General features: G+C 38.6%; 1 long non-coding RNA gene across 1 annotated transcript; it reads left to right on the top strand.

The window, feature by feature from the left end:
* Positions 1–38,479: 38,479 nt before the first annotated feature.
* Positions 38,480–62,549, top strand: LOC123334163. Its single transcript, XR_006551984.2, has 4 exons — positions 38,480–38,568; positions 59,179–59,232; positions 61,861–61,969; positions 62,421–62,549. It is a non-coding gene; the product is annotated as an uncharacterized LOC123334163 (long non-coding RNA).
* The last annotated feature ends 9,540 nt before the right edge of the window (positions 62,550–72,089 follow it).

Raw genomic sequence — 72,089 nt, 5'->3', positions numbered from 1 at the left:
TTTAGGTTCGATCCCTGGATCCAGAAAATCCCCTGGAGAAGGAAATGGCAACCCACTCCACTGTTCTTGCCTGGAGAATGCCAGGTACTGAGGAGTCTGGCGGGCTACAGTCCATGAGGTCTCAAAGTGTTGGACACAAGTGAAGCGATTTAGCATGCTTGCATGCACACTTGACAGCTATATGAAGTAGACAACTTCTACCCAAGACCCACAGAATAAGATCTAGCTGACTAAACCACAGGTTATCATGATTTAATCTGAATGCTTTTGTTCTTTATCTTCTCCAGGTGTTTTTTACACTTTTATGCTGCTTTCAGTTTCTGGATCTGCTAACATTCACTTGTTATCCTTTAACTGATATATGTTCAGTGCCTGGCTATAATTTTTTGGTGATTTGGTCAAGAGATGAATCAGACCAATTTAGTCCCATTAATACCAGTTCTTTCTAACAAATTAGTCAGTATATCAGTTGACTGGGTGCACCTATAAATAACTTCTTAGACTGTAAACAATGCAGCAGGCCAGACTGCCAAAATTAAAAGCTCTTAGACATCACATCTAGGATAGAAGGGTTGGGTTCTATCTGTGTCAAAACAACATGTAGAAGTTTCTAATAGTTCAAAACTCTCACAGAAATAGAGTTTGGAATATGACCAAGAAAAATACAATATACAAGTGAAAGCCATCTTACTATAGATGGAGTTATTTCCCACCCCAAATTCATATGGTAAAGTCTTCACTCCCAATGTGATCGTACTTGGAGATGGTGGTCTTTGGGAGCCAGTTAGGTTCAGATTAAGTCATGAGAGGGGAGCTCTCATGGTGGAATTACTGCCCTGCTCAGAAGAGATATGAGTGTTTCTCTATTTCTGTCTCTCTGTGTCTGTTTCTCTCTGTTATTTCTGCCATGAGAGGACATAACAGTTATCCAGCTATCTGAAAGCCAGGAAGACAGCTTTCATCAGAACCCCACCATAGGGGGGCTGTCCTAAGATGGTGAAGGAATAGGATGGGAAGATCACTTTCTGCCCAACAAATTGATCAAAAAATCATTTGAACGCTGAACAGATTCCATAAAACAACTTCTGAATGCTGGCAGAGGACATCAAGCACCCAGATAAGCAGTCCATTCTCTTCGAAAGGTGATAGGACAAAATATAAAAGATAAAAAGAGAGTCAAAAGAATTAGGGATGGAGACCTGTCCCAGGGAGGGAGTCGTGAAGGAGGAAAAGTTTCCAAACACCAGGAAACCCTTTCACCAGTGGGTCTGTGGGGAGTTTTGGAATCTCAGAGGGCAACATAACTGGGGGGGGGAACCCACAGATTATGCGCCAACTGTAACTCCCAGTGGAGAAGTAGTCCAGATGCTCGCCTCTGCCAGTAGTGAATGGGGGCTGAACATGGAGGCACAGGCTGCATTACTTAGGGTAAGGACCGGGCCTGAGTGCCTTGAGGACAAACTGAGGGAGCTAATGTGAGATAGCAACCCAAATTGTGGGATATAGCCAGAGAGAGAGAGAAAATTAAAAAAAGAGCAAGAGAGAGAACTTTCCCACAAAAAGCTCTAAGGCACAACCTGGTCTGCTCACAGAACAAAGGAGTGAGTGAATACCAGAAGAGAGCTAGCCAGCTGCGGACAGGCCACTCCCCCTGCCAGAGGCAGAGAGGCAGGTGGGCAAAGCCAGAGCCAGAAGGTGAGGGGCAATCTCGGCCCCAGAGCCAGCATCCTCCATCAAACTGTGAGCAGGCTCCCAGTTGCTATGACCAAGTCTTCCTGGGATCCTGGACGGTTGATGTCTGCCAGAAGGGTCACAGTCAGAGATCAGCTCCCCAAAGGAGACACATGGCACACCTGAGACGTCACTCTCACTGTGCACCTGGGAAACTGAGCGGCTGGGACCGGGGTGGTGGTAAGACGCACCACCCACCTGGGGAGAGTGTGCTCGCCAAGCATCTGGTCACCTGAGCTGCTTGGACCTGGGAAGGGCACAAAACGCAGGCTCAACTGAATCTGTGCCTTTGTGGAGTACCCAAGAACCTGAACCTGAGTGGCTTAGACCAGGGAAGTGCACTCAACCCAGGGCCCACCTTAGACAGTTCCCCTGCAGAGCAACCCAGAGCCTGAGCAGTGTAAACTGGGAAAGCACACACGCGTGAGTGGGGGCAAACCCATTATGGCCCAGACACTATGAGCACTCCCCACACATGCTAGTGATATTTGTTTGCAGTGTTCCACCTTCCCCACAGCACAACTGAACAAGTGAGTCTAAGCAAATGATCACCTTTGTCCCCTTGTGTCAGGATGGAAATTAGACACTGAAGAGACTTGCAAACAGAGGAAGCCAAAATAAACAAAGAAGAGGGAACAGCTTTGCAAGTGACAGGTGCAACAAATTAAAACCATATAGTTAGCATTGATTACATTGGAAGGGGCCTATAGATCTTGAGAAGAAGTATAAACTAGAACAAGGAATTATCTGAAACTGAACTAACCCCTCACTGCCCTTAACAGCTTCAGAGAAATTCCTATATATATTTTATTATTATCATTTTTAATTTTTTTAAAAAAATTTAAAGTTCTTTATTACTCCTTTAATTTTCATTTTTTTTAAATTTTCATTTTTAAAACCTATTACCTTGCAAAAAAAAAGACCCCATTTTAAAAGCAAATTTCATATATATATATTTTTTCCTAATTTTTGTGATTTTTGTTTTGTTTTGTTTTCTTAATATTGTATTTTTTAGAGTCTAACATCTACTCTAGATTTTTAATCTTTGCTCTTTGGTATTTGTTATCAATTTTGTACTTATAAGAATCCAATCTTAAGTACCCATATTTACTTAAGAGTGTGATTACTGGCTTGATTGCTCTCTCCCCGTTTGATTTTCCTTTTTCTCCCCCAGGTCACCTCTATCTCCTCCCTCCCCCTTCTCTTCTCTACTTAACTCTGTGAATCTCCTTGGGTGTTCCAGGCTGTGGAGAATACTTAGGGAACTGATTACTGGCTAGATTGGTCTCTCTCCTTTTGACTCCCCCTCCTCTCCTCATGGGCATCTCTATCTCCCTCCCCCCTTCTCTTCTCCATGTAACTCTGTGAACCTCTCTGGGTGTCTCTCACTGTGGAGAATCTTTTCACCATTAACCTAGATGTTTTTATCATCGGTGCTGTATGGATGGAGAAGTCTTGAGGCTACTGTAAGAATAAGACTGAAAGCCATAGGCAGGAGGCTTAAATCCAAAACGTGAGAACACCAGAGAACTCCTGACTCCAGGGAACATTAATCAACAAGAGCTAATCCAAAAGCCTCCATACGTACACTGAAACCAAGCTCCACCCAAGAGCCAACAAGTTTCAGGGCAAGACATACCAAGCTAATTCTCCAACAATGCAGGAACATAACCATGAGCATTAAAATACAGGAGGCCAAAAGTCACATCAAGCCCATAGACACCTCAAAACTCACTACTGAACACTTCATTGCACTCAGAGAGAAGAGATCCAGCTCCAACAACCAGAACACCGATGCAAGCTTCCCTAACCAGGAAACCTTGACAAGCACTCATCCAAACCCAACTACAGGGAGCAACCTCCACAGTAAAGATAAACCACAAACTTTCAGCATACAGAAAGACCACCTCAAACACAGCAATCTAAACAACATGAAAAGGCAGAAAATATTCAGCAGGTAAAGGAACATGATAAATGCCCACCAAATTAAACAAAAGAGGAGGAGATAGGGCGTCTACCTGAAAAAGAATTCAGAATAATGATAGTAAAAATGATCCAAAATCTTGAAAATAAAATGGAGTTACAGATAAATAGTCTGGAGACAAGAATTGAGAAAATGTAAGAAAGGTTAACAAAGACCTAGAAGAAATAAAAGAGTCAATCAGTAATGAATAATGCAATCAGTTCAGTTCAGTCGCTCAGTCGTTCCAACTCTTTGCGACCCCATGAATTGCAGCATGCAGGCCTCCCTGTCTATCACCAACTCCCGGGGTTCACTCAAACTCACGTCCATCGAGTTGGTGATGCCATCCAGCCATCTCATCCTATGTTGTCCCCTTCTTCTCCTGCTCCCAATCCCTCCCAGCATCAGAGTCTTTTCCAATGAGTCAACTCTTCGCATGAGGTGGCCAAAGTACTAGAATTTCAGCTTTAGCATCATTCCTTCCAAAAAAATTCCAGGACAGATCTCCTTTAGAATGGACTGGTTGGGTTTCCTTGCAGTCCAAGGGACTCTCAAGAGTCTTCTCCAACACCACATTTCAAAGCATCAATTCTTCCATGCTCAGCTTTCTTCACAGTCCAACTCTCACATCCATACATGACCACAGGAAAAACCATAGCCTTGACTAGATGGACCTTTGTTGGCAAAGTAATGTCTCTGCTTTTCAATATGCTATCTAGGTTGGTCATAAGTTTCCTTCCAAGGAGTAAGCATGTTTTAATTTCATGAGTGCAATCCCCATCTGAAGTGATTTTAGAGCCCCCCAAAATAAAGTCTGACACTGTTTCCACTGTTTCCCCATCTATTTCCCATGAAGTAATGGGACCAGATGCCATGATCTTCGTTTTCTGAATGTTGAGCTTTAAGCCAACTTTTTCACTCTCCTCTTTCACTTTCATCAAGAGGCTTTTTAGTTCCTCTTCACTTTCTGCCATAAGGGTGGTGTCATCTGCATATCTGAGGTTACTGATATTTCTCCCAGAAATCTTGATTCCACTTGTGCTTCTTCTAGCCCAGTGTTTCTCATGATGTATTATGCATATAAGTTAAATAAGCAGGGTGATAATATACAGCCTTGACGTACTTCTTTTCCTATTTGGAACCAGTCTGTTGTTCCATGTCCAGTTCTAACTGTTGCCTCCTGACCTGCATACAGGTTTCTCAAGAGGCAGGACAGGTGGTCTGGTATTCCCATCTCTTGAAGAATTTTCCACAGTTTATTGTGACCCACACAGTCAAAGGCTTTGGCATAGTCAATAAAGCAGAAATAGATATTTTTCTGGAACTCTCTTGCTTTTTCAGTGATCCAGCAGATGATGGCAATTTGATCTCTGGTTCCTTTGCCTTTTCTAAAACCAGCTTGAACATCAGGAAGTTCACGGTTCATGTATTGCTGAAGCCTGGCTTGGAGAATTTTGAGCATTACTTTACTAGCATGTGAGATGAGTGCAATTGTGCAGTAGTTTGAGCATTCTTTGGCATTTCCTTTCTTAGGGATTGGAATGAAAACTTGGAGAAGCTCTATACAGTCAGCAAAAACAAGAGCAGGAGCTCACTGTGGCTCACATCATGAACTGACATCAAAAGCACTCTGGAGGGAACCAACAGTAGAATAACTGAGGCAGAAGATAGGATAAGTGAGGTGGAAGATAGAATGGTGTAAATAAATGAAGCAGAGAATAAAAACGAATTAAAAGAAATGAGGACAACTTCAGAGACCTCTGGGACAATGTTAAATGCCCAACATTCGAATTATAGGAGTCACAGAAGAAGAAAACAAAAATAAGGGCTATGAGAAAATACTTGAGGAGATCATAGTTGAAAACTTCCCTAAAATGGGGAAGGAAACAGCCACCCAAGTCCAAGAAGCTCAGAGAGTCCCAAACAGGATAAACCCAAGGCAAAACACCCCGAGACACAAGTTAATCAAACTAACAAAGATCAAACACAAAGAACAAATATTAAAAGCAGCAAGGGAAAAACAACAAATAACACACAAGGGGATTCCCATAAGGATAACAGCTGATCTTTCAATAGAAACTCTTCAGGCCAGAAGGGAATGGCAGGACATACTTAAAGTGATGAAAGAGAAAAACCTACAACCAAGATTACTGTACCCACCAAGGATCTCATTCAACTATGAAGGAGAAATCAAAAGCTTTACAGACAAGCAAAAGCTGAGAGAATTCAGCACTATCAAACCACCTCTTCAACAAATGCTAAAGGATCTTCTCTAGACAGGAAACACAGAAAAGGTTTATAAACTCGAACCCAAAACAACAAAGTAAATGGCAACAGGATCATACTTATCAATAACTACCTTAAATGTAAATAGGTTGAATGCTCCAACCAAAAGACAAAAACTGGCTGAATGAATACAAAAACAAGACTCCTATATATGCTGTCTACAAGAGACCCACCTCAAAACAAGGGACACGTACAGACTGAAAGTTAAGGGCTGGAAAAAGATATTTCATGCAAATGGAGACCAAAAGAAACCTGGAATAGCAATACTCATATCAGATAAAATAGACTTTGAAATAAAGGCTGTGAAAAGAGACAAAGAAGGACACTACATAATGATCAAAGGATCAATCCAAGAAGAAGATATAACAATTATAACTATATATGCACACAACATAGGAGCACTGCAATATGTAAGGCAAATGCTAATAAGTATGAAAAGGGAAATTAATAGTAACACAATAATAGTGGGAGATTTTAAAACCCTACTTACACCTATAGATAGATCAACTAAACAGAAAATTAGCAAGGAAACACAAACTTTAAAAGATACAATGGACCAGTTAGACCTAATTGATATCTATAGGACATTTCACCCCAAAACAATGAATTTCACCTTTTTCTCAAGTGCACACAGAACCTTCTCCAGGATAGATCACGTCCTGGGCCATAAATCTAGCCTTGGTAAATTAAAAAAATTGAAATAATCTCAGGCATCTTTTCTGATCATAATGTGATAAAATTAGATGTCAACTAGAAGGAAATGGCAACCCACTCCAGTGTTCTTGCCTGGAGAATCCCAGGGATGGGGTAGCCTGGTGGGCTGCTGCCTCTGGGGTCGCACAGAGCTGGACATGACTGAAGTGACTTAGCAGCAGCAGCAGCACAGGAAAAAAACTATTTAAAATTCCAACATATGGAGGCTAAACAACACACTTCTGAATAACCAACAAATCACAGAAGAAATCAAAAAAGAAAACAAAATATGCATAGAAACAAATGAAAATGAAAACACAACAACCCCAAACCTATGGGATTCAGTAAAAGCAGTGCTAAGGGGAAGGCTCATAGCAATACAAGCTTACCTGAAGAAACAGGAGAAAAATAAAATAAATAACCTAACTCTATACCTAAGGCAACTTGAAAAAGAAGAAATGAAGAACCCCAGGGTTAGTAGAAGGAAAAAAATCATAAAAACTAGGGCAGAAATAAATGAAAAAGAAACAAAGGATACCATAGCCAAAATGAACAACGCTAAAAGCTGGTTCTTTGAGAAGATAAATAAAAAAGACAAACCATTAGCCAGACTCATCAAGAAAAAAAAGGAGAAGAATCAAATCAACAAAATTAGAAATGAAAATGGAGAAATCACAACAGACAACACAGAAATACAAAGGATCATAAGAGACTACTGTCAGCAACTATATGCCAATAAAATGGACAACTTGGAAAAAATGGACAAATTCTTAGAAAAGTATAACTTTCCAAAACTGAACCAGGAAGAAATAGAAAGTCTTAACAGACCCATCACAAGCACAGAAATTGAAACTGTAATCAGAAACCTTCCAACAAACAAAAGCCCAGGACCAGATGGCTTTAGAGCTGAATTCTACCAAAAATTTAGAGAAGAGCTAACACCTATCCTACTCAAACTCGTCTAGAAAATTGCAGAGGAAGACAAACTTCAAAACTCATTCTATGAGGCCACCATCACCCTAGTACCAAAATCAGACCAAGATGCCACAAAAAAAGAAAACTACAGGCCAATATCACTGATGAACATAGATGCAAAATCCTTAACAAAATTCAAGCAAACAGAATCCAACAACATATTAAAAGATCATACATCATGACCAAGTGGGCTTTATCCCAGGGATGCAAGGATTCTTCAATATTCACAAATCAATCAATGTGATACACCACATTAACAAATTGAAAGATAAAAACCACATGATTATCTCAATAGATGCAGAGAAAGCCTTTGACAAAATTCAACATCCTTTTATGATGAAAACTCTCCAGAAAGTAGGCTTAGAAGGAACATACCTTAACATAATAAAAGCCATATATGATAAACCCACAGCAAACATTATCCTCAATGGTGAAAAATTGAAGGCATTTTCCCTAAAGTCAGGAACAAGACAAGGATGCCCACTCTTACCACTACTATTCAATATAGTTTTGGAAGTTTTAGCCACAGCAGTCAGAGAAGAAACATAAATAAAAGGAATCTAGATTGGAAAAGAAGAAGTAAAACTCTCACTGTTTGCAGAAGTAAAACTCTCACATGATCCTCACATAGAAAACCCTAAAGACTCCACCATAAAATTACTATAACTAATCAATGAATATAGAAAAGTTGCAGGATATAAAATTGAGACACAGAAATCCCTTGCATTCCTGCTGCTGCTACTGCTGCTAAGTCGCTTCAGTCGTGTCCGACTCTGTGCAATCCCATAGACGGCATCAGGCTTCCCCATCCCTGGGATTCTCCAGGCAAGAACACTGGAGTGGGTTGCCATTTCCTTCTCCAATGCATGAAAGTGAAAAGTGAAAGTGAAGTTGCTCAGTCGTGCCTGACTCTTAGCGACGCCATGGACTGCAGCCCACCAGGCTCCTCCGTTCATATACTAACAATGAGAAAATAGAAAAAGAAATCAAGAAAACAATTCCATTCACCATTGCGATGAAAAGAATAAAATACTTAGGAATAAATCTACCTAAAGAAACAAAAGACCTATATTTAGAAAAGTATAAAACACTGATGAAGGAAATCAAAGATGACACAAATAGATGGAGAAATATACCATGTTCATGGATCAGAAGAATCAATATAGTGAAAATGAGTATACTACCCAAAGCAATCTATAGATTCAATGCAATCCCTATCAAGCTACCAATGGTATTTTTCAGAGAACTAGAACAAATAATTTCACAATTTGTATGGAAATACAAAATAATACCTCAAATAGCCAAAGCAATCTTGAGAAAGAAGAACGGAACTGGAGGAATCAACCTGCCTGACTTCAGGCTCTACTACAGATCTACAGTCATCAAGACAGTATGGTACTGGCACAAAGACAGAAATATAGATTAAAGGAACAAAATAGGAAGCCCAGAGATAAATCCACACACCTATGGACACCTTATCTTTGACAAAGGAGACAAGAATATACAAGGGAGAAAAGACAATCTCTTTAACAAGTGGTGCTGGGAAAACTGGTCAACCACTTGTAAAAGAATGAAACTAGAACACTTTCTAACACCATACACAACAATAAACTCAAAATGGGTTAAAGATCTAAATGTAACACCAGAAACTATAAAACTCCTAGAGGAAAGCATAGGCCAAACACTCTCTGACATAAATCACAGCAGGATCCTCTATGACCCACCTCCCAGAGTAATGGAAATAAAAACAAAACTAAACAAATGGGATCTAATTAAACTTAAAAGCTTTTGTACAACGAAGGAAACCATAAGCAAGGTGAAAAGACAGCCTGAAGAATGGGAGAAAATAATAGCAAATGAAGCAACTGACAAAGAATTAATCTCAAAAACATACAAGCAGCTCCTGCAGCTCTATTCCAGAAAAATAAACTACCCAATCAAAAAATGGGCCAAAGAACTAAACAGACATTTCTCCAAAGAAGACATACAGATGGATAACAAACACATGAAAAGATGCTCAACATCACTCATTATCAGAAATGCAAATCAAAACCACAATGAGGTACCAACTCATGTCTGTCAGATGGCTGCTATCAAAAAGTCTACAAACAATAAATGCTGGAGAGGGTGTGAAGAAAAAGAAACCCTCTTGCACTGTTGGTGGGAATGCAAACTAGTACAGCCACTATGGAGCACAGTGTGGAGATTCCTTAAAAAACTGGAAATAGAACTGCCATACAACCCAGCAATCCCACTGCTGGGCATATGCACTGAGGAAACCAGAATTGAAAGAGACACGTGCACCCCAATGTTCATCGCAGCACTGTTTACAATAGCCAGGACATGGAAGCAATCTAGATGTCCATCAGCAGATGAATGGATAAGAAAGTTATGGTACATATACATAATGGAATATTACTCAGCTATTAAAAAGAATGCATTTGAATCAGTTCTAATGAGGTGGATGAAACTGGAGCCTATTGTACAGAATTAAGTAAGTCAGAACAAAAAACACCAATGCAGTATATAAATGCATATATATGAAATTTAGAAAGATGGTAATGATGACCCTATATGCGAGACAGCAAAAGGGACACAGATGTAAAGAACAGACTTTTGGACTTTGTGGGAGAAGGCGAGAGTGGGATGATTTGAGAGAATAACACTGAAACATGTATATTATCATATGTGAAATAGATCACTGGTCCAGGTTTGATGTAAGAGACAGGGTGCTCAGGGCTGGTGCACTGGGATGACTCTGAGGGATGGGATGGGGAGCGAGATGGGAGGGGGGTTCAGGATGGGGAACACATGTATACCCATGGCTGATTCATGTGAATGTATAGCAAAAACCACCACAATATTGTAAAGTAATTGCTGCTGCTGCTGCTAAGTCGCTTCAGTCGTGTCCAACTCTGTGCGACCCCATAGATGGCAGGCCACCTCCAATTAAAATAAATAAATTAAAAAAAAGAAAGAACCCCAACATACTGGCACCTGATATCAGACTTCCAATCTCCAGAACTGTGAGAAAATAAATTTCTGTTGGTTAAGCCACCTAGTCTGTGGTATTTTGTTATGGCAGCCCAAGCCGATTAAGACACCACTTCATTTTAACACAGCCTCAAGAAGGCTTACTTCTTAAGCTTAACCTCATGCTGTTTTACTGTAGCTCTAACACATGATCTACCTAATTTAAATCTCACTGTCTGACTCCAATCCATTCTTACTAAAAGTTTACAGGATAATTAGGCAACCTCCAGAGGTATTCTGGCTCAAAAAAATGCACTGGGTTACTTTCAACAAATGGTACTGAATTTGTGCATGAAAAGTTTATTGACTACTATCTGCAAAGCAGGATAAGGGTCTGATTTTCTTAGTAGCTGTTGCCTATATTCAGAATAGCACCTGATGTCACTATGGACCCAATTTGGTATGCCATTTTTTTTCTCTCAAAATAAAAATGCAAAAGAAAAAAATTGACTTTAGGAAACTTAGTTAAAAAGAAGAAAAACCAACTCTCAATTTGAGACTCCAAAATTTAACTCCTAAAAGGGAATTTTTGTCTTCTTTCTTCTGTCCTCAAGTCTCCTTATTTGTTGCTTTAGAAGGTATCTGGGGAAGATGGGGCATGTCCTAAATATGATAGTTCACAGATTGATGGACAGAATGACAGTGCCATTAAAGCTATAGATATCCTTGCTTAGAAGCTTGTGAAACCAGGTTGGTGGTGATTCTAAACAGAGCTGTCCTGGGTATTATATTGTTTCCTCTAACCCTACAGGTTTTTCTGGAATTTTTATTGTGTCTGGTAACAATAACTCAATTATGTATTATAGCGTTTTCACATAAGTCATCAGATCTATTCTCTTGCTTTAATTTAGGTATTCTTCAGTCTTGGCTTAGAAGTAGATTATAAACTTTGACCATAATCCTTCCCTTAGCATTTGCCTGTGTTATAGTGTTAAAATGTTTTATCTTCACAGTGCTAAATGATAATATATAGCCATTTTTCTGTCAAATGATCAAGGACACTTAATCATGACATCCAATAGCAATGCACATTTGGGTTGATCATAATTCTAGATGACAATCTATCCTATAGAATGAACTGGATGGAGAATGACTAAAAGTTTGTTTATAGACTAAAAGTTTATTATGACAATATAATTTCTTGCCTCTATGTTAAACAATTGCTTAAACCATTCTCTCCTCTGCTTTTGAATATATGACCTTGTCCTTATTTAAATAGTACTGAGACGAATCACAAGTTAGTGACTTGGTCCAGAAAATGCCTTTTCCTGGAATATAAGAGCAACTAACATGCTCATTAAGAACAATGGCTTGTTTATCAAGCTTCAAGGCCATGGCCCCACTGTGCACACAAATGCATAACTAGTATGTCATAATTTGCCCATTCTGCACCAGATCCCTGCCTTGCAACATCTACCTCACATTCATTCAACCTAAGCCCTAAAACTTTTTTATAATTTTCTAATTCCCAGCTTTTGAGATACTACTATCCCTTATGATTATACAGTGTAAATGAGAAATAGATTTAAGGGACTAGATCTATAGATAGAGTGCCTGATGAACTATGGAATGAGGTTCGTGACATTGTACAGGAGACAGGGATCAAGACCATCCCCATGGAAAAGAAATGCAAAAAAGCAAAATGGCTGTCTGGGGAGGCCTTACAAATAGCTGTGAAAAGAAGAGAAGCGAAAATCAAAGGAGAAAAGGAAAGATATAAGCATCTGAATGCAGAGTTCCAAAGAATAGCAAGAAGAGATAAGAAAGCCTTCCTCAGGGATCAATGCAAAGAAATAGAGGAAAACAACAGAATGGGAAAGACTAGGGATCTCTTCAAGAAAATCAGAGATACCAAGGGAATATTTAATGTAAAGATGGGCTCGATAAAGGACAGAAAAGGTATGGACCTAACAGAAGCAGTAGACATTAAGAAGAGGTGGCAAAAATACACAGAAGAACTGTACAAAAAAATCTTCATGACCCAGATAATTACAATGGTGTGATCACTGACCTAGAGCCAGACATCCTGGAATGTGAGGTCAAGGGGGCCTTAGAAAGCATCACTACGAGCAAAGCTAGTGGAGGTGATGGAATTCCAGTTGAGCTATTCCAAATCCTGAAAGATGATGCTGTGAAAGTGCTGCACTCAATATGCCAGCAAATTTGGAAAACTCAGCAGTGGCCACAGGACTGGAAAAGGTCAGTTTTCATTCCAATCCCAAAGAAAGGCAATGCCAAAGAGTGCTCAAATTACCGCACAATTGCACTTATCTCACATGCTAGTAAAGTAATGCTCAAAATTCTCCAAGCCAGGCTTCAGCAATACATGAACTGTGAACTTCCTGATGTTCAAGCTGGTTTTAGAAAAGGCAAAGGAACCAGAGATCAAATTGCCAACATCTGCTGGATCATGGAAAAAGCAAGAGAGTTCCAGAAAAACATCTATTTCTGCTTTATTGACTATGCCAAAGCCTTTGACTGTGTGGATCACAATAAACTGTGGAAAATTCTGAAAGAGATGGGAATACCAGAACACCTGACCTGCCTCTTGAGAAATCTGTATGCTTGTCAGGAGGCAACAGTTAGAACTGGACATGGAACAACAGACTGGTTCCAAATAGGAAAAGGAGTACGTCAAGGCTGTATAGTGTCACCCTTCTTATTTAATTTATAAGCAGAGTACATCATGAGAAAAGCTGGGCTGGAAGAAGCACAAGCTGGAATCAAGATTGCCGGGAGAAATATCAATCACCTCAGATATGCAGATGACGCCATCCTTATGGCAGAAAGTGAAGAGGAACTAAAAAGCCTCTTGATGAAGGTGAAAGAGGAGAGTGAAAAAGTTGGCTTAAAACTCAACATTCAGAAAACGAAGATCATGGCATCTGGTCCCATCACTTCATGGGAAATAGATGGGGAAACAGTGGAAACAGTCTCAGACTTCATTTTTTTGGGGATCCAAAATCACTGCAGATGATGACTGCAGCCATGAAATTAAAAGACGCTTACTCCTTAGAAGAAAAGTTATGACCAGCCTAGATAGCATATTGAAAAGCAGAGACATTACTTTGCCAACAAAGGTCCATCTAGTCAAGGCTATGGTTTTTCCAGTGGTCATGTATGGATGTGAGAGCTGGAATGTGATGAAAGCTGAGCGCTGAAGAATTGATGATTTTGAACTGTGGTGTTGGAGAAGACTCTTGAGAGTCCCTTGGACTGCAAGGAGATCCAACCAGTCTGTTCTGAAGGTGATCAGCCCTGGGATTTCTTTGGAAGGAATGATGCTAAAGCTGAAACTCCAGTACTCTGGCTACCTCATGTGAAGAGTTGACTCATTGGAAAAGACTCTGATGCTGGGAGGGATTGGGGGCAGGAGGAGAAGGGGACGACAGAGGATGAGATGGCTGGATGGCATCACTGACTCGATGGACGTAAGTCTGAGTGAACTCTTGGAGTTGGTGATGGACAGGGAGGCCTGGCATGCTGCGATTCATGGGGTCGCTAAGAGTCGGACACGACTGAACGACTGAACTAAACTGAAGACTCTCAAGGTGGTGTTCTTCCATACTGCAATAAATTTAAGAAACTCATCTTTGCTTAATCAATATGTTTTCCTGGTGGTGTCTGAGAGAGGGTTTCAGTATATCTTGCCTCTATTTCTCACTTTAATGGGACTATTTTTATGACATCTGAAACACAATAGGCTTCTTTGGGAAGCAAACACTTGCAATCTAATTTGCTTAAGGGTGAGACACTTAGCTTAACTGAGCAATCAATGAGCGTCTATCCTTCTATGTCATTTTCAGTCTTTTATTCTTATAGTTGAGGTCTAAAGGCAGTTGAGTCTCTATTTTTCTAATCCAAGACTTTGCATTTCTAGGTTATCTATTCCTTTCATTTTTCCTTTAATCCAATTAATTCTTTTCTTAGCACATCTCTTTAATACCGTGTATCTTAGCCTGTTTAGGTGGCTATAACAAAAATATAGATTGGGTGGCATAAACAACAAACTTTTATTTCTCATAGTCCTGGAGGCTGGGCAATCCAAGATCAGTATGCCATCATGGTTGGGTTCCGGTGATGACTGTCTTCCTGGCTTGCAGACGGTCGTCTTCTTGCTGCATCTTCACAAAGCAGAGAGATTGCTGGTCTGTTATTTCTCTTACAGAGGTATCAGTCACATTTTGTGGGTTCTACCTTCATGACCTCATCTAACTTAACCACCTCCTAGAGTCCCCACTTCCTAATACCACCACATTGGGGAGTAGGGCTTCAACATTTGAAGTATAGGGAGACACACACATGCAGCCCATAAAATTTTGTAAAGAATAGAAAGGAAAAGTAATGCACACTAACTTTTTGCAACCACTTTCCTTGGATATGGGCTTCCCTTGTGGCGCAGCTGGTAAAGAATCTGCCTGCAATGTGGGAGACCTGGGTTTGATCCCTTGGTTGGGAAGATCCCCTGGAGAAGGGAAAGGCTACCCACTCCAGTATTCTGGCCTGGAGAATTCCATGGACTGTATAGTCCATGGGGTTGCAAAGAGTCAGACACGCATGAGCAAATGTCACTTTCACTTCCTTGGATATACAGGCTCAGTAGGCATATTGTTTGCACTCTAGATTATCTCTGCTCTTTTGACATTGTGTAACATAAATCTTAGTCTTTTCAGCTTCTAATATCAATTCCTTTACTAAGTCCTGCCTGACCACTAGTAACCCCACTTGATTTTGATTTCTGTATTAGTTTGGGTAATGCCAAACATGGACAAAGTATAACCAAATACCCATGAATTAACACAATGTAAATTTCAAGGTGGTTAGTGGTAAAGAATCTGCTTGCGAATGCAGGAGACATAAGAGACTTTGGTTCGATCCCTGAGTCAGGAAGATCCCCTGGAGGAGGGCATGATAACCGACTCCAGTATTCTTGCCTGGAGAATCCCATGGACAGAGGACCCTGGTGGGCTACCGTCCATAGGGTTGCAAAGAGTCAGACATGACTGAAGAGATTTTGCATGCATTCGTTATCATGCAGGTATCTAACAGTCCAAAGCAGGTATTCCTGGTTAAGGAGCATCTTTGTCTATAAGGTGAATCCATACTGTGGCTCCACTATCTTCAGTTCCTGCTTCTGAAGATTGATATAATTGTGTGACTCAAATTTGGGGGTGTGGAAAGATCATTGCACATGGGAGATTTTTTACAGGTTAGGCCAGATTGGCACACATCACTTCCACTCACAACTGACTTTAACTCAATCACATGGACAAACTTGACTGCAAGGAAGCCTGGAAAGTGGGGCAGAACTGTAAGTCTTGCAAGAAAAGGAAATGAGTGTGATGAAAAGCTGGACATTCTCCGCCACAGCTGTGTCTTTTTAAGCATGCAGGTTGACACTTAGGTAAACAGACTCCTGGAGACAGTGTCAGGCAGTAGGTAATGGTGCTGGAAATAGAGATGCAAGAGCTCAGCCTCTGATGTGGCTGGGGAAATGGCTGACAAGAGACATCCTTATAAAATTGTGATATGGATAAGGAAAGACATCACATATTGGGATGAGTAGAATGTGCAGAAATTGTAGATTAATGTATTAGAGGCAACATTGAATGTACATGTTTAGGGGCAGAAATGATTATGGTGGGTTTGAGGGGCTGTGAGGGGATTTGCCTGATATGCAGATTTCTTATAGAGACTAAGAAAAACTAATCTCTGACTGGAGATGTTGGAATGGAACTGAGATCAGCTCACATTAAAAAGTTATATTCTAGAGTCATTTAAATAGTATTGACCTTTTAGAATCATTGTCTACTTATATATAATTTTGTTCTCTTTAGGACTGAGGGCTTGTAGTTCAGCATTTGATACTTTCCTTTAGGTAGAAGATCTGTGTCAACAAGAGATACATAGAACTTTCAAAAGGGAATGGACTGGGAATGGCCTACTATGCATTCATTATGTTCTCCAATGTCAGCAGGAGTTTTCTGGGTCGCTGGTAGTTGTGTGGATAATGGCTGGAAGATGGAGTCCTAATTACTAAGACTGGCTTTGCAGAGGCACCACTGAGTGCAGCTTTGTTGGAACATATCTTTGTCTGAGATGATTAGATACTACAGATTGATCATTGAAAGAGGCACAGGTAAAACTCTAATTTCCTTTGGCCAATCAGTGTGATTTTATAGTTAATGTGCTTGATTAAAAAAAATGGGAAACATAATAGAATCTTTCAAAATATATAGTCTATTCAATATGAGAAAAGAGTCCATTATTAATGTCCTAGTATTCCCAAAGGGCTTTCTTATAATAAAAAGTTAATTTTTTATTTTTGGATCTCAGGAACCTGAAACATGTTTCAAAGAAATACAGTGAGCTGTTCAGGGAAGGTGAGGAGTATAGAAATAAGGGGATCTGATCCTGTATCTCCCGTGAGATTTTTTTCTTATTTAGGGTGACCTGTGTTACTTGTGGGGAAAAATAATCATGACTGCTCAATTGAACTCTTTCTAAAGGTGCGGACAGTAAACTCAAATCCAAAATAATATATTTGTGTTGTTATAATACTCTAGTAATGATATCCTCATCTTTGATTACTCAAACATGGCACAGAGTTGAACCCTTCAATGATTGTATGACTTGTATGTGAAATATATATTGTGTATAAAGGACAGTCTTCATTCTCTATAATCCTAGCTAAGAAATATACAGAGAGATAAGATGTGCCTTATGAACTTGAGAAAAATATCTGAATTCTTTCTCTTTCTTATATTAGGTTTGTTATTAATAAATTAAACAGATTGGGAAATTTTTGAGAGGGAAAGTTTGGTACCATTAGTAATTACTCTGGAAACATATAAATTAACTTGGATATATGATACCTATTGAAAATCTACATGAATAAATGAAACTGACAAGAAAGATGAAAAATCAGGCCTTAATCATTTACCAAATACTTCTATGTGGCAGGGTCTCTACTAAGCATCATATATGCATTATTTCATTTAATTCACACCCATGAGGCTGTTACTGTTATAGCCATATTCTAGATGAGGAAAATAGAGGTTAACTAATTCTTACAAAGAGGTTTGTTGTTTTTGATTTTAGTTGCTAAGCTGTGTTCAACTCTTTGCGACCCCATGGACTTAGCCTGCCAGGCTCCTCTGTCTATAGGATTTCCCAGGCAAGAATGCTGGATAGGTTGCCATTTCCTTCTCCAGAGAATCTTCCTGACCCAGGGACTGAACCTGCATCTCCTGCCTTGGCAGTGGATTCTTTACCACTGAGCCACCAGGGAAGCCCCTTACAGAGGTTACTAATACTTTTAAGATTCCATATCTGGTTGGTGGCAAAGGCTTATTTTAAGTTTTATGTATTTGTATAAATTATGGAAAATAACACTAAAGGGCATTTGACAGTAAAGGCATAAATAACCACAGTTTTATTATAGCTCTAATATCATTATTATAATCTTTAAGACTTTATTTCTGACTTGTTTTAATGTGTGCTATTTTTCTCAAAGAAATTAAGAAATTATTACCAGAGTTATAACACATACGGTAGAATAAAGAATTTAAACCATACAGAAAACATAAAATGAAAAGCAAAAGGCACTATTCCTACTCACACTTCATACTTCAAGCCTCATATTTCATAGTAATAATTTTTAATAATTTTAGTTTTTGCTTATTCTAGATATTATCACAATAATTCTAAAATAATATGTTCATTCCCCATTTTGTGATTAATCATCTTTACTCTGCATCTTATGACTACCTGCTATGAAAAGCAATGTATTAGTTTCATATTGTCTTCTCTTCTCCTCTCAATTTATAATAACCACCTGATTATAATTATTCTATTGAGCATTTAACTTTTTATGTAAATATAATTTTTCTGATTATAAAAATGATATATTCTCATGGCAAAATTGAGAAAGCAAGTTAAAATGTAAGGAGGCAGAAAAGGTGACCTGCAATCTCACCCTCACTGTCAGACCCTACGCTAGTATTTTGAAGACCATATTTCATGTCATTCTTTGTCAGTATATTAACATATATACACTCACATTAGAAACATCTATATGCTTATTTTCACCCTAGGTTGTGCTTCCCAGGAAAGAGACTCTGAAAACAGAGCTTGTGTTTAGGAAATTAATTGGACACAGTATCAAGGAGCAAGGAAAGTGAGAGGGTACAGTGGGAGAAACTGGGCTAAGATGCAGTTACTCCAAAAATCTCAACCGATTCAATGGGGAGCTTAGAAGCCCACCTATCTCTTGTCTCAGGAAATGTTAAGAATTTTAAGTATCCAGCCTGAGGCCCACTTCTTTGTGCCCCATGGAATGTAAACAGAAGGCCAGTTGTAAATGTCTAGCCTGGAGCCCATCTATCTCCTCCCTCATCACAATGTACAAGTAATTTTAAAGGTCATGTGCAACTTTCAAAATTATATACTATTAGTATATTAGTATTGTCAATTTCTTGTTTATTTCCCTCTCCATTCTCTCCTATATTCTCCTCATAGTGACCAAAGTTAGTATCTATCTCATACATATTCTTTCTTATCTTTCTGCTTGCTCACATATTTATATATTATCACCCATGCTTTTGGAGAAGGCAATGGCACCCCACTCCAGCACTCTTGCCTGGAAAATCCCATGGACGGAGGAGCCTGGTGGGCTGCCACTCCATGGGGTCGCTAAGAGTTGGACATGACTGAGCGACTTCACTTTCACTTTTCACTTTCACGCACTGGAGAAGGAAATGACAACCCACTCCAGTGTTCTTGCCTGGAGAATCCCAGGGACGGGGGAGCCTGGTGGGCTGCCACTCCATGGGGTCGCTAAGAGTTGGACATGACTGAGCGACTTCACTTTCACTTTTCACTTTCACGCACTGGAGAAGGAAATGACAACCCACTCCAGTGTTCTTGCCTGGAGAATCCCAGGGACGGGGGAGCCTGGTGGGCTGCCGTCTATGGGATCGCACAGAGTCAGACACGACTGAAGCGACTTAGCAGCAGCAACCCATGCTTACACCTTTTTTTTTCAGGGATGGGGAAAGGTTCATAATTCATTTTATATAAGTGCATGCATGTGTGCTAAGTCCCTTCAGTCATGTCTGGCTCTTTGCTACCCTATGGACCATAGCCCACCAGGCTCCTCTGTCCAAGGGATTCTCCAGGTAAGAATACTGGAGTGGGTTGCCATGCCCTCCTCCAGGGGATCTTCTTGACCCAGGGATCAAACCTGTGACTCTGTCTCCTATACTATACTGGCAGGTGGTTTCTTTACCACTAGCATCACCTGGGATGCCCTTTATATAAGTATAAAAGTATATAACTTCAGCACATTGCTTTTTGCTTTACGCATAGTTCCTGGAAATCCCTCCAAAGTAAACGATACAGTGCCAAGTCATTCTTTTTAATGGCTGTTTTTCCATAATGTATTGCTAATTTAACTCTGTCTCTCTCCTCTCCAAGTTTACCCTTCTGTATTTAGCTCTGAGATTCTGATGCCTCTGTAAGTCACATCTTCCAGAATGCTGGAGTGCTCCATCCTTATATCTCTTGTTCACAATTATTATATAAGTGATTGCATGCACTGATATTTGACTCCTGAGCTCTCTCTCTTGTTTTTCTGAACTATTTGGCTATTACTATGCCAATATTATACTGCTTTGTTTAGAATGGCCTAGATGTTAAATATCATTTCCCCTAGTCCACTTCCCACCCACACTAGCCTTCTTTTTTTAGTTTCTTGTCTATTTTCTGACATTTAGTCTTCTAATATCATTGACTCTAATTCCAATAATAGGCTACAGGATTACATTTGGAAGTGTATTCTATTTACTTATTAATTTAGAAGAATTAATATTTTAATGTCAGATCTACCATTAGAAAATATTACATTTTATGATTTCTTGACATTTTGTTTCAATCTTTGAATTAAGTATCTAGTTTTCTTTATATAAGTCCTTTCCCTTTAATTATTAAATATATTCCTGGGTATTGTGTGAGTATAAATAATATTTTTTTTCTATTTGCACATTTAAATATTAATGTAGTGGAAGCAGAAAACTAAGTATTTACATGTCTTTAAATTGAAGCATATATAGTTATGAGTGGAAAGAATTCTACTTTTCCTAAGATTGATATCAATTATTTAATTTTTTTTACTGCATTTGCTTTTGAGAATCTCAAAAGCAGTGCTGAATTATTATGGTGATAGAGGGCATTCCTGCCTGTTTGTCAGAATAATGAAACTGTTTTACCACTTACAGTGAAGCTTGCAGTTGTATCTACGTAATTTCTATTACTATTTGGCTTACATTTAATTAGTTGATTAGTTTCCTAAAATGCCATTTTAGCACTTGGTAATAAAATGATTGTGCTTTCCAGGTGGCTCAGATCCAATGGACAGAGAAGTATGGTGGGCTACAGTCTATGGGGATGCAACAGAGTTGGACACAACTTAGCAACTAAACAACAGTAAACAGCAATAAAATAAGTTGATGTTTTTCTTCTTTAATTTATAGATAATAAATCATGTTGATAGACTTCCTCATTTTGACCATTCATTCATTTCTAGAGCAAACCATGACTTGACTGTGTTTGTAGTTCTATATACTTCCTTGGGAGAAGATGATTCTTGCCCCTAAGGCTCTGTTTTCATCATTCTCTACTCTCTTTTCTCCAACAGTTGGCACCCTCCCTACCTTATTCTTTGAGTATTTCCAAAGTGTGCTTCTGGATTCTTGTTTTCTAAGCACTATGCTAAATAAATCTTTTTAAATCTCTTCCCCCCCTCATCATTTCTTATTAAGGCTGTATTTCTTATTAGACTCATGTATGTAGGTGAGGTAGACTTAGGGATATAAGAGGAGTACATACGTATGCTCTTTCTGCCATTTTTTTTTTTTGCTTGAAGCCTATTTTTTTCTTTATTATTGAAGTATAGTTGATTTGCAATGTTTGAGCTATAGATACAATATTCATACATGTAGGCTTTTTCAGATCTTTTCCACTATAAGTCATTAAAAGATATTAAATATAGTTCCCTGTGGTATATAGTAGGTTCTTTTTTTCTTATCTGTTTTATATATAGTAGTGTGTATCTGTTAATCCCTCTTGCTGCTATCTTGAGTCAAAATTGTGGAGCTAAATGTGATTCTAGGTCTTTCATATGTCCTAAGCCTTTACACTATGCTGCCTATATAACAGGCAAAACTAATACAATTTTGTAAAGTTTAAAAATAAAATTAAAAAAAAAAGAAAAAAAAAGAATTAGAGCTGTTACACTAATAATTACATTTATATTGGAATAAAGATTGAAAGCTGAATTGTAATTACTGTATAGTGTCAAAAGTGTGAGAATATAATTTTAAAAAAGAATTAGCATAGAAAATCTGGAATTGACTATCATCATTGTAGTAGTTGTTGGTGTCAAAAGTGGACTCAATATATATTGAGACTTCAATATATATCATCTAAACATTGTGAGACCTGGATCTTTTGTAGGACATCTTTTATATTTCTTTTTTAAAAAATATTTTAGTTATATTTATTATGTTTTATTTATATTATGATTATATAATTATATTTAGATATAATTATTAATATTTTGACTTTTAAGCATCTTAATATGATTTTTATGACTTTTCTATCACTATCTTACAAGCTTTTTTTTTTCACTTTTTTATTTTTTAACTTTACAGTATTGTATTGGTTTTGCCATATATCAAAATGAATCTGCCACAGGTATACATGTGTTCCCCATCCTGAACCCTCCTCCCTCCTCCCTCCCCGTACCATCCCTCTGGGTCATCCCACTGCACCAGCCCCAAGCATCCAGCATCGTGCATCGAACCTAGACTGGCGACTCATTTCATATATGATATTATACATGTTTCAATGCCATTCTCCCAAATCATCCCACCCTCTCCCTCTCCCACAGAGTCCAAAAGACTGTTCTATACATCAGTGTCTCTTTTGCTGTCTCGTACACAGGGTTATTGTTACCATCTTTCTAAATTCCATATATATATGCGTTAGTGTACTGTATTGGTGTTTTTCTTTCTGGCTTACTTTACTCTGTATAATAGGCTCCAGTTTCATTCACCTCATTAGAACTGATTCAAATGTATTCTTTTTAATGGCTGAGTAGTACTCCATTGTGTATATGTACCACAGCTTTCTTATCCATTCGTCTGCTGATGGACATCTAGGTTGCTTCCATGTCCTGGCTATTATACACAGTGCTGTGATGAACATTGGGGTACGTGTTTCTCTTTCAGTTCTGGTTTCCTTGGTGTGTATGCCCAGCAGTGGGATTGCTGGGTTGTATGGCAGTTCTATTTCCAGTTTTTAAGGAATCTCCACACTGTTCTCCATATCTTTAGTCTGAGAGTCAATTTTGTAACCTTGTTGATAAAAGTCAAATTGTTAATATTTATGCAAAGCCAAATGAGTGTGCTAATTCCAAACTTTGAAGTTGGTATTTGTGAGTGTGTGTATGTATATGACAAATAAGTGAAAATGGCCTTGTGAAATTGTCTGGTATTGGTATAATAGAAAATTAAAAAAAATTGTATATATACAATATGTAAAGATAAAATTAAGATCTTTCAAAGTAATTTTTTTCTGTTTTTTTTTTTTTTTTTTTTTCTGGGAGGGATTGGGGGCAGGAGGAGAAGGGGACAACAGAGGATGAGATGGCTGGATGGCATCACTGACTTGATGGATGTGAGTTTGAGTGAACTCTGGGAGTTGGTGATGGACAGGAAGGCCTGGCATGCTGCAGTTCATGGGGTCGCAAAGAGTCGGATACTACTGAGTGAATGAACTGAAAGAGAAGAACAGAAGTGAGACTTACAGAACAGTTATCGTGGCATATGTACATAGTCATTCATGCTGCTGAGTTCTGACTAGCATTTTAGGACGTTAACAGCTAAGATGTTATTGTAGATGCCCCTTGAAACATTAACTGTGATGTTTACTGGAAAGGATTGAGGAAAATTAATTAGTAAAAATTAATAAAAATAAAACTGGATAAAATTTAAATGTAAATGAGGACTGGAGTTCAGAATAATGCTTGAGATTAGTGCATTAAATATTAAATTTTATACTAATTGGAATGAATACTTTTTCTCCTGTTTAGAAGCAACCTTTTTAATCCCAGTTAATTTTATTAATATTTTGTTAGAATATATTGACAACACCTAAAACATTTTTACAATTTACATGAGAGTTTGCACCTATGAATCATTGCTGTTTAGAACTATATGTATTTTCAACCTTTTGTTATAGGATAGTACCTCATAAAAATCTCTGTTACACTAGTTTTTAACTCTTGTCTTTACTTGACCTTTTTGACATGGGTTAATCTTGTAAGTTATTCCATTTCACACAGGCCTGAGTCAGCTGCTCTCCACAGAGCTGTGAGTCTTACTCCTTTATATGTGTATCTTGACCTTTGATATAAATTAATATCTCATACAAGACCCAGGTTTAACTTAATTTAATTTTATTTCTGTGTTAGAATATTGTATCTTTGTCTTGGCTTGTAGGGCTGCCATTGGGTGACTTAAGCAACAGAAATTTATTTTCTCACAATTATGGAGGCTGGAAGTCAGAGATCAAAATGTCAACACTTTTGGTTTCTTTGGAGGCCCCTATCCTTGGATTGTAAATGGCCACCTTCTCTCTGTGTCTTCACATGACCCTCCATCTGTTCATGTCTGTGTCTCAATTACCTCTTTGTATAAGGACACCAGTCATATTGGATTAGTGTGTTAAGTTGCTTCAGTCATGTCCAACTCTTTGCAACTCTATGGACTGTAACCCGCCAGGCTCCTCTGTCCATGGGATGCTCCAGGCAAGAATTCTGGAATGGGTTGCCATGCCCTCCTTCAGGGGAGCTTCACAACCCAGGGATTCAACCCACGTCTCTTGTGTCTCCTGAATTGACTGGTGTGTTTTTTACCGCTAAGGATACTAGTTATATTGGATTAGGGCTCACCATAATAACCTCACTTTTATCCTAATTACCTCTTTAAAGGCCCTATCTCCAAATTCTGAGGTACCCGAGGTTAGGATTTCAACATTCAAATTTTGGGGAGCATAATTCATCTCATAACAATCTTAATAATGATAGCATATTATTAGTTACATGGAATTAAAAGCAAATCACCTGATTTTTGTCATAAAATTTTTAGTAAAAAAAAATTAATTAAAACTCCTCTGCTTAGGTAAAAGTACTGCAGCCATGAAATTAAAAGACGCTTACTCCTTGGAAGGAAAGTTATGACCAACCTAGATAGCATATTCAAAAGCAGAGACATTACTTTGCCAACAAAGGTTTGTCTAGTCAAGGCTATGGTTTTTCCTGTGGTCATGTATGGATGTGAGAGTTGGACTGTGAAGAAGGCTGAGCGCTGAAGAATTGATGCTTTTGAACTGTGGTGTTGGAGAAGACTCTTGAGAGTCCCTTGGACTGCAGGGAGATCCAACCAGTCCATTTTGAAGGAGATCAGCCCTGGGATTTCTTTGGAAGGAATGATGCTAAAGCTGAAACTCCAGTACTTTGGCCACCTCATGTGAAGAGTTGACTCATTGGAAAAGTCTCTGATGCTGGGAGGGATTGGGGGCAAGAGGAGAAGGGGACGACAGAGGATGAGGTGGCTGGATGGCATCACCGACTCGATAGACGTGAGTCTGAGTGAACTCCGGGAGTTGGTGATGGACAGGGAGGCCTGGCGTGCTGCGATTCATGGGGTCGCGAAGAGTCAGACACGACTGAGCGACTGATCTGATCTGATAGGTAAAAGTATAGTATATTTAATGTGGGAAAGTAGGATCTTTGTGGTACCTTGTAGTTCTGCATGATTTTAGTATTTCTCTGTGTTTTCTCATCATCATCTGCCTTGATAATGTTGACAAGATTTTAATTTATAATATCTGGGAATGTATTTCTACAAATACTATTTTAAAAAATATTATCAGAAGAGTTGAGATTGTCTAAGTTTTTTAAAAATTATAACAACCTTTATTTATGAATAAGTAGAAGGATATATTTAACAAATGATTTGCTTGCATGGTTGGGTAAATATTTATTTACTTCAATTTATCAAATATATTGTTTTACTAAAAATCACCTAATACGTTTTACCAGGAGTTTTAGTTGTAAAGAAAAATAAAGTAAGAGAAAAAGCATTTAAAGTACATTTGAAATTTGAAAGTAATTTTATTATTTTTTAAATAATCTGAAAGACACTTCAAGGTCTTGCTTTGCCTCAATGGCAACATTAGGAATAATAGTTATTTTTGAATTTTTAATAAAATAAACAATGACATCTATTATTTAGTGAATCTCTGTTAATATACAAAAGAAATATGTGAAGTGGGCATTACTTCCTCCTTTTTATATGTGAGAAAATTGGAGCTCATTTAAAAATTTAAGAAGACAAAGCTAAGTAAATTATAAAGCTAAGAAGTGACAGAATTGAGATTCCAAATAAAGACTTTTTGTCTTCAAAGTCTGTTCCTTTAACCATTCTGCAGAAATAGGAGTATATTTATTAGAACTTGCCATGTATTGTCAGATAATACAGAATCCTACTGGAGCAGTATAATTAAGTAAGTTCTTAGAATGTAACAATATTGCTAGATAAAGCAAGGATGAGTCATAGCCCACATAAGATTCCTGGTAGGGACACATATTTCCTTAGGATGTTTGAGGAAGGATGAAGGTTAAGAGAACAAGCATGTTTCTGTTCCTGATTAATGTTCTGATGTGTTGAAGAATTGTGAAAGTAAGTATTGTTATGCAATCAAAGGATTGAAGTGGTATTTCTGACCCATAGCCATTGTAAGAAAATTGTCTTAATTTTCTATCTGGACACTTGGAGTAAAAATATGAGAAGAATGGGAACAAAGTGCCTAGAGTCACACAATCACTGTCAACTCCCAGCAATTGGGAAACCCTAATTGAGAAAAATGAGTGATGGAATTTCACTTGCATTCAGTCAGAGTTTAACATGTTATGATTGCTGTGGGTAATCATATCCACCCATGGAAGGTATTACCTATGTGTATGTATTCTAGAGTCTCACTAAAGTGCTTGAGATAAGAATAACTTAATTGAAATTGAGATTGAAATTTAAATGTAAATGAGGACTGGAGTTCAGAATAATGCTTGAAGTTGAGATTAGTGCATTAAATATTAAATTTCATACTAATTGGAGTGAATACTTTTGTCTCCTGTCTAGAAGCAACCTTTTAAAGCCCAGTTAATTTTGATTACTATTTTGTTAGAATAAAAATATATTGACAGCACCTAAAACAGTTTTACAATTTATGTGAAGAACAAAGTAATAGCATTATTTACAAATGAGCCAAAGGTCCTGGGGACCCTTCTGTGATATCCAATGGCAAGGGTGGAGTGGAATTCAGCTTGAAAGATGGAGCTATCAAAAGTTCCAACATAATTAGTTGAAGAGAACTTCAGATGGGAGTATTTCCTGGGGTTGCTGGTGAGGATCAGGAAGGAAGGATGCCCCAACAGCAGTTAGGTATCTCTTGAGAAAAGTACCTCTTATCAACCACAAAGACACCTTGCACTGGATGTGAGAAAACTCAATAGGGACTGCACACTGATACTTCTATTTTCATACCCTCTAGCATATTTTGTTTTATGTATGATGATTTTATTTAAACTACAAATTATCCATCGTGTATATATGGAGTAAACATTACTGCGATTTTGGAATTTGAGAGGACTTATCTGCATGACTTTGACTTTCCTGTCCTTCCTTCCTTTTTTTCATGCATTCTTCCTTTTTCTTTTAACTTCCTACTTGAGTTTCTTCCTTATATTTTCAAAATATAGCATTTTATAAAATATACTCCATTACTTTTTCTTTGGTCCTTAGCATTCTTATTTTCCGAAATGTTTTTAGGCCTTCAAATTTCTTTATATTTTAACACACTATTGCATCTTTACATCACCTGTTAATTATTTTTCAACTGTGACATGCTTTGTATAAAAATATAAAGTTTCTATTTCAGTATTTTCTCTCATAAAGGAAGACTAACTTTCTCCCCATTTTGTCCTTTCCTTGGAATAACTTCCCACACAAAAAAATTGTGTCACAGTTCTCTCATTTTCTGTGGATATTCTGTAGCTATGGTTGATGTGGTAATTATCAAGCTCTGGCTCCTTAGGGCAAGAGGATTATCCTTTTGTTGATAATGCTTTCTTTATTAAACAATATATCAAGCAATAAAGGAACAAAAGAAACATCAAAAAGTAAGTAAAAGTTGTTTCCTGGCCTGTTTATTATTAAATGTATAATATATCAAACAACAGTCAAAAAATCTTAATCTTACATATCTATATATATATTTGATGTTGTCATTTAGTTGCTAAATTGTGTCTGACCTTTTGTGACCCCATGAGTTATAGCTGGCCAGGCTCCTCTGTCCATGGGATTTCCCAGGCAAGAACACTGGAGTTGCCATTTCCTTTTCTACAATATACATATATATGCAAATTAAGGAGCAATCAAGAGATTATACAATGTTTCTTTAAGATGTTTTCTATAGTATTATAGTATTACAACTTACTATAAGCAATATTTGGTTTCACAAATATTTTATATGAAATCACATGGTTTCTATCTTTAGCACTGCTACTAATATATAGTTCCATTGTTGGAAAGGTTGAGTCTTTGACTAGTGTAATGAATTTGTGATTTTGTGGCGTCCAGGTAGTTTCCCCCCCAAATTCCATAGCTTGTATTCCTTTCTTATCAAACCTATTTTTTTTTCTTGGTATTTAAAAAATGTTTGTATCTACTATCTACTTTCAGATTTCTATTAGAAAGTTCATATAAGATAATGTTTGGGATGAAATAGCAATGTGTATCAAAACATAGATGCTGTCATATAGATGCTACATTTATATATACTTTTTTCTTTTTTTAAAATTTTTAAGGATTTTTTTTAAATGTAGACCCTTTAAAGTCTTCATTGAATTTATTACAACACAGCTTCTGTTATATATATATATATATATTTTTTTTTTTTTTTTGGTTGCGAGGCATATGGGATTGTGGCTTCCCAACCAGGGATTGAACCCACACCCTCCGCACTGGAAGGTGAACCACCAGAGAAGGCATTTTTTTTCTTTTTATTATGGTAAAAACAAAACAAAGCAAAACACATAACATAAAATTTTCCATCTTAACTATTTCTAAGTGTACATCAGTAATCTTAAGTACATTCACATTATTATGTAACAGATCTCTACAAGTTTTTCATCTTGAAAAACAGAAAACCTATACCCATTAAAAAACAAAACAAACCCCAAATCAAAAAAACAAAAACCAAAACCTCCCATTTCCTCCTCATGCAAGCCTCTAGTAATCACAATTCTACTTTATTTTTCTATGAATTTGACTGCTTTAGATACCTCATTAAGTAGAATCATACAATATTTTAATTTTATTTTTATTCCATTGTATTTTTATACCATACTTGGTTTATCCATTCATTCATTGATGGACATTTGGGTTGCTTCTACCTCTTGGATACTTTGAATAATGTTGTTATGAACAGGGATGTGTAAATATCTGTTCAAGAAACTGCTTTCAATTTTTTTGGATGTATACCCAGAAATGAGATTGAGAATATATGGTATTTCTATTTTTAATTTTTTCAGGAACCACCATACTGTTTTCCATAGGAACTGCACCATTTACATTCCCACCAACAGTGTACAAAGATTCTCTTTTCTCTAAAGTCTAGCCAGCAATTGTTACTTTCTGCTACATGTATTTTAAAATGGGGATTTACAACATGGAATACTCTCTCTGAAAGTTAAAGTGTTAGTCACTCAGTCATGTCCGACAATTTGTGACCCCATGGACAATTTGCAACCCTATGAACTATATAGCTCGCCAGGTTCCTGTGCCATGGAATTTTCCAGGCTAGAAAACTGGAGTGTTGCCATTCCCTTCTCCAGGGGATCTTCCCAACCCAGGGATTGAACCCAGGTCTTCTGCATTGCAGGCAGATTCTTTATCAGATACTCTCTCTAGGGGTTATTAAAAAGGTAACATGCAAAGCAATCTGTTTGAAATATTCTGAGTATCAGGAACTTAATTCCTTTCCTTTCTTACCAGTGAAAGAACAGTGCTATCTTGTATATAAGTAAGGCATAAACAATGTGTTATGGTTTTAGGAGACTCCATGGGTATGTAGTTTAAAATCTGGTCCATAAGAAATTAACATCGTGTGTTTGTTATTTTTATGTGAATTCCAATTTCTGTGTCCCAAAACATCATGAGAACAGAGGGGTAAGTGAAAAGCTTTATTTAGAAACAATATTTCTTTTTTTCCCCTAGCCTGAATGCTGAAAGTCTTATTTAGTAACTAAGATTTTTTGGGGGAAATGTTTTAGAAAACTCTTGCCCAAACCTAGGACAGTTAGTGATGCTGGGAATGATAAATCTGACATATCTTTCCTGTTCTGAGGCAAATCTTTAAAGTGAAATAAATAGTCACGGCAGCTTATCCTGACCTGTTTCCTTTATGTTTCCAAGATTTCTTTGTTCAATGCCAAAAGAAAGAAAATAAAAGTTGAATGCTTGTGATTAATGGCAATGCTGTATGAAGTTACACAGCATAATTTATGGGGTACCTTCAGATGCAAGCACCTCAGGCTTTGTGTAATAAAATAAAAAAGCACATAAACACAGAACTCATCTATAAATTAAAATTCCAATATTCAGTGTTATATTAGGTGAACCAATAATACAAAATTTTCTTTATCATCCAACTATGTCTTTATTTAACCAAAAATTCTCATCCCTAATATATATCTTATATACTATCTTAAATTATCATTTTTATCTTGAGTTTTTCTAGAATTTACCTCATGTAAATTTTTCATACATTTTTACCATTTGAAGTATGTAAAAAATTTACAATAGGACAAATGTATTTAACCCACAGGCATATAAATTTGATGTTAAAGAATTTTCTTCATTGTACATTGCTCTAATTGGAAGAATTTGTAAGTAAAGAGGGAGGAATTTATAGATTGCAATATCAGTTTTCATTCCAATCCCAAAGAAAGGCAATGCCAAAGAATGCTCAAACTACCACACAATTGCACTCGTCTCACACGCTAGTAATGCTCAAAATTCTCCAAGCCAGGCTTCAGCAATATGTGAACCGTGAACCTCCAGATGCTCAAGCTGGTTTTAGAAAAGGCAGAGGAACCAGAGATCAAATTGCCAACATCTGCTGGATCATGGAAAAAGCAAGAGAGTTCCAGAAAAGCATCTATTTCTGCTTTATTGACTATGCCAAAGCCTTTGACTGTGTGGATCACAATAAACTGTGGAAAATTCTGAAAGAGATGGGAATACCAGACCACCTGATCTGCCTCTTGAGAAACCTGTATGCAGGTCAGGACGCAACAGTTAGAACTGGACATGGAACAGACTGGTTCCAAATAGAAAAGAAGTACATCAAGGCTGTATATTGTCACCCTGCTTATTTAACTTCTATGCAGAGTACATCATGAGAAACGCTGGACTGGAAGAAGCACAAGCTGGAATCAAGACTGCTGGGAGAAATATCAATAATCTCAGATATGCAGATGACGCCACCCTTATGGCAGAAAGTGAAGAGGAACTAAAAAGCCTCTTGATGAAAGTGAAAGAGGAGAGTGAAAATGTTGGCTCAAAGCTCAACATTCAGAAAACTGAAGATCATGGCATCTGGTCCCATCACTTCATGGGAAATAGACGGGGAAACAGTGGAAACAATGTCAGACTTTATTTTTTTGGGGCTCCAAAATCACTGCAGATGGTGACTGTAGCCATGACATTAAAAGATGCTTACTCCTTGGAAGAAAAGTTATGACCAACCTAGATAGCATATTAGGAGAAGGCAATGGCACCCCACTCCAGTACTCTTGCCTGGAAAATCCCATGGACGGAGGAGCCTGGTAGGCTGCAGTCCATGGGGTTGCTAAGAGTCGGACATGACTGAGCGACTTCCCTTTCACTTTTCACTTTCATGCATTGGAGAAGGAAATGGCAACCCACTCCAGTGTTCTTGCCTGGAGAATCCCAGGGACATGAGAGCCTGGTAGGCTGCCGTCTATGGGGTTGCACAGAGTTGGACATGACTGAAACAACTTAGTAGGAGCAGCAGCAGCAGATAGCATATTGAAAAGCAGAGACATTACTTTGCCAACAAAGGTCTGTCTACTCAAGGCTATGGTTTTTCCAGTGGTCATGTATGGATGCGAGAGTTGGACTGTGAAGAAAGCTGAGTGCTGAAGAATTGATGCTTTTGAACTCTGGTGTTGGAGAAGACTCTTGAGAGTCCGTTGGACTGCAAGGATATCCAACCAGTCCATTCTAAAGGAGATCAGCCCTGGGTGTTCTTTGGAAGGAATGATGCTAAAGCTGAAACTCCAGTACTTTGGCCACCTCATATGAGGTGAAGAGTTGACTCATTGGAAAAGACTCTGATGCTGGGAGGGATTGGGGGCAGGAGGAAAAGGGGAAAACAGAGGATGAGATGGCTGGATGGCATCACTGACTCAATGGATGTGAGTTTGAGTGAACTCCGGGAGATGGTGATGGATAGGGAAGCCTGGTGTGCTGCAATTCATGGGGTCACAAAGAGTCGGACAGGACTGAGCGACTGAACTGAACTGAACTGAATGATTTTATATTTTTTGTCTTTAGATTTAATGTCTTTGGATCTAATTATCTTATTGTGCACTTTGGATTTGTGTATCAGTGTATGCTTTTATATGATCTTCCATATTAATTTTATTTTTGCATCCTCACAATTATTCTATGGATTATTACAGATCCATAGAGAAGGAAATGAAGTCAGAGTACAATTTCATGACCTGCCCAATGTCATTCAATAATTTAGTGATGAAGGCAAAGCTGGAGTTTTTGGCTCTTGTATGTGATATAGAATGTGTCTCATTGTATAGTGAGACACCACAAAATGTGACTGATTGGGGAAATTTCTAATCATATTGATAGAGAAGTACATTATTTCTTACATTCTGATGTAAGCCTACTTAGCTGAATTCCCTCTTGTCATCCTGCTACAATAATTCAAAGCACTTTTTTGGTGTTCAGTTTTATGATCTGGATGGTCACAGAAGCAGAGCACCTAACTTCTTCGGTGCTATGGCCTTTACATGTTGGGTCTTCCAGCCTCTGAAGTTGACAGAGAGGCTGTGCAATGCAAAACTACTCATGTTGCATTTCACTTGAGTGTGGGGTTTTCTCTATTTCACATTGTATGTCAAGAAAGTTGCCAGGAGTTGGCAACAGAAAAAGAGCAAAGCATGAGTCATGGTCTTCACTCATTTGGAGAAGAGCCCATTTAGGTGAGAATTTGTGATACAAGTGTGTGCAGCAGAGTGGAGAGGGGGGTGGCAACTCATTCCAAGTTCACGTGTACAGGCAATTTATTAGAGCTGGGCACTGTCTTTTTCCTTCAATATCAGGCATATCACACATTAGAAATGAGAAATTGGGAATGGGTGGGACTGTTTCACTGCTTCTTGTGTGTCCAGGTCATACAAAAGTCATGCCTTCTCTTCCTTTATGTAAATTGTGCTTAATAAGGTCATCAGTGATACCATACTGCCAAATCTAATGGCCAATTCTTAGTCCTCCTTTTTCTTAACTTCAGTTCAATCTCTGTCATGTCTGACTCTTTGCGACTCCCTGAACTGCAGCACTCCAGGCTTCCCTGTCCATCACCAACTTCTGGAACTTGCTCCAACTCATGCCTATTGAGTTGGTGATGCCATCCTTTTATTCAGCTTAGCAGCAGCATTTTACAGATCTGGTCACTCCAGCTTTCTTGACATTCTTTCTTTCATTTGGTCTCCAGGATGCTGTTATCTTTCAGTTAGCCTTCTAACTTAATCTCCTTTGTTTGAGTCTGCTCACTTTTTTGATCTCTAGTCATTACAGTGTCTTGGAGATAAGACTTTTAAGTCCTCTTTTTCTCTTTCCACACTATTTTCTTAGATTACACCTTCTAGTTCTGTGGAAAGGATAACTTTCATTTGCTGGAGATTTCTAAATTTATATCTCTACACATATACCATCCTTGGAAAATATAAAGTGCTCAATATACATTTGTTAAATAAATTGTGAGATTTAGAAAAATGGTAAATTTGACATAAAATAGGTCAATATGGTCAAATAATATCAAATTTTATAAACCAGTAGGCTTTGCCATCTGGATAAAAACAGGCTCTCCTGAAAAACAGATCAAGAAGTACAAGGACATGAAAAATTAGTTAGGTCAATTTAATACCGATTGGAGAAATATAAGACACAAAATTAAATAGCTGATATTTTTCCAAATTTTGGGTCACAAAGTTATATTATGTAAGTCATAAGCAGGAAACAATAAACTAGTGTTATGACTGTCATCAACAGAATATTACAACAAACGTGCCAACCACGGTTGCCTAGGATACCAAACTGTTTTCCATCATATAGGAATGGTAAAACAAGAATTTGATATATAGATTTACTTGTGCTGTGTAGCAGGAGCACTGTGGTATCACCCAGCTGACCCCATGGGATGCTGTGGGTGAAAAAAGGAACCAAAGAAGAAGAGGTTTTGAGTCTTTGAAATATGTGAAAGTGAACATGTTTGAGAATTTGGAGTACTCTCAGAGGCCCAGATCAGCCCTCACTCCCCCTCTTCTCTAGCATCAGTATCATCACATGGACTGGTTGCCTGATCAGTAACTGGGGCAGAGCATGCCCTTAGCCATGCTTCCGCCAGTGACATGTGAGACCACCTGGAGGAGCAGAGACAGAAGCTGTCAACAGAAACATAAATGAAAGAGTAGGTATGAAGAGTGCAGGGTTCTGTTTCCCGTTTCTTCTCTGGGGCCTGAGAGGTAGAAAGCTCAACCACTGGGCATTTCATTGGGTGTAGGCAGACAGTCCCGAGGAAACTGCATGGGCCTTGAACCCAAAGGATCCTTGTTGCTGTTGCTCAATAATCCAGTTGTGTCGGACTCCTTGTGACCCAGGCTTCCCTGTCCTTCATTATCTCCCAGACTTTCCTCAAACTCATGTCCCTTGAGTTGATAATGCCATTCAACCATCTCATTCTCTGTTGCCCCCTTCTCCTCCTGCCCTCAATATTTCCCAGCATCAGGGTCTTTTCTAATGATTCAGCTCTTTGCATCAGGTGGCCAAAGTACTGAAGCTTCAGCTTTAGCATTAGTCTTTCCAATGAACATTCAGGGTTTTTTTTTTCCTTTAGAATTGACTGGTTTGATCTCCTTGCTGTCCAAGGGATTCTCAAGAATTGTCTCCAACACCACAGTTCAAAAGCATCGATTCTTCGGCGCTCAGCCTTCTTCATCGTACAACTCTCATATCCATACATGACCACTGGAAAAACTATAGCTTTGCCTATGAAGACCTTTGTTTTCAAAGTGATGTCTCTGCTTTTTTAATATGCTGTCTAGGTTTGTCACAGCTTTTCTTCCAAGGAGCAAGCGCCTTTTACCTTCAAGGCTGCAGTCACCATTTGCAGTGATTTTTGGAGCCCAAGAAAATAAAATCTGTCACTGTTTCTATTTTTTCCCTTCTATTTGCCATGAAGTGAGGAGACCACATGCATCTTAGTTTTCTGAATGTTGAGTTTTAAGCCAGCTTTTTCACTCTCCTCTTTCAACTCCATCAAGAGGCTCCTTGGTTTTTCTTTGCTTTCTGCCATTAGAGTGGTGTCATCTACATATTTAAGATTGTTGATATTTCTCCTGGCAATCTTGATTCAGCTTGTGATTCACCCAGCCTGGCATTTTGCATGATATAGTCTGCATATAAGTTAAATAATCAAGGTGATAATATACAGCCTTGATGTACTCCCTTCCAAATTTTGAATCAGTTCACTGTCCCCTGTCTTGTTCTAACTGTTGCTTCTTGACTTGCATACAGGTTTCTCATGAGGCAGGTAAGGTGGTCTGGTATTCCCATCTCTTTCAGAATTTTCAAAAAAAAATTTCAGTTTGTTGTGATCCACACAGTCAAAGGCTTTAGTGTAGTCAATAAAGCAGAAGTAGATGTTTTCCTGGTACTCTCTTGCTTTTTTGATGATCCAATGGATATTGGAAATTTGATCTCTGGTTCCTCTGCCTTTTCTAGATCCAGCTTATATATCCGGAAGTTCTTGGATTAAATACTGTTGAAGCATAGATTTAAGGATTTGAGCATTACATTGCTAATATTTGGAATGAGCACAATTGTGTGGTAGTTTGAACTTTGTTGGCACTTCTCTTCTTTGGGATTGGAATGAAAACTGACCTTTTCCATTCCTGTGGCTACTGCTGAGTTTTCCAATTTGCTGGCATTATTGAGTAGAGCACTTTAACAGCATTATCTTTTAGAATTTGAAGTAGCTCAGTTGAAATCCCATTACCTCCACTTGCTTTGTTCTTAGTGATGCTTCCTAAGGCCCACTTGACTTCGCACTCCAGGATGTCTGGCTATACTTCTTAGTGATCACACCATTGTGGTTATCCAAGTCATTAACAGCTATTTTGTATAGTTCTTCTGTGTATTATTGCCACTCCTTCTTAAGATCTGCTTCTGTTAGGTCCATACCTCTTCTGTTCTTTATTGTCCATCTTTGCATGAAATGTTCCATTGGTAGCTCTAATTTTCTTGAAGAGATCTCTAGTCTTCCCCATTTTATTGTTTTCCTCTATTTCTTTCATTGTTCACATAGGAGGGCTTTCTTGTCTCTCCTTGCTATTCTTTGGAACTCTGCATTCAAATGAGTATATCTTTCCTATTCTCCTTTACCTTTTGCTTCTCTTCTTTTCTCAGTTTGTAAGGCCTCCTCAGATAACCTTTTGGCATTTCTTTTTCTTGGGGATGGTTTTGGTCATTGCCTCCTGTACAATGTTACGAACCTGTGTCCATAGTTCTTCAGGTACTCTATCAGATCTAATCCCTGGAATCTCTTTGTCACTTCCACTGTATAATCATAATGTACTTGATTTAGGTCATACCTGCATGGCCTAGCAGTATTTCCTAGGGTAAGAAGGGTTGTTCATGTGGTCTAAAAGGCACCCAAAGTGGAGGGGCCTCCAGACTTGGCATGAGAACGTTGTTGTCTGTGTGATGGGAGACTGGGAAGCAAAGTGAATGTGTCAGAGCATGCTAATTCAAGGGCACAGTCAGAGCTTGTTATCTCAGTGCAGGCCAACATTTGTTAAGTAGATCACTAATCCTGAAGACTTTATACACCAATTTGCAATATTAAATTGGTAACCTACAGTGTGAGATCTTGCATGGGATTTCCATTTCAGCTTTATTATTTTTCTATGACTTTATTATTTGTCTGATTTGCCTTTCTGCTGCACCCTCAAATCATATGGCAGATTAGTCTATTAAGTTTAGCTGGTGGTCATGTACACTGAGTTTCCTGCCATTTCAGAGAAGCAAGATAGTTCCTGAGATAGTACCCAAAGAGGGCCAGAACATTTTTCTGGATGTAATTCCTCTTTCTGTTTTCTTACCAGTATTTTCTGAAACCTAGCATCACCTCTAGTTATATTTGGAAATCAATCTAATTGATAGCAGCCATGCTCTTTTCTAATTCTCCATGTTTTCTTTGAAGAGAGCGCTGAAGAGGTGTGAACAATATTAGTTGTTCTTAATGGCTGCTGCAACTTTTTGAACAAAATACTTAAAGTGTGCAAGGTCATTTATTCTAGGTCATTCATTTATTGATTTACCAATCAATCCCTTTTATATCCCTTGTAGCATTTTGACACACTATTAAATGTGCCCAAGCACTGTGTATTTATGGTCAACTCCTGTAGAATTATAAATGGGCATTTAGCTCTCAATGGGCATACATGCCAGCTTCATATTCTTAATGTGTGTTCATGCACCATTTCAAAAGGAAACATATCCAAATACTTGGGCCTAAGTGTTCTTCCTTAACCCTTGCCTTGGTTTCTGCTGTTAATTTCCTTTAGCATTTTGCTTCCTTGGTTTCTAAAGTTTGCTCTCCATTGGAATCACCAGTAGATTAAAAAAAAAAAAAAATCCTGACTTGTCTTGTTCTGGCTGGTCTCCCTGTCCTAGGCATGCTGGCTTATTTGGCAGGGGGTGCAAGCTGAGCTGGAGAAGGCAATGGCACCCCACTCCAGTACCCTTGCTTGGAAAATCCCATGGACGGAGGAGCCTGGTAGGCTGCAGTCCATGGGGTCGCTAAGAGTCAGATATGACTGAGCGTCTTCCCTTTCACTTTTCACTTTCATGCATTGGAGAAGGAAATGGCAACCCACTCCAGTGTTCTTGCCTGGAGAATCCCAGGGACGGGGGAGCCTGGTGGGCTGCTGTCTATGGGGTCGCACAAAGTCGGACAGGACTGAAGCGACTTAGCAGCAGCAGCAGCAAGCTGAGCACTGGGAGTTTTAAAGGCTTCCCAGGTGATTCTAATTGCTGCAAATATTAGGAGCAACCATTCTACTATCTGTGGTAGGTAGCACAAGTTATGAATAACAGGTTATAAACAGCCAAGTGTTTCTTAAGTTCACTTAGGAAACATTATTTTCTATAGAATTACAGTGGCTCCATGAAAGAGCAGCTGAAATTTGGGTGACTGATGTAAGTAATGATTGAGTCATGCATGGACTCAGCTGAAACTGGTAGAACCCTGGGGGGATCCCTATAAATAGCCTGGGTAGCACCTGAAACTCAGTGTTCTCCAAGGGCGAGGACAAGTGAGTTTTGGGTAAAGCAGGAACCTCCAAGTCCCTGGTTTAGAGTCTTCTCGGAGTCTTGAAGGTAATACAAGATGAATCCCCACTCGTGTACCATACGCCAAAGTTGTTTTTCTAAGGTAGTCTGAAATAACTTCGCACAGAAATAATTAGTTTGACAAAATTTGAACCTTGTCAGGAGCTTCCAGAAGACCAAAACTTCTTGGGAGCTCTGTGTTTCTGAGACATTGTTTGAGAATTACATGCTATCTTGAGAATTGCTGAGGTCTTTTAGATAATATTCATCACAATTTTTCTTGCTTCATTTTATTACTTTCTTTATGCTTGCTCTCCAATCATAATTTTTTTGTTTCTGTGGGCCATATGTATTAAAAACAAAACAAAAGAAAATGGAAAAAATAAACTCTAGGAATTGATTGCCTTAATGAGACTGGGCTGGTCTTAGGAGAGCCTGAAGGACTTCTGTTAAGTTCCACTATTGATTTTATCAAAACAGGTTTTTAATTGTAATTTAAGTTTTGGTTGGATGAAAATTCAAATTACAATAGACGTTTTGAGAAAGTTATTAAATCAAATATAGAAATTCCTCTGAGAAGTAATGCTCCCTAGCCTTCTCTGTGCCAGTGGTGCCTTAAAAATGTGCCCCCTTCTTTTAAGCACTGAACAAAAGCAGTCATTGTTTGGAAGAACCAAGATGAAAGGTATGTGAATAAGAAAAAGGATTTTTTTCTTCTCGCACTAATTAATTCACACATTGCCCTGAACTGAAATGCAGTCTTTTGTGGTCAGAATTAATTTTCTCTTGGGTGGGAAAAGCAATGCTACTGTTTTATTTTAAGACCAAAAAAATGATTCCTCCATTTGGCCAAGAAAGTTCAAAACAATTAGAGTGGATGTCTAAATGAGTAAGAAGTTAATTCTTTGTCTTGGGAAAATAACATATGCTAAAGTGAGGAGAAATAAATGGCTGATGTTACTTCAGAGAAGTTAAGTACAACTGTCTTTCAATAAGGCATCTTCTAGAATGCCTAATCTGAGATTAGGGTTTGGTAAGAAGCAAGATGCACCTGGGCTATCCAGAACCCTATTAAACCTCACTTGGCTCACTTCCTCATATTTAGAAGATGTTCACTCTCTTAGCAGGGAATGCTTGAATAAAAGTGAAAAAAATTATTTCAACTCTTTTACTCTTAGAAATAAAATAAGGAATTGCTAATTTCATTACTCTCAGTTCTGTTTCTCTTAATACGGACCAGGTAACTCTAGATGCCCAGGGAAAATTTAAATCTCTAACCCATAAACTTCAAGAATTGCTTCTTAAACATAGGGTTAGAAGCATTTGATGGTATTGCATCAAGATGGCAATCAAATTTTAATATCTGATACTCCCATTTTAAATTATAACTTATCTTGAAATTGAAGTGAAAACTTTTACTTAAAAAGTGATGAATGAGAAAATAAATTCCTCCTGAATTGTTTATTCTTTCTTTACAATTAAAAGGATTGAATGAGACAATTTGAAAAATTGTGGTAATAATTTCTACATAGGCTATGTAAAAAAATAAATATTCAAATAATCGAAAGCAGTTTGTTTCATTTTATATACACAATCTATAAAATCTATAATACATATAACTATGCAAACTAGTGTGTATACACATATATAGCAAAATATATAGTTTGCTGGGGTTACCATCACAAAGTATCACAAACCAAATGGCTTAAAACAATGGAAACCTTTTGTCTCATAGCTTCAGAGCCTGGAAGCCTGAGATGAAGGTACTGGCAGGTTTGCTTCCTTCTGAGGACAATGAGGGGGGAAATCTGTTTGGGGCACCTCCCCCAGTTTCTGGTACTTTGGCAGTCTGGTGTTCACTGGCTTGTGGAAGCATCATTCCTTCTCTGCTTTCATCTTTACATGGTGCTCTGTGTGTGTGTGTGTGTGTGTGTGTGTGTGTCTAGGTCTAAATTTGTCCTTTTCTTACAAGGACACCTGTCCTCTTGGATTAGGCCCAACTGAATGACCTCATTCTGACTTCCTGGGCAAAAGACAGGCTCAGAAACCATGGCTAGAAATCTCTGGGTGAGGGGAGGATGGTAAGCTCCAGGGAGAGCAGTTTGCCCCGGCAGACTTCTGCTGAAGGTGGCCCAAATTGCAGAAGAGGTTAATTGTAAGTGAAGGTTGGAATTTTGACCATTACACAGGACTAATACATTTTTTAGTACTGATATGGGAACAGCATTTTGTAACTAAATGTAACCAGAGGACTTAAGAACTGATCTAAGATTGACTGGAAAATTTAGAGATAGGCCAAGACCTTACCAAAAAGTACAGTAAAGTATGAGTCCAAATACAGAGTTTAAAGGTAGAGTGAGGGAGGATAAATTTTTTTTTTTTTTGGTGAATCCTATAGAATTTCATTTTCCACTTCATATTTATATCTTAATTGTTTTTTTTTATGTTTTTTTAAAAATTTAATTTTATTTTTTAAACTTTACATAATTGTATTAGTTTTGCCAAATATCAAAATGAATCCGCCACAGGTATACATGTGTTCCCCATCCTGAACCCTCCTCCCTCCTCCCTCCCCACACCATCCCTCTGGGTCGTCCCAGTGCACCAGCCCCAAGCATCCAGTATCGTGCATCGAACCTGGACTGGCAACTCGTTTCATACATGATATTTTACATGTTTCAATGCCATTCTCCCAAATCTTCCCACCCTCTCCCTCTCTCTCAGAGTCCATAAGACTGTTCTATACATCTGTCTCTTTTGCTGTCTCGTACACAGGGTTATTGTTACCATCTTTCTAAATTCCATATATATGCGTTAGTATACTGTATTGGTGTTTTTCTTTCTGGCTTACTTCACTCTGTATAATAGGCTCCAGTTTCATCCACCTCATTAGAACTGATTCAAATGTATTCTTTTTAATGGCTGAGTAATACTCCATTGTGTATATGTACCACAGCTTTCTTATCCATTCATCTGCTGATGGACATCCTGGTTGCTTCCATGTCCTGGCTATTATAAACAGTGCTGTGATGAACATTGGGGTACACGTGTCTCTTTCCCTTCTGGTTTCCTCAGTGTGTATGCCCAGCAGTGGGATTGCTGGATCATAAGGCAGGTCTATTTCCAGTTTTTTAAGGACTCTTCACACTGTTCTCCATAGTGGCTGTACTAGTTTGCATTCCCACCAACAGTGCAAGAGGGTTCCCTTTTCACCACACCCTCTCCAGCATTTATTACTTGTAGACTTTTGGATCGCAGCCATTCTGACTGGTGTGAAATGGTACCTCATAGTGGTTTTGATTTGCATTTCTCTGATAATGAGTGATGTTGAGCATCTTTTCATGTGTTTGTTAGCCATCTGTATGTCTTCTTTGGAGAAATGTCTATTTAGTTCTTTGGCCCATTTTTTGATTGGGTCATTTAGTTTTCTGGAGTTGAGCTGTAGGAGTTGCTTGTATATTCCAGAGATTAGTTGTTTGTCAGTTGCTTCATTTGCGATTATCTTCTCCCATTCTGAAGGCTGTCTTTTCACCTTGCTAATAGTTTCCTTTGATGTGCAGAAGCTTTTAAGGTTAATTAGGTCCCATTTATTTATTTTTGCTTTTATTTCCAATATTCTGGGAGGTGGGTCATAGAGGATCCTGCTGTGATGTATGTCAGAGAGTGTTTTGCCTATGTTCTCCTCTAGGAGTTTTATAGTTTCTGATCTTACGTTGAGATCTTTAATCCATTTTGAGTTTATTTTTGTGTATGGTGTTAGAAAGTGTTCTAGTTTCATTCTTTTACAAGTGGTTGACCAGATTTCCCAGCACCACTTGTTAAAGAGATTGTCTTTAATCCATTGTATATTCTTGCCTCCTTTGTCAAAGATAAGGTGTCCATATGTGCGTGGATTAATCTCTGGGCTTTCTATTTTGTTCCATTGATCTATATTTCTGTCTTTGTGCCAGTACCATACTGTCTTGATAACTGTGGCTTTGTAGTAGAGCCTGAAGTCAGGTAGGTTGATTCCTCTAGTTCCATTCTTCTTTCTCAAGATAGCTTTGGCTATTCGAGGTTTTTTGTAAAACCATTCTTTACTGAATACTAAGACATATACTGTTTCAGGCTCAATGCTAAACCTTTAAGAATCATTTTTTAAACTCTCATTAAAAACCTGTGGATGTTATTATTACCTTAATTTTATCTAGATAATTGCATCAGGAAGGTTAAAGAACTTGACAAAATTGCTCAATTTTGTCTGGTTCAATTTTTTCCTCCAAGTCAAATACTATGTATATTCTTTTTTCATATCTTCTTGTTCTCCCAACCCCACCCCAGATGAAGAAAATAACTCAGTTCTTTTCCTATACTGAATAATCAACAGATACTGAAGTGTAATTTTCTAGAATCAGGGTTAGAAGCTTAAAATAGTGATGTAAATTTGTGATAATAGTTGTTGCTTAGTATTACTATAAGAAGATAAAACAATTGTTTACATATCATTTAAACAGCAGATCCAACCTTCCTTTTAGTTTTCAGATGTGTCAGTTTTTCCAAACTATGAAATTGTCAAGACCAGACTTTTATATTTACCAGTGCACTGGTCACATAAAACATACTTAGTGATTAAAATATCCTGGAATAGAAAAACAAATTCAACAGAATTTTTCTAAAGAAAAACTTGTGTGTTTGTTTGACAAAATAAGCTCCATCTTTCAAGAGAAAGCAGAAGGAGTGAAAGGGGAAAAACTTGCTGTTTTAAAATTCCAAAAATATGGTTACTTTTATATTACCTTTTATTCTGAGCTGGAGATTTGAATCGAGAAATTGGGATTGTGAAGAGTCAGTTGAGGAAATATTAACATTTATAATTTAGGCTGGAATTGACTACCAGACTTCATTGATATTCCAGTGGTTGAGTGACTCCATTTGTCCATAGTAATTCAATGCAACCATGTATAAACTCATAGATGCTGTGTATACAATACTGAGAATGGAAAAGACAGCTTTTCCTATTGACCATGCAAAATGGCTGTGATGTTTAAACAGTGTATGTAATCATCTTTAAATGATAAAGCAGTACAGTTGCTGTTATTTGAGATTTATTTGTTGATGTACATGGGTAGTCCTATGTGTCTGGTTTAATTTTGCTGAATACTCAGTACAAAGAATCTGTTTAAATGTGTATTCTTACTGGAAAGACAAGATTTACTGTCAAAGGTCTCCTGGGACCCTGTGAGTGAGCACACTTTGGTAATATAGAGGAGCAATTCCAGTCTCCATGTCTGAGTTCTTCCTCCTGCTGTGGAGGTGTCTCATTACTAATGCTCTGAAAAGCACAAACTCAGGATTAAGGATCCTGTGCCTTCTTCCCTGGGGCTTCCCTCTGCTTGATAGTCAGAGATAGTGCTAACAGCCCATATCATCTATGTATGAATTCTTTCCCCAGTGCTACCTCTGTGTTCTGCCTTTTCTTAACTCCTTCAATTATGAGCAGAGATTGTTGACCACCTGCCAGGTTTGGCTTCCCTGTAACTTTCCTGCTTGGTTTTTGTGCTCTTCTGAAGTGTTCTGAGATTGTATGTCTGACATTGTTCTTGACTGCTCTCCAGCCTGGGTCCTCTTGATTACACTGAACTAGGAACTGGGCATCTTAGTTTGTGGTCTTCTAGAAGTAAGCTCTGAAAGAAGGATTTGGGTGCAAGTCGTTTGCTGGGAGATGATCTCAGAGAACTTTGGTAAAGAAAGCAAGTCATTGAAAGTGATTGATCAAGCAATTGATCATGGTGGGCAAGTGGAGCCCTAGCCTGCAGGGGAGCTCTGGAAACAGTATAGAACATTCATTTGAGTACCTCATTTGTGGGTAACTCATCAGTATTTCTGGTCTGTTCAGTGTTGGGCAGAGTATAAGTGTCCAGAAAAAGCCCTCAGGCAAAGTGCTTGCACTTGGGTGGAAGGAGGGTTTTCCCAGAAATGGTAACAGCCAGTGGGTATGAGTAGGGCACCAGCAGCATTTTTTTGTGGGGATACACATTTTCTAGTGGTGGTGGTTTTTCAGCTACTAAGTTGTGTCCAACTCTTTGCAACCCCACGGACTGCAGCACACCAGGCTTCCTTGCCCTTCACCATCTCCTGGAATTTGCTCAAACTGAGGTCGATTGAGTCGGTGATGCCATCCCCATCCTCTGTTGTTCCCTTCTCCTCCTCCCTTCAATCTTTCCCAGCATCAGGGTCCTTTCCAGTGAGTCAGTTCTTCACATCAGGTGGCCAAAGTATTGGAGCTTCAGCATCAGTCCTTCCAATGAATATAGAATGTTGATTTCTAGTGGTTAGGGTTTAGCAAAATATATTTTTGCCCTTCAAGGCTATTCTTCCCATGAAATTTCTGGTATGCAGAGGCTTCATAGAGGAGATGGATTATCCTGCAGCAGGATAACTGTGCCTTATGGAAAGGAGGGAATTGCTTCCCAGGATATGAAGCTAGGTGGTGGTGGTTAATCACTAAGTCATATCTAATGCTTTGCAACTCCATGGACTGCAGAATTCCAGGCTTCCCTGTCCTCCACTGTCTGGAGTTTGCTTAAATTCATAAAAATTGTTCAAATCCGGTGTGGATGAAGCTAGGAAGAACTGTAAAGGCTGGACTAGTTTCTCTGAACAAGGCTCAGGTGCAAAGGACAGTGAGGCTCCTGAAATAAAACTGCTGATAGTAAAATTAGCTTGCGGCCCATTCTAGTGTGATGTCTTTGGACTCCAAACAAAAGCTCTGTAGTGAATGAGGCTTTGGCAGAAAAGGTGGCTATTGTGGAAAGCCCCCTTAGACTCTGTCACTGTGGCATGGACTTGAGCTTTGAGGTGAATGTCTGGGCCTAATGGTGTCAACTCTAGAGAGCCTAAGCCTGAAAGGGGTTGATCATCCCCAAGGAACAATGTTGATAGAGTGAACTGGACAAGCAAAAACATAGTTGCAGGTTGCTTTATGGTGTGATGCTAGGTGTCAGTGGAATGACGGGGATCCTGTGCTCTTCTCTATTGCTCACTTCCTACCGTCTTCTAGACTGCTCTAATCTCTTTCTATTCCCTTGAATAACTCAGGAGGAGTGAGAAACATCACATTAAAGACACTAGACTTAGGGCTATTTAGTGTATTGAGTAATGAACTAGAAGAGGACAATGAAATATAGCCATAATTGAACGTGGAGTTTGTGAAGCAGGCTGTGATGGTTAAAGGAGGAAGATAATTGAGTTTTAATTCAGTGAATTTGACTATTTTGTCAGGCTTGTGGTAAAATGAAATGAGTGTGATAGTGTGTTGTAATCCTGTGATGGTGTTTTATGTGAGACATAAAGGCTTTCCTATGACCTTCTTGCATGTGCCAACAGTCTGCAGGCATAATTAATTATAATGTGGACTTTAACATTTTGATGTGGGGTGGAGGGTTTTATGAAGTACAGGGAAAATACTCAGAGTATCCTTTATGCTAGTTCCATTTAATAGTTTTGAGAAGAGTTTTAACATCTGATTCCATAAAAATTTTCAGGTTGAACCATCAGTAACTGTAATATTCCTGACAACTCTGCATGCAATAGCCCATTTCATTTTCTGTAAGGAGACAGGCACCTCCAACTTGATTTCCTTGTTTTATTCCCCATAGTGTCAGGTTTATAAAAACACAGACTTTTCATCTTGTCTTAGATGACATCCTGGCTCTACAAACCTTTGTAAGATGCTAGTTTTAACTTAATTTGTGCTGGTAAAAATCATATTTCTGTGTTTTAGAGAAGTACAGAATAGAGCTGAACTTGATTGTTAGCTAGAAGCATGTCTAAAGTCTTGATCAGTTTTATTTATATTCTGTGTGTTATTCTAGACATTTTTCTGTGACATTTATTATTCAGGTCAACTTTATCCAGATGTAATTTATTCATTGTAAACTATCCATTGAAATTGTACAATTTGGTAGGTTTTGACAGTTGTATACTATAAAACTATGCCACAACAAAGAGACAGACAATTTCCATCACCCTAAAATTTTCTTGTGGCCCTTTGTGGTCCTCTCCTCAAGCCCTGTCGCCCCTCACCCCCGCCCCAGCCCTAGGCAAACACTGACTTGCTCTTTATTTTTGTAGATTAGTTGGCATTTTCTAGAATTTTATGGAATCATGCACTATACACTTGCTTGTGTCTGACCTTTTTCACTCATCTATGACTTTTAAGTAAAAAAAGAAAATAAAACTTGAATTGTTAAGGCCTATAAGTAAGCATTGACAGATTCAGTTGAGAGCAACAATAGAAAATCTATTAATAGCTGCTCAAGTGTGTACTACTGATTGGAAGGATAATCATAAGCTTAAATGAGAGGTATCTTATGTATAGTATTCATGATATGGAAATATTAAGTGAGCTTATGGTTTCTCTACAAGATAAAACGTTCTGCCAAAAACTTGAAATTTCAAATACTTACAGATATTCAATTTTGCTTTTATTTCCTGCTAGAAATTAAATGACTTCCATGAAGGGACAGTTTAATTATGTTTCTTGCTGACAAGAATGCTAGGTCAGAGTATGTGGATCAGGGATTTTATCTCTTGTTCTCTGTTATACATAGTTATTTCTACCAGCTGTCTAATTGGTATATTGAATTGGTTTATATTAACTGCAATCTTGATGCCAGTGGCATGGCTACCATTTTGGTTAAAAATTTAGATACCTTGGACATGTATACACTATCTATATGTAAAATTGATAGCTAATGGGAAGCTGCTAGAGGGGTAGGAAGGGAGCGGGGAGGGAGGCTCAAGAGAGAGAGGCTGTATATATAATTATGGCTGATTCGTTTTGTTGTATAACAGAAATCACAACATTGTAAAGCAATTATTCTCCAATTTAAAAAAATTTACATGTTTATTGGAGAATTGACAATGCCTGGGATTTTTCCAGTGACTTAACAGCAAAGATGGCCTAAAGTGCCCTTTTAAATGCTTATTTTAGTCAAGTTAACAAATACTTAAATTATTCAAAAAGTGTACCTATACATACAATTATAACATGATTATTTCAGATCTAGTAAACAGTTACAGGAGCCCTGGCTGCGAGGGCACAGGAGGGCCTAGAGGAGCTATCCCACATTCAAGGTCAGGAAGGGCGGTGGTGAGGAGATACCCCTCATCCAAGGTAAGGAGCAGTGGCTGCGCTTTGCTGGAGCAGCCGTGAAGAGATACCCCACGCCCAAGGTAAGAGAAACACAAGTAAGACGGTAGGTATTGCAAAAGGGCATCAGAGGGTAGACACACTGAGACCATACTCACAGAAAACTAGTCAATCTAATCACACTAGGACCACAGCCTTGTCTAACTCAATGAAACTAAGCCATGCCCATGGGACAACCCAAGATGGGAGGGTCATGGTGGAGAGATCTGACAGAATGTGGTCCACTGGAGAAGGGAATGGCAAACCACTTCAGTATTCTTGCCTTGAGAACCCCATGAACAGTATGAAAAGGCAAAATGATAGGATGCTGAAAGAGGAACTCTCCAGGTCAGTAGGTGCCCAATATGCTACTGGAGATCAGTGGAGAAATAACTCCAGAAAGAATGAAGGGATGGAGCCAAAGCAAAAAGAATACCCAGCTGTGGATGTGACTGGTGATAGAAGCAAGGTCCGATGCTATAAAGAGCAATATTGCATAGGAACCTGGAATGTCAGGTCCATGAATCAAGGCAAATTGGAAGGGGTCAAACAAGAGATGGCAAGAGTGAATGTTGACATTCTAGGAATCAGCGAACTAAAATGGACTGGAATGGGTGAATTTAACTCAGATGACCATTACATCTACTACTGCAGGCAGGAATCCCTCAGAAGAAATGGAGTGGCCATCATGGTCAACAAAAGAGTCCAAAATGCAGTACTTGGATGCAATCTCAAAAATGACAGAATGATCTCTGTTCGTTTCCAAGGCAAAACATTCAATATCACAGTAATCCAAGTCTATGCCCCAACCAGTAATGCTGAAGAAGCTGAAGTTGAATGGTTCTATGAAGACCTACAAGACCTTTTAGAACTAATACCCAAAAAAGATGTCCTTTTCATCATAGGGGACTGGAATGCAAAAGTAGGAAGTCAAGAAACACCTGGAGTAACAGGAAAATTTGGCCTTGGAATACGGAATGAAGCAGGGCAAAGACTAATAGAGTTTTGCCAAGAAAAAACACTGGTCATAGCAAATACCCTCTTCCAACAACACAAGAGAAGACTCTACACATGGACATCATCAGATGGTCAACACCGAAATCAGATTGATTATATTCTGTGCAGCCAAAGATGGAGAAGCTCTATACAGTCAGCAAAAACAAGACCAGGAGCTGACTGTGGCTCAGACCATGAACTCCTTATTGCCAAATTCAGACTGAAATTGAAGAAAGTAGGGAAAACCACTAGACCATTCAGGTATGACCTAAATCAAATCCCTTATGATTATACAGTGGAAGTGAGGAATACATTTAAGGGCCTAGATCTGATAGAGTGCCTGATGAACTATGGACTGAGGTTTGCGACATTGTACAGGAGACAGGGATCAAGACCATCCCCATGGAAAAGAAATGCAAAAAAGCAAAATGGCTGTCTGGGGAGGCCTTACAAATAGCTGTGAAAAGAAGATAAGTGAAAAGCAAAGGAGAAAAGGAAAGATATACCATCTGAATGCAGAGTTCCAAAGAATAGCAAGAAGAGATAAGAAAGCCTTCTTCAGCGATCAATGCAAAGAAATAGAGGAAAGCAACAGAATGGGAAAGACTAGAGATCTCTTCAAGAAAATAAGAGATAACAAGGGAACATTTCATGCAAAGATGGGCTCAATAAAGGACAGAAATGGTATGGACCTAAGAGAAGCAGAAGATATTAAGAAGAGGTGGCAAGAATACTCAGAAGAACTACAAAAATGATCTTCACGACCCAGATAATCACAATGGTGTGATCACCGACCTAGAGCCAGACATCCTGGAATGTGAAGTCAAGTGGGCCTTAGAAAGCATCACTACGAACAAAGCTAGTGGAGGTGATGGAATTCCAGTGGAACTATTTCAAATCCTGAAAGATGATGCTGTGAAAGTGCTGCACTCAATATGCCAGCAAATTTGGGAAAACTCAGCAGTGGCCACAGAACTGGAAAAGGTCAGTTTTCATTCCAATCCCAAAGAAAGGCAATGCCAAAGAATGCTCAAACTACCGCACAATTGCACTCATCTCACACGCTAGTAAAGTAATGCTCAAAATTCTCCAAGTCAGGCTTCAGCAATATGTGAACCGTGAATTTCCTGATGTTCAAGCTGGTTTTAGAAAAGGCAGAGGAACCAGAATCAAATTGCCAACATCTGCTGGATCATGGAAAAAAGCAAGAGAGTTCCAGAAAAACATCTATTTCTGCTTTATTGACTATGCCAAAGCCTTTGACTGTGTGGATCACAACAAACTGTGGAAAATTCTTCAAGAGATGGGAATACCAGACCACCTGATCTGCCTCTTGAGAAATCTGTATGCAGGTCAGGAAGCAACAGTTAGAACTGTACATGGAACAACAGACTGGTTCCAAATAGGAAAAGGAGTACGTCAAGGCTGTATACTGTCACCCTGCTTATTTAACTTCTATGCAGAGTACATCATGAGAAACGCTGGACTGGAAGAAGCACAAGCTGGAATCAAGATTGCTGGGAGAAATATCAATAACCTCAGATATGCAGATGACACCACCCTTATGGCAGAAAGTGAAAGGAAATAAAAAGCCTGTTGATAAAAGTGAAAGAGGAGAGTGAAAAAGTTGGCTTAAAGCTCAACATTCAGAAAATGAAGATCATGGCATCTGGTCCCATCACTTCATGGGAAATAGATGGGGAAACAGTGGAAACAGTGTCAGACTTTATTTTGGGGGCCTCCAAAATCACCGCAGATGGTGACTGCAGCCATGAAATTAAAAGACGCTTACACCTTGGAAGAAAAGTTATGACCAACCTGGATAGCATATTCAAAAGCAGAGACATCACTTTGCCAACAAAGGTTCATCTAGTCAAGGCTATGGTTTTTCCTGTGGTCATGTATGGATGTGAGAGTTGGACTGTGAAGAAGGCTGAGCGCCGAAGAATTGATGCTTTTGAACTGTGGTGTTGGAGAAGACTCTTGAGTCCCTTGGACTGCAGGGAGATCCAACCAGTCCATTTTGAAGGAGATCAGCCCTGGGATTTCTTTGGAAGGAATGATGCTAAAGCTGGAACTCCAGTACTTTGGCCACCTCATGCGAAGAGTTGACTCATTGGAAAAGACTCTGATGCTGGGACGGATTAGGGGCAGGAGGAGAAGGGGATGACAGAGGATGAGATGGCTGGATGGCATCACTGACTCGATGGACGTGAGTCTGGGTGAACTCCAGGAGTTGGTGATGGACAGGGAGGCCTGGTGTGCTGTGATTCATGAGGTTGCAAAGAGTCGGACACGACTGAGCAACTGAACTGAACTGAACTGAAACGGTTACAGATACTTAACTCATGTGATTGTTAAACTCTATAATTTATGTACCATAAGGGGCCTCACTTTACAGATGAGGAAAATGAGGCTGAAAGTCTAATGCCTCCAGTGTCAAACAACTGGTAAGTGGCTGATGCAGAAGTCAAACCCAGAAGTCTGATTCCAGGGTCCTGCTCTTAGCCAGATTGGTTTTTCCTGTTCATTGGCAGATCCTTTCTAGTTTACACTGTATATGCTCAGCCTTGGCCTCTGCATATTAGGTTCCAACTCTTGGTCCTTTTTGGCTTTATTTCTCTCTACCTTTTGGCATTATTGGCTCTCCTACCAACTCAGAATTTTTGTATCTATATAGGCAGGAATAAGGAAGGGGTGGTAGGGTGGGTGGGTGGTAGGAGTAAGGTGGTGAGTGGTGCCTTAGCACCTCAGGTATGTGATTTGGTGTTCAGTTGTTTGCCAATCTTTGTTTCGGTTTTAGCTTACATATTTATTTCAGACAAGATTCAGAGAGTTCATAAGACCTTTCCAGGCATCACCTCATTTTTTGATGAGTTCACTTTTCCATGTGCAGAATCCATGAGAATGTCACCTTGTTAGACTTGGCATTGGCCAAGCCTTTGCTAATGAGTCTAATTTTGGGCTCCTAACTGTAGAGAGTGAGGAGGGGTGGTGTATAGAGAGTCTAAAAGAATAATGAGAGTGATTAATGGGTTTGAGGCTGGGAACTTCTGAAGAAAGGATGCAGGAAATTTACCAATGTGTACAGAACAGACACAAAGACCTTTCTAGGTTATTTCACAAAGGTTAGCCATGTCCACTAAGGTCAAAACAAGAGATTTCATAGCTGAGGCATTCAGATGAAAAGTCAGAAAAGGTAGAGACTGTAAAGCTCTAATATAGTTTCTGATGAGTTAGCTGCTTTTTGTGCCACTGTAATGGGTAGTCCTATAAGATTGTCTGTTAACTGTTGTTAAGGCAGTGTTCTGTAAAGGCTGCTGTTTATAGAAACTTTCCTCTTCTGTCACTGAAATTTTCAAAGAATCGGGTAGTATCTGCCCAGTCCACATATCTTTATTTATTTATTTATTTTTTAATTTTATTTTTAAACTTTACATAATTGTATTAGTTTTTCCAAATATCAAAATGAATCCGCCACAGGTATACCTGTGTTCCCCATCCTGAACCCTCCTCCCTCCTCCCTCCCCACACCATCCCTCTGGGTCGTCCCAGTGCACCAGCCCCAAGCATCCAGTATTGTGCATCGAACCTGGACTGGCAACTCGTTTCATACATGAAATTTTACATGTTTCAATGCCATTCTCCCAAATCTTCCCACCCTCTCCCTCTCCCACAGAGTCCATAAGACTGTTCTATACATCTGTCTCTTTTGCTGTCTCGTACACAGGGTTACTGTTACCATCTTTCTAAATTGCATATATATGCGTTAGTATACTGTATTGGTGTTTTTCTTTCTGGCTTACTTTAAAAAACAACATTGGGAGGAATTTAACTCTGGAGTTTATACAAAGGTTTTGTTGAGATTGATTGAATGTATACTCTGTAATAAGAACTATACAGGCTGCACCAGGCATATTTGGTATACGCTTGATGAAGACAGTAGTTGCCAAAACCAATTTCCAGTGTTTCCTCACTCTGAGACGAGCAATGATAACCCTTCCATACAGGGTCCCTGTGGAAGACCACAGTTGTCCCACCTGTGCTCTGGGGACCTAGCAAGCATCTCTTCAGTGTGTCCCATATAAGCTCATCTTATGCTAATCTGTACACAGTTACCACATTGTCAAGATAAAAATCACAAACGGTTCTCAGTGTCTGCTTATATACTTGATCAAAGCTCCATCTTTGACAACTGAGTTCTTGTTAACTTATTTCTTTGGCTGGTTCTTCTTTTCTATTAATACCAGATCTTATTCAAATCTCTGCCTCTATTTTTGTTAAACTTCAGAACTGTTTGACAAATTTTCTGGTTCTGAGGTTGTTCATTTTTTGGAGTTGACTTTCTTATGCCCACTTTGTGATAACCATCAGTCCCTGGGATGTCAGAGTCCCTGTCCTACTGGGGACATGCTACTCATTTTATCCAAAAAGAGCTGAGATTTGTGGCTTGTATTCCCAAACAAAATGTGTATAGATAAATGGATACAATCATAAAATTGGATATATCTAAAAAATTATATTTCACTCCAGAGATGCTGATATTCCTGTGCTACTGCTCTTTCCTCATTCCCTTTTTAGTCTCTAATGATGTACCTGATGAACTGTACTTCTTCCCCTCACTTTCCTCTAACTTTGTTGTGTTTTTATCTCAGTGAATGGAATCATATTCTATTTGGTAATTTTAACCAGAAGCCAGAGAAATATTCTAATCTATTACCTATGGATACCTATCCCAGAATAGACCTTGAATGAATCCATTTTTCTCCACATCTCTTATCTGAAACACTACCATGCCTCACTTAGACCATGGCAGCTCCCTACTAAACTTGTAGTTCCTCGTGCCATTGTATGCTTCTATGCAGAACTATGCCAGGTTATTTTTTCTGAAATGTAAATCTAATGATTTCATACTCTGCTTAAAACCATTCAGTGGCACTGCACTTTGGATACATTATTTATTTATTTATTTTTTAACATGGCCAATCTGATCTTGTCACTGTCTGTGTATCTTCTCTTTCCTTGATGCTATCACATTACCCTCACTGGCCTTCTTTTGGCTCTTCAGCTATTCCAACTTTTCTTCTGCCTCAGTGCCCTTGCCTCAAAATGTTTACTCTCCTTCTCTTCATTCAGTTCAGTTGCTCAGTAGTGTCCAACTCTTTGCAACCCCATGGACTGCAGCACACCTGGCTTCCCTGTCCATCACCAACTCCCAGAGCCTACTCTAATTCATGTCCATTTCATCGGTGATGCCATCCAACCATCTCATCCTCTGGCATCCCCTTCTCCTCCTACCTTCAGTCTTTCCCAGTATCAGGGTCTTTTCAAATGAGTCAGTTCTTCACATTAGATGGCCAAAATATTAGAGTTTCAGCTTCAGCATCAGTCCTTCCAATGAATATTCAGGACTGATTTCCTTTAGGATTGATTGATTTTATCTCCTTGAAGTTCAAGGGACTCTCGTGAGACTTCTCCAACACCACAGTTCAAAAGCATCAATTCTTCTGTGCTCAGTCTTCTTCACAGTCCAACTCTCACATCCATACATGACTACTGGAAAAACCATAGCCTTGACTAGATGGACCTTTGTTAACAAAGTAATGTCTCTGCTTTTTAATATGCTGTCTAGGTTGGTCATAGCTTTTCTTCCAAGGAGCAAGCACCTTTCAACTTCATGGCTGCAGTCACCATCTGCAGTGATTTTAGGGCCCAAGAAAATAAAGTCTCTCACTGTTTCCATTGTTTGCCCATCTATTTGCCGTGAAGTGATGGGACCAGATGCCATGATCTTCGTTTTCTGAATGTTGAGCTTTAAGCCAACTTTTTCCCTCTACTCTTTCACTTTCATCAAGAGGCTCTTTAGTTCTTCTTCACTTTCTGCCATAAGGGTGGTGTCATCTGCATATCTGAGGTTATTGATATTTCTCCCGGCAATCTTGATTCCTACTTGTGCTTCATCCAGCCCGGAATTTCCTATGAGGTACTCTGCATATAAGTTAAATAAGCAGGGTGACAATATACAGGCTGGATTTACTTGTTTCCTGATTTAGAACCAGTCTGTTGTTCCATGTCCAGTTCTAACTGTTGCTTCTTGACCTGCATACAGATTTCTCAGGAAGCAGGTCAGGTAGTCTGGTATTTTATTTAACTGTTAGCCAGTCTTTCAGGTTAGAGCTTAAATTCCATTGCTCCTCCAGTCTAAATCAGATCCCTTCTTAGTATCTTTCGTCATGCTCTTGATGGCATAAGCTGTATGTCTTGTGTTAATATCCATTTTCCTCACTGGATTTTAAGTTCCTGAAGTCTGGCATTATGTACTTTTTCCCTCCTCTGTTACCTTGGTTCCTAGTTCAGTAGGTGTTTCATAAGTATTTGTTATATCAGTGATTAAAATCCTTTCTAAGAAACTTGCATAGTTACTAAAAGTGTTGCTGCTACTGCTACTAAGTCACTTCAGTCATGTCCGACTCTGTGTGACCCCATAGACGGCAGCCCACCAGGCTCCACCATCCCCGGGATTCTCCAGGCAAGAACACTGGAGTGGGTTGCCAGTGTATTACATACCTATTTGGAGGAAATTTCAAGTATAAATGTATAGCTTACATCTAATAGGAGCTGTAGACAAATCTTTACTATAGTTTAATTAGGAATAGTCCTAGGGATATGATTCATTTTGAATCTTACCTTTTGGTTGGTTATATTTATAATCTGTATTTAAAACCTTTTAGGAGTGCTTGTATGTATTTTGAGTTTGATTCTTCATTTTTCTTTAAAAAGTGCCACCTGTCATTTCTTAGGTTGTCCATGCCTAACACAGATCAGATATAGTGACTTTTGCATCCCGGACAACTCATTTTAAATAGAACTGTTGTACACATATTAAGGCATCTAGTCCTAATGAAGTAAAGTTGGAGTTTATTTTCTCCTGGCTTCTTCAAGCCCCATCTTATTAAAGAACCATAAAGCCGGCCATTAGCTGTGCTCAGTTCTGGTTGCTACTTTATCATTTCATGCTTGAGATTAGCTAATGACTTTCTTGAGTTTTGCCTCTTAAATAATTGGCAGTTGCAACAGGAGAGATGTCGTTCTTTCACTTGTCCAACTAAAAAAAATGGGACTGACTTACAAGGTGCTGAAAATGACTTTTATGCTCCTGGGACAGTTTTCTGTCTAATTGGAGAGCTTTCTTCTACAAAGAAGAGACCCTTTAAACTAACAAAAGCCCCTTGCTCTCTGGACATCTCTTACACATCTCTCCCTGCCTCCTAACAACCTCTCTCCCCCTGCCTAGTCAGAAGAAAGATTTTTGCACAATAATTGTTAATTAAGATACTGTCCCTAGAAGCTGTCAGCTGCTTTGCTTTAGAATTGCAGAAATCTCTTGAGAAAAACAACTGTATATAACCCAAACAATTAATGTTATTTACATAGTCATAATAATCCACTAAGAAGTATTGTTATCTTCTTAGAGTCATTTGAGAGAGAAGTCAGGGTAGATAAGTGGGATTTAACCCTGGTACACAGAACAAGAAAGATGAATAGATGCCTTTTAAAAGTTCCTTTCAGGCTTTTGAGTCTATGATAAATCATGTCTTCTTGCTTTTTGCACAAAGAGAACAATGGTTACAATGACAGTCACTGTTTTTTGAGCGAACACTGTGTACCAGATTCTTAACCCAATATTTTTATAATCATAATCCAATTAATCTTTTAAATCAGTCTAGAAGGTAGACATTTGTTTCCATATTTTACGGGTGAGAAAACTGAAGTGTAGAGAAGCTGAGAATATGTTGTCACCTTATTGTTCCCAGATTTACTTTGTGATTGGTATAACTTTATTGCCAGAAGACCTCAAGTATTTTAAGTAGACCGCCCCAAATGTACCTGATAAACGGTAGGAATTTGAGTTTGTAAAAAATCAAAGAAACACCTATCATATTTTTGCTCTAAAATTATGAGCTGGAGAAAGTAATGGTGTATGACTCATGGCTACTGACTTCCATAGGCAGCCTTTGCCCCATGATGAGTGTTGTATTACAATGGGTGGCTTCTATTTGTTTGCTTGAACATTTTGAAACCGAACAGATTTCAAGTCCTACAACTCTAAGAATCTAAGACAGTTGAAGATATTGAAATTTACATCTTGAGATTAGAGTGAATCTTATATACTGGCCCTCATAGGCATAAAGCTCTATGAAATCTTTGATCAGTTCATGAGTGGCAAAATGATACTTGCTTTTAAATTTCTGCTGGCTGTTTCCAATCACAAGTCACTTCTTGAGTAATGCCTCATGCAGTTTCATAACCATGTGAGGATGCCAGTTAGAGCAACAATATTGCCCTGCCAGATGATCATCAGTGTCAGGAGATGAGGCAGACTCCTATTGCTTGATCAAGATGTTTAAAATCCCATTCTGCACAAACAGAAATGCTTGGAAGGATATAATGAGAGGTAATAGTAATTTTTAGATTGCCTGTCAACCCTGAGCCCATTTCTATCTATCACAGAAATGATAGAACTCTCTCTTCTTGGGCTTTTCTTATTTGCATAACAGCATCAATACCTTTCAGTTTTTTCCCCCCCAGTTTCCCACTAAAACAGAACCTTGATTTGCAGTGTCTTAATGCATTCTGGCATAGACAATTCACTCCTTCTTGAAAAATGTATAAGTCAGCTACCAATTAAGCACAGAAATCAGTAATAAATAGAATACCAAATAAAATATTTGTATATTGACTCCAACAACTTACCTGGTCGCAAACTATCTCTCTGTGTTCTTGCGTGGAACCCTGGAAGCGATTTTCTGGTCATATTCTCTACCGTTTGGTTTTAATTGGCTAATCCCTATACTTAGAGAATTCTCACCCAACACGTATGAGTATAGAAAGCAGCTGCCTTCATGCTAGATGGTTCAGTATATCAATTAAAAGTGATGTATAGCTATTTGCTAAAGTTACTTATTTTAAAAAATATGTCTGTGTGAACTGAAATCTACAGAGGATAAAATGAACTCACTTAGAGGGAAGTCATGTCATCAAGGGGCTGTTGGCTGGACTCCCAGACAGGTCCCCACAAGGTGGTCTTTCCCTCAGTGGAGTTGCTGCAGTTAAGTAGGATACTGACAGCCTTAAAGACTTAGAAGTGCAGTCTTGTCAGTGTCGTGAAGTACTCAGGTTTAGGATGCTGTTTTCTGCTAACAAAACTCAAGAGACTGTTACAAAAGCAGAATGTCAATCCTTTAGTTAATGAGAAATAAGACTTTCAGTTTGAACTGTCCTTACTTTGATCCAAGGCCAAAGCCTTCACTTATGCATGAATCCTGTTCCTTCTCACTGACTTTTTAACTGCTTAACCCCTGCAGTTTTCCTGCTTTTTCCTCTATCAACAAATTTCCCTTCATCATTCTGTCATCATTGAGCATACTAACATATCTCCCATCTTAACAAAAACCCTACTAATATCTCATTTTCCTCCAGTTGCCATCCGATTTATCTTTCTTTTCTTAGCAAAACTCCTCAAAGTTAAGTGACATGCATATTTCATACATTTATCTCCCTACCTCCTGTTTGCTCATCAGCTGACTTCAGATAGAACCACTTCTTCACCACTCCACTAGAACAATGTAGAATAGAAAAGCATGAAAAGAAGACCTAACATTGTTAAAGGCATGACTTCTTCCCTAAAGTTGTTGTTGTTTAGTTGCTAAGTCATGTCTGACTCTTCTTGAAACCCCGTGGACTGTAGCCCAACAAGCTCCTCTGTTGATGGGGTTTCCCAGGCAAGAATACTAGAATGGGTTGCCATTTCCTTCTTCAGGGGATCTTCCTGACCCAGGGATCCAACCTGCATCTCCTGTATTGGCAGGTGGTTCTTTACCACTGTGCCAGCAGAGAAGACCTTCCCAAAAGTACCTGCACTTATTAAACAAAAATCAATTTTCAAATTGTTTTTGGAGGAAAAAATGTTCATTAGTTTTTCAGTAAACAGTCTGGTTGAAATATAGAGAAGTTCAGTCAAAATCTTTTCCTAGGCTCCTTCTGTTTGTTCAATGCTACTTGCAGAGATTCAGCTTGCTAGCCCATAAGTTGGGAAACTGATGTGCAGTACAGATACTTTTACTATTTCTGTGGTCCATGATGCATACAGGTCTTTAAGATCCAATGGCATGAGATGATGCCCACATGTTGGTTTTGTTCACTCACTTTAGAGTCTGCTGCATCTCCATCTTAGATAAAGTTTCTCCTATAGAATGCTGCAGTAATAAAATCTTGGCACAGTGACTGACGTATAAAACCCAAGCTGCTTAGCACAAGGCCTTAGAAGATCTGGCCTCAGATCTCTGAGGCCTGGTCCTACCACCTCTTGCTCAATTTGTGAAAAGTGGTTTTTCTTTTCCAGGAACACATCCAGCTTTTTCTCCCTTACAGTCTTAATACTTCTTAATACTTCCTGACTAGATTGGAATACTTTACTCCTTATCTTTCAGGTTTCTGCTGAAAAGAAATTCTCTGAGAGGATATCTTTGGCTACTCTATATAAGGTAACATTTCATTTCCCTATTTTGTTGATTTTCTATGAACACAGATTATCTGAGTGACTGACTAATGGCCAGGAACTTGTGAATGTTCCTTTAAATGGGAAAAGGAATTTTGACATGGGAACATTATCTCGGATTATCTGAGCATGTTCAATGTAATCTCAAGGGTCCTCATAAGTGGGAGGCAGGAGGATCAGTCAGAAAAAGGAGAGGTGACGATGGAAGCAAAAGTGGGAGGGAGTGATGTATTTTACATATGGAGAAAGGGGCACAGACCAAGGAATGCAAGTGGTCTTCTGAAGCTAGAAAAGGCATTCTGTCATAGATCCTTGGGGAGAAATCTGACTTAATTTTAGCCAAGATTCATTTTGGACTTCTGAATTCCAGAAATGTAAGATAAGTTTGAATTGTTTGTAGCAACCAAGTTTGTTGGAACAGCAATAGTAAACTAATACATCATCTGAATTTTATGCTTGCTTATTTACATGCTCATTTATTTCCATCTTCCTAGTTAGTATGCAGACAACATAAGGGGAGGAATGTCTCTCTTGTTACTTGCATCAGTGTGTGTCCAGTGGTTAAAATAGTACTTGGCACAGAATATGTGCTAAATCACTCTTGGCTAAATGATTAGGTGGGATTACTTATGTTCATTGACTCAGACAGTATATATCAGTCAGGGTTAAGAGGGAGAAGCAGACACACACAGACACATAAGACTTAGATATTTTGAAATTCTGGAATTTACTGAGTCTCTGTACTGCTCATTGTCTTCTCAACTGATCTGATCTTGGAGCTTAAAGTCCCCAAAGCAGTTGTGAAGGGCAGATAGATACAAACTGGGAGAGAATAAGAGCAAGTTGGGATATACAAGCTAGAGTCAGTGAGGACTGATTGAAGTGTCACTTCTTGTGACTTTTGACTTTGGTGAAATGAATGTCTTGCAGAAATTCAGGAGCTTGTTGTCTTGTGAAACCTATATACCTGGCCTAGGACTTAGTTATACTGAATGAGATGCAGGGGGAGTTGGGGGAGTTGCAGGCCTGGCTGCAGTCTCATGCCAGCACCATGAGTCAGAAGATGAGTAATATGTATGAGTAGCAAAATTCTGTTCCAAATCTACTCTCCAAATTCCCCATGAGAATCTATGTGGTGGCCTGTCTACTTTAACTGGAGACATACAGATGTAAATGTACAATTAAAGATAACTTCCCAGGTGGCGCCAGTGGTAAAGAACCTGCCTGCCAATAAGGGAGACACAGATTCCATCTCTCCATCAGGAAGATCTGGGGAAGAAAATGGCAACCCACTCCAGTATTGCCTGGAGAATCCCATGGATGGAGGAGCCTGGCAGGCTATAGTCCAAAGAGTCGGACATGACTGAAGTGACTTAGCACAAGTATAACTCATAATCAGGATATTTAATGGTATCAAGTTTTGATTGTCATAGTTTTGGTGATCTTCATAGTGGACACACATGCCTATACACACATAAGCATGCATCTTTTAGGCATTCTGGAGAGTTCTTGAAATAGCATTTGGATGGTCAATGAAAAACATGCCTCTTAAAAATTGCTTCCAAAATAGACATTTTACACTTTTTTCAACTTTCACATTCTTTCTTAAGATAATATCTTCAGAGTGTATCCAATCTGGTCTTAATGTTTTGGGATCTATTTTTGTCTTAAGAGGTTTTGTTGTTTTGAGCAGATTTGTTACATTGATTTACAAAACTTCTTTGCTAAGCTCTTGACATTTGAGGAATAGTTAATATCCATTACCAGAAATAAAATATTTCATTTTCAGTGAAGAAGCAGAAATGAAATTGAGGGCATGGGGAAGACCTAGTACTTTTCCCACTCAGGTTGCCCCGTGACTCACTGAGTTCTCTTGGGTACCAGGACACATCTCAGACATTTCTCCCCCTTTCCTCTCTGTTCATTCTGTTTTTCACTCCAGTCTTTGAGCATTTGTTGAGTAGAATTAGAATAATCAATGTGTGTGTGTTCATTCATGTCTGACTCTTTGCAATCCCATGGACTCTAGCCCACCAGACTCTCCTGTCTGTGGGATTTACCAGGCAAGAACACTGGAGTGGGTTGCTGTTTACTTCTCCAGAGGATCTTCCCCACTCAGGGATCAAACCCGGTCTTCTTATTGGCAGGTGGATTCTTTACCACTGAACCACTTGGGAAGCTGTAGAATAATCAATAGAGCCTCTGAATTGAAAGAAGGCCAGATTTGAAATTTAAGAGATGTAGAAGATAAGAGAAGGTGGAGAACGAAGAACATGAAGCAAAATTTGGAGTTGAGAGGGAGTTTTAGACAGTTAGCAGAGAAAGGTATTGGTGGTAGCTACAGAGCCAGTGAGATACTGAGTGAAAGAGTGTACTATGTCCACAAGTCCACAGTGTAGAAGGGAGTGAGTGGAATGAATGGAGAAGGCAGCATCAACATATATTCACTATTGTGTGTAAAATGGATAGTTGCTGAGAAGCTGCTATATAACACAGGGAACCCAGTCTGGTGTTCTGTGATGACCTAGAGGAGTGGGACTGGGGGGAGGGAGGGAGGATCAAGATAGAGGGGATATATGTATATTTATGACTGATTTGTATTGTTGTATTGCAGAAACCAACACAACTTTGCAAAAATTTACAAGCAAAAACTGGTAGAACAACAAAAAATTTACTGTGGCTTGAGTAGATACTTTACTGTTGTTTTGAGTGACTCAAGAAAGGTAAGTATTTTCCATTTTTTCCTCTGTCCACTGTTTTAAAATGTGACCAATACCTTGTGGGAAGAGTGGGGGCAAAGAAGAGTCACTTTTGTTTCCCTCATGAAGCCTTTTATCCAGTAAATAGAAAATCTAAAACTGGAAGGAATACGATGAAAGAAGAGGATGGTTTATGGTGAACCTACAACTTGGGGGCCTAGCGTAGATCAGGGGGCTGAAGAATACTTCTCAGAGAAAGCAACATTTATGTAGAAACTTGTCAGATGGCATTTGTGGGAATGAAGGACATGATTCATGTAAAGTGTTTAGCACAGTGTATGACAAATGGGTATTAGCAATATTATAATTATTTTAAATCATGTAGTGTTCTTGTATCTTCTTTAAAACTAGATGGTAAAAGCATTCATGGCAGAGCAGATTTTTCTGTTCATTTTAAATCCCTATAAATTTCCAGCTCTCCTCCTCGTAGTGATGTATAGTTAAGAGAACTCGAGTCTGCTGCTGCTGCTAAGTTGCTTCAGTCGTGTTCAACTCTGTGCGACCCCATGGACAGCAGCCGACCAGGCTCCGCCGTTTCTGGAATTCTCCAGGCAAGAACACTGGAATGAGTTACCATTTCCTTCTCCAATGCATGAAGGTGAAAAGTGAAAGTAAAGTCGCTCAGTCATGTCTGACTCTTCTCCACCCCCCAGACTGTGGCCTACCAGGCTCCTCCATCCATGAGATTTTCCAGGCAAGAACACTGGAGTGTGTTGCCATTACCTTCTGTAGACAAGGATTAAAATCACAAACTATGAGTTGTGTAAGTCTAGGGAACATATTTAACTGGGCTATAGTTTTCTTACTTGTAAAGTGAGAATGATACTGCTTCAAGGAATTTCTGTGATGATTAAAAATGAACATGTCTAGTACAACATGTGAGTGAAGTCTCTGTCATGTCCAACTCTTTGCGACCCCATGGACTGTAGGCTGCTGGGTTCCTCCATCCATGGGATTTTCCAAGCAAGAATACTGGAATGGGTTGCCATTTCCTTCTCCAGAAGATCTTCCCAATTCAGGGATTGAACCCGGGTCTCCTGCATTGCAGGCAGATTCCTTATTGGCTGAGCCACCAGGGAAGTCCATAGAAGTACAACATAGATGCACAGTAAAATTTTTAATAATATTAAGTAATATTTCCTTATATCAAGGGAGAAAATTGGTAGCATTTTTAGTTGTATATTAATCATTTGAAATTTATGATAATTTGATTGTAGGTGAGAGAAATTTGTGTCATCTATAGATGAATCTGATTAAGAAATAAAGAAATAATGTTCATATAATGTTTATCTTAAAAGATGACAGCTTTTAGAAAAACTTCTATCCAGAATCCCAAAAAATATAAGAAGGAAAAACAAAAGTCACCCATAGTCCCCTTCTCCACTTAGTCCCTCTTTATAGAAGAATGTTTGTGAAAAGTGAAGTTGTTACTTAGTCGTGTCTGACTCTTTGTGACTCCATGGACTATAGCCCGCCAGGCTCCTCTGTCCATGGGATTCTCCAGGCAAGAATGCTGGAGTGGGTTGCCATTTCCTTCTCGGGGGATGTTCCTGACCCAGGGATCCAAGCTGTGTCTCCTACATTGCAGGCAGATTCTTTACCACCTGAGAAAGCCCAGAAGAATGTTTAGAGTATCCAAAAAGTATTTATACATGATGAGCTATTAACTCTAATTAATTATCTATTAATTGAAGAAGTGCCTTAAAAATCTATACTCAAAAACACTGTAATATTAATAGTTCATTCCTTTGTGGTTAAAAGAAAATTCACTGAATCATTTAACAAATATCTACAGATACATTTTCTATATATTTTGGAATAGTTTTTTTACTTATTAGTAAGGTTATAATTCTTATGTAAAGGTTTTATAGTTAGATGACAGATATGCTATTTGTTTTAATGTTCCTTATTGTTGTACAGATTGGTATCTTAAAAGAAAGTACATGTCCTGTGAAAGGAAGGGTTAAAAACCATCTGCTAGAGAGGCATGCTCCTGGCTCTCTGGGAAAGGTATTACTTTGGATGATGATTTTTATCTATAATTACCTTTCCTTTTTGTTCTCAGAGAGCCTGATCTTTATTATAATATGTATTGCTTCATATTCACTAAACTATATATGAAAAATAATCTTTGTTTATAGTTTGAGGGGAGTTTTGAAATTACTGCATGAAGATACTTGAAACTTTTGCTTCATTGAAAAGCACTGGATGTTTTGAGAAAAATCAATAAAACATATTCCTACCATTACCCAAAGGGAACAAAGTTATTGAGGTTTGAAATAGCTTGCCCCCAAATCATAATTCCTCTAGCATGGGGATTTGTGGAGTACCCTTTGCAGCGAACAGCTAATCATGCTGTACTTGGTGAATTACTTTCATTATATAAAACAAACTTAGTCATTGCACATTGTAAGGAATGTTCAAATTGTTTCATTAAAAACACAACGTTATGCATGCTATTAATTTTTAAGACACATTACCAAATGGGTCATGAATATTAAGTGAACACATTTATTCTACCCTTTAAAAAATATACACATTAATTTGTAGTTGATACAAACTTCATCTTCAGAGTATAAAACAGAAGACAGAATATGCACAGTTCCCTTCACTTGGCTGCAAAATGATTCACCTGAAAATCTAAAATCATTGAAAAAGTTTAGTGCAACTGTGATTATTCTCACAGACTTCCATTGTTTACTGTTCACAGGCACAAATATGCAATTCTCAACTGTCTTTCAACCTCAGAGGCTGCAATTCTATTGGTTGCTAGTAGATGGCAGAATGATATTCTGTGGGTCATGTGTACAATTCTGTCCACACAGATACAGTTCCAGGTAAAATTCGCATTAGGTTTGTGAGACTCAAAAGATAATGTTTATGAGAACACATTTTCAAAGTTGTGTTTTCTGATGGAAAAGTTCCATTTACAAATATGTATTCTTTGAGATGGAAGGTTAATAATGAATTTTTCCAAATAATAAATGGCTATTCATGCATCAAGACTTTATGCTCAAAATGAGGTTCATTTGTGATATGTTTATTATTAAAATATAAAAGCAATGGTTGTCTCTCCTCCACTATTTCCAAGGTTTGTCTATTCGTAAGTCTAGGCTTGAAAAGATGAAAAAATACATCTTCAGCAATGGTAATATAACCAGATAAGAACTATACAGTGTTAAGCAGAGTGCTTTGAGGTCAGTTAGTGGGAATGGTAGCTTTGCTATTAAGTGGTGGGGACAATGGGGGGATGGCATATATATCCATTTAGTTTGGACTTCTAGTAATTCCATTCCTACTCCATCTTTTATTTGGTTTTGAAAATGTCTATTTTGGCAATAAGTGAGAATTCACACCTATCAGTCTTATGACTATTAGGCATGCTCTATAATATTCTATTTACCTTGTTTATTGTCTGATAGCTGCCCCTCACCCCCTACTACACACTAGAATGCCACACACACACACGAATGTGAACTTCCAGAAGGTATGTGTTTGTTATCAGGTTTTGTTTTTTGCTGCTGTGTACTCTGTGCTTCCTAGCAGAGTGACTGGCAGAGTAAGATGTTTAATAGATATTTATTGAATTCATAACTGAATACATGAAAGATAAATTACTTTTTGCAAAGTATTTGCAAACCCCATCAAAGAGGAAGGAAGAAGAAAAAAGCATCAGTAGTTCTATCAACACCATTGGTATCATTTTTGTAGGTACCCTGAAGGGTCATTTTCTTGCATTATTTACATTATTGCACTCATATAATATAAACAAATTTGCACATTCCAATTAGGTCCGTTTTCCTGCTGAGTCTTGTTTACCATAGACATTTTGAGAACAAGGGTCAAAGGAAGTTGCCTAGACTACTACTATGCAGAATAACTGCATTAACATCTTTTTCCCCCAGTTGCTGTGTTCTTCCTAGGCAATTTGTATCAATTATGCCTGCTAAATGGTGTTCAGATCCATTCACATTTTCTCTCTCCTCCCATACCCCTAATCTAAGCCACCGTCAATCTCTAACCTTTTGTTTGGATTATCACAATTGCTTCCTAAATGACTTTGCCTGCATTCAGCCTTGCCTGTCCTCAATGCCCAGTTTCTATTTTTACCACCATTTGCTTTCTTCTCATGAGATACAGGATGATTTCTTCCAGAAAACATTGATTTCAGTCCTCTGCCTGATATTCTGCAGTGGTTTTCAATTGACCTTGGAGTAAAATCCCCAAAGCCCTTGCATGATACAGCTGGTGACTCTATCTCTAGCCTCAGGGCTTGCTCATCTCTTATTTTCTGAGACCTGCACAGAGTGTATTGAACGTGCCACTCTCTTTCCCTTAGACCTTTAATGGAATCCACTCAAGACAATATTTCCCTTACTACCTACATTTGCTTGGTTAAATCCTCTTGATTCAAATACTCTGGGATTTGGATGTGGTTATTCCCTAATCAGTAAAGTGATTACAGTGTCTGTCACATGGTGAGTGCTGTTGGTATTTGTTGCATTGAATCTGTGTTTTCATCACACCCTACTATACAGATGGATTTTTAAGGATATTTATCACAGGAATAGTTAGAGATGCAAGAAGAAAGATGAGATAATGAGGACTTCTATTGGTAATTGAATCATATAATGATCATTTGCAATTTAAAAATGACATGATTCAGGTTGTTTAATTTGAATTTCACAGATGGAGAAAATCATCACTCAAGTTCTTTGGCAATGAAATGGTCATTATGTTGTTTTATGAAGCTTTTGTGTGCGAAGAAAAACACTTCTTCTGTAATAAATCACCTGACATCCCATCTCTGTAGTCTAGGTGCAGTTATCATAGTTTAAGTGGAATGGCAGTCTTTGAAATGCATTGCCTCAGCCATTGCCTTGACTCAGCAATTCCCAATACCTGGTTGCAGTGGAGAGTTACGGGGAATTGACTGATATTTTAATATTAATCAGAAGAGATGTAGAATCAAAAGCTAAAGAAATTTGTCTATGGCTGTAAGGAGAGATTCTGAAAATTTATATATATCCGTTGGAGAGTCTGACACATGTGCAACATATATTGCTGAGGGAAAATTACTGAGAGATTAAAGCTCCCAACCTTATTGTGTAGTTTATGTACACATGAGTATGTTACAGCCATTTGGATGTGGAAAAAAAAGTCAATAAACACTTCTTCCCCTGCCTCCCACCCCGCTATGCTCTGTCATAGAGCATATGGAGAAGGACATACATGCCTCTTGTCATGGTGTGCACCCCCACCCCCGCCCCCACCAAAGGGAGTCTGGGTCTTTATACCTGAGCAGAGGAGTCTTGTTAACTCAGAATTTTTTGAGAGGAAAATAACTTACCTTGTTGAAAATACTCTAATTTTGAGCTGCTGTGTTTAATCTGTTGAACTGATATACTAATTAAACAAGTGGTCACCAAAAATAGCAACTTTGATATGATACTAGGAAAAGGGCAGAAGAAGATGATAACCAGCTGAGAGGAGCCACAACCAGTTTTCCTGTGAATTTTCCAATCTCACAGTCTAATAAAAAATATAAATCTGTTTAATAATCTTTCCGTGTCATTTTTCTATTCTTGCCTTTTAGAAGCACTTAATACACTTAGTCAATAATAATTCTCTTTATCTAGATGGTTACTTTTTTTTTTGGATCAATTCTGCCTTTAAATGTCTTCTGAATATTGGTGATTGATATAATTGAAAACTCAAATGATCAAGAATGAAAAATTAAGTTCTTAAATATGTCTTAGAAGGAAATATGTTCCGTTTTAAGTAGAATCAGAATTTCTTTTTTGTAGGAGAGTGCAAAAGGTATGAATATCAAGTAAGTGCTGGTGGGAATAAACTTCTTTGCTCATCTCATCAAGCTCAGACTATTAGGCTTAAAGACACCCTTAGATTCGGAGATGTGGGGAGAGATGCTCCCTGTGTTTGATTAATTTGGATGAGAGCGTTTTCATTATCTATGGCTCCACAACAAATCACAAATCACAACAAAATGTAATGGTTTTAACAGGAAGCACTTATAATATCTGCTGGTCATAATTTGGGCAGTTCATCAGTTCACACTTAGGATATCTCATGCAGTTGTGGTTAGATATATGTTGGGCTGCAGTCATCTGAAGGCTTGACTGGGGCTGGAGAATCCATTTCCAAGGAGGCCCACTATCATGGCTGGCAAGTGGTACTTTCTGTTGTTCAGGACCCTCACTCCTCTCTACATGGACTTCTCCATGTAGCGAAGAGTTCCCTGGGGAAAACAACTGGCCTCTTCCAGAGCATATTGAAGCCAGGTGGAAGCTTCAGTAGTTCTTATGAGAGCCTCAGAAGTCACGTACTAATGCTTTTCCTGTACTGTTGGTCACACCTGTAAGTCCACTCTGTAGTGGGGGAGTGGAGTACACAAAGAGGTGACGTGGATATTGGCATCTACAAAGAATGATATGAAGGTAATAAAGAATCGGGGGAAAAATAGAACAAAGCTGAGATGGAATCCCAGGCCTGAGTCCATCCTAACCTCTGATGTGTATGAGGTGGTAGGAGAAGGGGATTCTTTTAGCTAATAAAACATCAAGTTATATCACAAAAGATAACAACAGTAAGATTCTTTGATTCTGAAGAACCTATAAGCAGGACCATAAGAAGCTATAATTGCTCTCCCAGATGGAGCTAGAATGAAGGTGTTCTGAAGGCTAGAACACCACTCAGATGGGCTGCAGGGCAATCTGACAGGAAGGTGTAAAAAATTAGATGGTAAGATCCCCTGAATTCTTACCCACTACTAAAGGGATTATTATTATTTTTTTTTTCTTTTTGGGAATGGAGTCTGACTGTCTGACTATATTATCCTTTACCCACTGACTTTTTGGAACAAATTTGTGTATACTCATTTTGTAACAGCTATCTTTTGTTTTTAGATTCTACTGTGGAAAATTTCCCATGTTAATAATATTCACATATGTAATGAGATTTACCACAGACTCAAAAGTCATAGTTCTTAGTGCTATAAGGGAGGAGGTCAATTTGCTTGTCCTACTCATGCCATCTCAAACAGAGGGACTCTGCTTGTGTATGCTTTTTTTTTTTTTTTTTTTCCTTTTACTACAGCTATGTGTAGGAGATTTTTTGATAAAATGGCTTTACTGCTAAAATGGTTTCAAAAGTGCTGATCTAAGACATCATTTTAAGTAGTTGCATCCTGTGTGTGAATATAACATAAATTATTAAAACAATTGTGAATATTTTGGTGGTTTCTTGCTTTTAACTATTATAAACATTGCTGTGATAAACAATATCACATGAGTAATATGAGTACCATGTGTACTCATCCATAATTACTCATTTAATTCCTAGAAGTAGACTTCCTAGGTTAAATTACACATTCCTTTGTGAGATTTTAAAATAAGTACTGCCAAATCACTGTCTAGAAAGGAGGCACTAATGCACACTTCCACCGGCCAGGAGTGTGTGAGTCCTGGGTTCTCTGTACCTTATTCAACACCAAGTATTATCATTAGCAAAATGTTTTCATTTTCAGTTTTGTGTAATTTTTAAGTTATTACTCAAGTTGAATATTCTTCATGTGTTTCCTACTTATTTGTATATGTCTTAATGATATCTCCTTTTGCATTTTCTTTGGATGGGTGTCAGGAAAAGAATCTCTGATAAACAGGCTTCTTCAGTATTCATTGTCTTTTAAGTTGTTTAGTAGCCAAGTTGTGTCTGACTCTTTGTGACCCTGTGGACTGTAGCCTGACAGGCTCCTCTGTCAATGGATTTTTCCAGGCAAGAATACTAGAGTGGGTTGCCTTGTCCTTCTCCAGGGGGTCTTTCTGACCCAGGGATCCAACCTGTATCTCTTGGCTCTCCTGCATTGCAGAGGATTCTTTACCACTGCATCATCATTGTATTATGAAGAAAACTCTTTGCTAAGGTAATGCTGAGTATAAGGATATAAATGGGAGAAATTAATAGAGGGCTTATTGCTTTATGCCTAAAAGAGAGACAGTGAAATAGCTGGTGGAGGAAGAGGAGAAGGTGGTTAGGAAAGGAAAGCGATATGGGAGAGAAGGTTGATGGAGACTTGGGCAGAGTATCATGGAAAAACTGGGAAACAGAGGAGACACGTAATCCGTGCACAGGAGAAAGTTTAAGGGAGAATAGAGTTTAAAGGCAGAGAGTGAAAACCAGGATGGTTAAGCATCCTGGTTTTCCTGGACCATGACGGTTTGTGCATAATGGTTCAGGGATATTATTCATGTGCCCTTGTTCAGATAGCAAATTATATGGTGATACTACTTAGAGGGATTTTAAAAGAATATTTACAAAATAGCTTGTGATATATTTAATCATCTGTTTTCCCATATAATCTTCAGTAAAACATTCTAAGGAAAGTTATGACCAACCTAGATAGCATATTCAAAAGCAGAGACATTACTTTGCCAACAAAGGTGCATCTAGTCAAGGCTACGGTTTTTCCTGTCGTCATGTATGGATGTGAGAGTTGGACTGTGAAGAAGGCTGAGCGCTGAAGAATTGATGCTTTTGAACTGTGGTGTTGGAGAAGACTCTTGAGAGTCCCTTGGACTGCAAGGAGATCCAACCAGTCCATTCTGAAGGAGATCAGCCCTGGGATTTCTTTGGAAGGAATGATGCTGAAGCTGAAACTCCAGTACTTTGGCCACCTCATGCGAAGGGTTGACTCATTGGAAAAGACTCTGATGTTGGGAGGGATTGGGGGCAGGAGGAGAAGGGGACGACAGAGGATGAGATGGCTGGATGGCATCACTGACTCGATGGACGTGAGTCTGGGTGAGCTCTGGGAGTTGGTGATGGACAGGGAGGCCTGGCGTGCTGCAATTCATGGGGTCGTGAGGAGTCGGACACGACTGAGTGACTGAACTGAACTGAAAACATTCTTTATTAACACATTGATGAGGTGGATCTGATTTTGAGATGCATGAAACAATCGCTCCCTGCTTCAAGAAAAACATGGACAGTTGATGGAGAATCTCTCTGAGGATGGCCTTCCATTACCTGCTTCTGCTCACTATACAGCTGTATCCACAGCCACATTTGTGTATATACCACAACTCCTCGGCCATTTGGAGCTGCATATATTTTCCAAGAATTTACATTACTTGAGTTTTTAAAAAATACAGTCTTTTTCCAGTTTTTTAAGTAATCTCCACACTCTTCTGCATAGTGGCTGTACTAGTTTGCATTCCCACCAACAGTGTAAGAGGGTTCCCTTTTCTCCACACCCTCTCCAGCATTTATTGCTTGTAGACTTTTGGATAGTAGCCATTCAGACTGGAGTGAAATGGTACCTCATAGTGGTTTTGATTTGCATTTTTCTGATAATGAATGATGTTGAGCATCTTTTCATGTGTATGTTAGCCATCTGTATGTCTTCTTTGGAGAAATGTCTGTTTAGTTCTTTGGCCCATTTTTTGATTGGGTCGTTTATTTTTCTGGAATTGAGCTGTAGGAGTTGCTTGTATATTTTTGAGATTAGTTCTTTGTCAGTTGCTTCATTTGCTACTATTTTCTCCCATTCTGAAGGCTGTCTTTTCACCTTGCTTATAGTTTCCTTTGTTGTGCAGAAGCTTTTAATTTCAATTAGGTCCCATTTGTTTATTTTTGCTTTTATTTCCAATATTCTGGGAGGTGGGTCATAGAGGATCCTACTGTGATTATGTCAGAGAGTGTTTTGCTTATGTTCTCCTCTAAGAGTTTTATAGTTTTGGTATTACTTTTAGATCTTAACTGGAAATAGAACTGCCTTACGACCCAGCAATCCCACTGCTGGGCATACATACTAAGCGAACCAGAATTGAAAGAGACACGTGTACCCCAATGTTCATCGCAGCACTGTTTATAATAGTCAGGACATGGAAGCAACCTAGATGTCCATCAGCAGATAAATGGATAAGAAAGCTGTGGTACATATACACAATGGAGTATTACTCAGCCATTAAAAAGAATACATTTGAATCAGTTCTAATGAGGTGAATGAAACTGGAGCCTATTATACAGAGTGAAGTAAGCCAGAAAGAAAAACACCAATACAGTA

This window comes from Bubalus bubalis, chromosome 1 (genome assembly GCF_019923935.1).
Source record: "Bubalus bubalis isolate 160015118507 breed Murrah chromosome 1, NDDB_SH_1, whole genome shotgun sequence".
Taxonomy (NCBI): domain Eukaryota; kingdom Metazoa; phylum Chordata; class Mammalia; order Artiodactyla; family Bovidae; genus Bubalus; species Bubalus bubalis.
This window is presented reverse-complemented; position numbering and strand designations above follow the sequence as displayed.